Raw genomic sequence first — 62,834 nt, forward strand, 5'->3', positions numbered from 1 at the left:
TTGGACTCTTTCTGCTTTCTGCCTACCCACTGGGGTGCCCCGGGGGCTTCCCCCTCCGCACTGAGCTCCACCCTGCCATGTGATGGCGGAGGGTGGCTGTGGGCTCAGCTCTCCCATGAGGGCGAGTTGGTGCTGTGAGCTGGGCTTCCCCGCCTGGCCTAGAGCCTGGAGGGGCTGCTGGTTGAGGGGGGCCTGGGGACCTGTGAGGGGTCTCCCTCCTGCTCTGAAGCCCCTAGAGACCCTAAGGCACAGAGAGGTGGCATTCCTCAGAGACTGAAGATACAATCTGGCCCTGAAAGATTTTGAGAACTGAAGAGAAACGTCACGGTAGGCCCAGCAGGTTTCAGACCAGGCTCTGTCAACAGCTTGGGACCTTGGGAAAGTCACTTCCCCTTTCTGGGCCCTAGTCGTCCTGGCAGCAAAATGAGGGGTTTGCCAGGCCAGTGGTTTCCAACGGTTTCCCCAGAGCGTCCCCCTCTGCGTGGGAGGTTGGGTGACCTGCCCCACCGGAAAGTGCATTCTTAACGGGTGTGAATATTTTTATCTGATGTTTTATCCTGCCACAACTGGGCAAGATGTTGTGCAGAGAAAGGGTTGTGCTGTTAACACAATTGTTTTCCGACCAGGGGCTGTGGCCTCTCGGATATCAGGAAGTCCCAGAGAGAAAGTCGGGGACCCATCCCGGTCCTCCCACCTCTCGCACCCCTTCCCTCTCCTGTTGGGCTGAGCTCCCACCCTGGCAGCTGGTCTACTCGTACCCAGCTTCTACCCCTCTCTGGTCCCAGGCTCCAGCCAGCCCTCCTACCGCTGCTCCTACTGTGAGAGGGAGGTGCCTCTGACGTCTCTGTCCCCACAGAGGTTCCAGTGGCAGGAGCAGCCTCCGCCCGTCAAGATGACCTCGCCCTCCAGCCCTCCCACTTTCAGGCTCGAGACATCAGATGGAGGCCAAGAAGATGGTGCCCAGGAGGACACAGGAAAGCTGGGCGGTGGCGCCGGGCCGCCCCCCATGGAGTCACGGTTCCAGGGCGAGGACCGGAACGCCCCCCCTCAGATCAGAGTGAACCTCAACTACAGAAAGGGGGCAGGGGCCAGGTGAGGCAGCAGGTGGGGGTGGAGCCAGCGGGGTGGCCAGGCCCCGCCCCGCAGCCTTCGGGGTCCTGGGTCTGGCTCTGATGGCTTCTGGGCCGGACGGGCTGCACTCTGCTCCGCTCTCAGGGGTTGCTCCTTCCAGTACCTTCCCCCTTCCCGGCCTTCCATCCCTCTGGGGTTGTATTCTTCTTGGAGGGACATACTCTTTCAGCTCCTGGCATGGCCCTTGTTGGTGCCGTCCCCTCCCCCGTCACAGTCCCTGCGGGGGTGGTAGCAAGATCCACACACCAGTCCAAGAGGGTCGAGCACATCTGGAAATGTCCCAGGTGCTCCCAGGCTCTGCTCCAAGGCTGGACCTGTTGCCCTGGGGACGTGCACTCTGGGGACTGAGGACCATGGGCTTCTGCTCGGACCCATCTTCACTGTGGCTTTCTCATGATGTCTACTGATTCAGACTGTGGGAGCCACTCTAGCAGGAGCGCCACCTCCGGTCCTGTGGGTGTGGGTGTGCGGGAGGGGGGCACCTGAATTCCCTGCCCCCACCCCACCCCCCATGTGAGGTCTGACAAACGAGGCTGGAGAACCTGATGGACCAGGCAGCACTCTGCCAGGGAAGCCCCTCCCTGCCTCCCTCCCCGCTCATGCCAGGGACACCAGCCTTGGCCTCCCAGCCCAGAGCCCCCTGTCCTGTTTGTGCACCAGGGCAGGAGAGGGTGCTCACGAGGCTTCTGGGAGTGGGGTCACCTGCCCGAGGCAGAACCGGCCCCTCGATGCCCTTTGATGCTTCAATCTTGGCCCCATTGGGCCTCCCTATCCCAGGACCGTGATGCCGCCCTGTGACAGGAAGTGCGTTGTCCAAATAGCCACTTCCCCCAGCTGGACTGCACACAGGGCTCCCCAGCCAGCCGCAGTGACCTCTTGGTCACGTCGTGGCCACGTGGTCTGCTGGGCGGATGATGGTGTGTCTGGCCGGGCAGCAGCCCTGTCAGTCACACAGCCATGGCTTAAAACATGACTGATGCCTGCAACGCCCTTCTCCTCAGAGCCCCCCAACCTTTTCTCGGTTGATCCATTCCATGCCAGACCTGGGGGCCCCCGAAGCGTGAAATAGTCCCCCTTTGTTTGTCCCTTCATATCTGCTGGTCGTGGTACCGGGAGCCCCAGGGCGAGCTGGCCTCCGTGGGTAGTGACAGCCCGAGTGGGGGTCCCCACGCTCGCTAGATTCGGAAGGGATACCAGCCCCTCCTGGGGCCTTTTCACTGAGAAGTGTGGCTTCTCGTTCAATTCCGTGAGTGCCTGGTTTCCGCTCTGGGCCCCGTGTCTCTGAGAAGCCTCTGTCTGTCCAGCCTGGAGTCTCTCTGGGGCTAGACGTCGGGGTCTGGAGTTCGTTGAACAGCCCCCTGCCCGCATGAGTTCTGCACCACGTGACTCTAGGAAAGTTACTTTATCTCCTCGTTTGTCTGATGCAAAACACAGAGATCACGCACCCAGGGCAGAAGCGAGGGTCCAAGGGGCGGCTACGCCACTGTTGGTCCACAGGTGGTTTCTGGGAGGACGTGGGTCTTTTCTCAATTCCCTGGTGGAGGCCAGCATTGCATACAGCTGCCAGCGTTCTGTGGGCAACTCCGGTAGCCCTGCCAAGACCCAGAGCTGTGCTGAAAGGGGCAGTGAGCCTGTGGCGAGACCAGCAGGGCACCTAGCGAATGATGGGGGACATCATGATGCCTGGAGTCAGGGGACGCGTGGACCAGTGCCCCGGACGGGCCCCTCCGCTGGGGGTCTGAGCACTTGGAGTCTCCCTGGTCTGCCTGGGAGGGTAAAGCCCCCGAAAGGGCTCCCCGGGAAGAGGGGCTTTCTGGGAGCCCAGGGCTCTCCTGCAGCATCGGTCACAAACCACATCCCCACAGCCAGCCGGACCCAGACCGCTTCAGCCGTGACCGGCTCTTCAGCGTGGTGGCCCGGGGGGCCCCTGAGGATCTGGCGGGGCTGCCAGAGTACCTGCGCCGGACCAGCAAGTACCTCACGGACGCGGAGTACACAGGTAGGCCTGCCGCTCGGGCCAGCGCCGCCGCGTGCTGTGCTGAGACCAGGCTGCTGGGTGGGTCTCGACCGTGGTCAGGAGCTGAGGGGCGAGGAGGGGCCGTGTTCCTAGCAGCCCTCCTGCCAGGACGGATGCAGCGGCCCTGCCCACAGAGCGGAGGACAGCCCACCCCCTCCTCCACCCACGCCACTGGCTCCCTCCTGACCAGCCTTGACCACCCTCGACGGTTTCCGTGGCCGCTGTAGTGGCCGTTTCCGTGGCCAAGTGGATGTTCACGGGCTTCCTCAGTGCAGCCTTTCCCTGTCTCTCTTTTTCAGTAACGACGTTGCTGAGACCTAATGCCACACAATCCATCCATCTCAGAGCATTCCTGGCCCCAAATCTAAATATCTGTATTGTTTGGGCTGATTAGGAGAAGAACATTTGTGCCTTCTAGAAGGTTCAAATAGTAATGAAATGTATAAAGCTGAGGGTAAAAACAGTCTGTCATCCTGGATCCCTGATAATTGATTTGGGATACATCTTTTCAACCTGTTTAAATGCATTAGGTGTATATTTACATAAATGGGGTCGTGCCATTTATGTGAATATATAACGATGTGCTGGTAACGTGCTTCCCCCCCACTTACTGCATTTCAATACATAGGCCTCTAACTCAGTCACTTTAACAACCTGCAGGGTCTCCCATCCTGTGCATTTACCACGATTTCGTTAACTAACCCTTTACTGGTGGCCATTTAGGTTGTTTGTAGTTTTGGGCCTCAATACACTGTGTGCCAGGCCCTGTGCGTGCTGAGAAGTTTGTGTATAATTCCATGTGGTCCTTACAGTAGCCCTGGAATGGCTCCATTTTACAGTGAGGAAAGCTGAGGTTGAGAGAGGCCAAGTGACTTGCCCGGAGGAGACAGAGCCATTAAAGGGTAGAGCCACGTAAGAAAGGCTGCTCCAAATGTTCTCGTGTAGACAGTGTTGCACACATGACGAGCTGTGTGTTAGAAACTTCATTTTTAGGGCAGACCTTGTAGTCACACCTGTTAGTATTCTAACACCTGTTGACTGGAGGCTTAATACCTGCAGCACGGCTGGGCTCCCACTTGCCGGGGTACTTTGGAGCGTGGGCTCCCTGTACAGGCGGGTGGGCAGCCTGAGCACCGGTGCCCCCTCCCCTCCCCCTCAGAGGGCTCCACGGGGAAGACGTGTCTGATGAAGGCCGTGTTGAACCTTCGGGACGGGGCCAACGCCTGTATCGAACCGCTGCTGCGCATTGACCGGGACGCGGGCAATCCCCGGCCTCTGGTGAACGCCCAGTGCACGGATGAGTACTTCCGAGGCCACAGCGCCCTGCACATCGCCATCGAGAAGAGGAGCCTGCCATGTGTGAAGCTCCTAGTGGAGCACGGTGCCGATGTGCATGCCCGGGCCTGCGGCCAGTTCTTCCAGAAGAAGAGGCAAGAGACCTGCTTCTACTTCGGTGAGGAGCCTTCTTGGATAAATCGAGCGCAGAGGGGTTAACGTGACCCTTAAACCCAGATCTGTCTGACCCCGAGGCTCCTAGGCTCACGCCTCTAATAGCGAGCCGCCTGCAAAAGCGGTTTGTCTTAAGAGGTGATTCATCCTTCTCTGCCCAAGGAAGCTCCCCACACACGAGCTCAGACAAGGGCAGGGGAACAGGCAGCTAGAACTGATGTGTGATGAGACTCGGCCAGACGGGGCCTGGAGAAAGGGGCATCCAGGTCCCGGCAAAGAGAAAGAGGCAGGGGGGTGGGAACCCTGGTTGGCAGGCTCCCATTCTGCCCCCTCAGACGGTAAAGAGCTTCGGGCCCCTCTCCCTTGCATCAGAGCCGGACAGAGTCCCCTTTTCCGGGGTTCCAGGGAGGAGGTGCAGCTGCCCTACGTGGGGCTCGGGCCTTCTCCACTCACTGCGCTGGCCTGGGTGGGCCCGGGACCCTGAGGCAGTGCTGCATCCTCTCCTGTGGGCGCCTGGCCTGCCTCACAGAGGTCCGGGGAGCTTGGCAAGCAGACAGGTGGAAGCTGGGAGGCCCAGGCCCAAGCTGCCCCCTCGCCCCCCAGGCGAGCTGCCCCTCTCTCTGGCCGCGTGCACCAAGCAGTGGGACGTAGTGACCTACCTCCTGGAGAATCCCCACCAGCCCGCCAGCCTGCAGGCCGCTGACTCGCTGGGCAACACGGCCCTGCACGCCTTGGTGATGATCGCGGACAACTCGGCTGAGAACACTGCTCTGGTGACCCGCATGTACGACGGTCTCCTCCAGGCGGGGGCCCGCCTCTGCCCCACGGTGCAGCTCGAGGACATCCCCAACCTGCAGGGCCTCACCCCGCTGAAGCTGGCCGCCAAGGAGGGCAAAATCGAGGTGAGCGGCTGGCCCCCCTTTCCAGGAAGCAGCAGGAATCAACCGGGACTTCTGCAGAAAGAGCCTGGGGTGGCGTCCAGCTCAGAACAGGCTCAGCACCCACCTCTCCTGCGTGCATGTTCATTGGTAAATTCCCTGTGAGCCGCAGGACGAGTATATTACATTATAAAACGGGGATTTTTTTTTTTTCATGTTTCTTTTTTTGGCTGCGTGGCCTGTAGGATCTTAGTTCTCTGACACTTGAACCCGGGCCTGGCAGTGAAAGCGCCGAGTCCTAACCACTGGACCACCAGGGAACTCCCGGGAGTTGTTTTTCTAAGCTGCTTGGGTTTCTTGGTTAGGAGACAGCCTTCTCATATGCTTTGCTATCAGCTTTTCTTCGTGTTGATTGTTAAGTATTCTGTTTACCATAATGGTTGCAAATTTTTCTCCCAGTTCAACATTAAAAGAAATTTGATGGCATTTTTTGATACGCAGAATCTTTATATTTTTATGTATCCCAGTGTAATTACCTTTTCTTTGGTTTTGCTGTTGCTTAATTCCTTCTACAGTGTTTTAAAACTTTGTGTGTGTGCATGTGTATTCCACATCCATATTTTCTTGCAGACTTTTCTTTTGCAGTTTCATTTTTAATGCGTGAAATTTGTGATTTACCTAGAAATTATGTCACTCCTATAGAGTAAGCGTGGGGGAATTCCCGGGTGGTCCAGTGGTTAGGACTCTGTACTTTCATTGCTGAGGGCCCGGGCTCCATCCCTGGTCCGGGAACTAAGATCCCACAAGCTGCGCAGCAAACAAAAAACGAAGTAAGCATGATCCAGCTCTGCTTTTTCCCAGATGACTTTCCGGTCGTCTGACGCTTTTTATCAGGGGAGCTTCATGGGAGTACAACCCGCACAGTTGACACAGGGCCCAATTCTTAGAACACAGGTATTTTTAAAGGTTAAGATAAAAATAAACATAAATGGATGTTTTACAGTCTTATTCTTGCCCCCCACGGTCCCTGAGGCGTGGAGACCTCCCTTTGCCGTCCAGAGGCATGGCTGTGTAGCTACGGAAGCCACTCCCCAATCTGGGAAGCCTCCCCACCATTCCTCATTTGTGAAACCAAATTGCTCCTGGACCTGTTTGGGTTAGGAATGCTTTCTAGACTGTTGAAGGCGCTAGACTCTAGCCACAGACGTGCCCACACATGTGTAGCTGGTAGCCTCTGATCTCATGGGGCCTTAAGGACCCCTGGACTGAGTTTCCAGGAAAGAGGCCTTGGGACAGGAGTGGGGAAGGAAGAGGCAGGCTGCCGGCAGGCCCGGGCATAGGTGGGAGTGTCTACATGGTGGCTGAGTGTGTGTGGCCGTGTGTTAAGAGTTCATATGTGCAATGGCCCGTGGGTGCAGGGTGTGTGGGCAGGTGTGCGGGACACCGAGTGTTTCCCAGCCTCCCGGTCAGTGGGGGAGGTGGCCGTGCAGGCCAAGCTCACCTGCCCGCCACCCTGCAGATTTTCAGACACATCCTGCAGCGGGAGTTCCCGGGGCCATGCCAGTCCCTTTCCCGCAAGTTCACGGAGTGGTCCTACGGGCCTGTGCGGGTGTCGCTGTATGACCTGGCCTCTGTGGACAGCTGGGAGGAGAACTCAGTGCTGGAGATCATCGCCTTCCATTGCCAAAGCCCGGTGAGCCGGCTCGGGCGGGGGTGTGCGCAGCGGGCCTGGCAGGGCTCCCTGTGGGTCCGCCGTTCGGGGCTGCCTGCAGGACCTCCCCTGCCCTGTAAGCGAGCAGTGGGGGTGTGGCCGCTGGGTCCCACCTGACACGGGGATCACGCCAGGGTCCTGGTGGCTGCCACTGGGGCCCCTCTGTTGACCAGCCCCTGCTAGAACTGGTCACTGCATAGGCATGAGGGCGGGGTGGAGGCCGGTGGGGAGGGGCCATGCGGGGCTGCCCGCGCTCTCCGCTCCCCCCGGTGCCCCCACGTGTCCTTGCTGAACGTGCTTCTGGCTCTCACCTTCCCATCCCAGCTCCGGCACCGCATGGTGGTTTTGGAGCCGCTGAACCAGCTGCTGCAGGCGAAGTGGCACCTGCTCCTCCCCAGGTTCCTCCTCAACTTCGTGTGTTACTTGGCCTACGTGTCCGTCTTCACCGCCATCACCTACCACCAGCCTGCCCTGGAGAAGGCAAGGCGGGGAGGGGCGCGTCCCGGGGAGGCCTCCTGGAAACAGCCCCGGCAGAAGATGGGGCAGGGATCACAGCCCCGTCCTGCGGATGCTGATCGGCGGCCCGACCGCTCGGTGGCCCGCCACGTGCTTACACAGCGGGTCATAGTACGGAAGTAATGGCAGCAGTCATAGTTACTGAGTGTGCTCCACACGTGAGGAAGGATTCCCAGTGACTGACGTGCTGAGTATTTAATGAATGTTCACAACAGCCCTCTGAGATGATGAGCTCTTAGCATCGCCAGTTTACAGTCAAGGGAAAGGAAGCACAGAGAGGTTAAGGAACTTTTCCAGGGTCACACAGGCTTGTGAGTGGTGGAGATGGGACCTGAACCCAGCCAGTCTGGCTCCAGAGCCCGTGTTCGCTCCGCCGCTCTGGGGGCCTCCCCACAGCTCTCGCTCGGAATGGGCCCCCGGCTCCCTCTCAGCGGGAGCTGCTGGGAGGGGACCCCAGGCCCGACCCGAGTGTGTCTTCAAGCAGGACTTCCTCCCCCTGGAAATGACTGCTGGGAACTCCATGCTGCTGCTGGGCCACATCCTGACCCTGCTTGGGGGGGCCAACCTCCTCCTGGGCCAGGTGAGGCTCCTCCCATCCCCCACCCCACCCTAGAATTCTGCCACAAAAGCCTGAGAGTGAGTTCCTGACAGGTGCTTCGTTCACGGGAAATGGAATCCCGTGCCTGTTCCCATCCCGACCAGCCTTGGGGCAGCCGAGGGCCGCGGGTGCTGGCCTTGCCTTCTGGGCTGGGTCCTCTCCCTGCTGTGCTTTCTGGGGTGCCCCCACTAAGTGGAGCAGCGCATGGCTCCTGGGATCCCTGGCAGGGCGTGCTCTGCTCCCCTGACCCCAGGTCCCTCGGCTGGGACCTTCCGCACGTGAGGAGCACAGAAGGGTGGGGGAGGGGGACTCAGCCCAGTGGCCCCAGGGTAAGCAGCTGCCAGCTGTGAGGAGACAGGCTGGACCATGGCACTGGGACTCTTTGAGAGTGGGCAGGACGTAGACACCAAGGCCAGGTTGGCTGGAGCACCTGGTGGCCCCTGGGCGGCCAGGGATGGGGAGGGGAAGGAGCCCCCCTCACCGTAGGGAGTGTGAGTCCTCCACCTGGACCCACAGGGAGGCCCTGGCGTTGTCTGGGCGTCTGCACTTTTTGGAAACAGGGTCCAAAGCTTTCTCAGCTATCAGCAGGACTCATGAGCACCCCCAAGAGTCAAAGCAGCCACCTGAGCCCCCGAGGTGGTCCTGGCCAGACTCCCACAGGCCGGCCAGCAGGCAGGGAGCCTGGGAGTGGTGGCCTGGCTCTGGGGGCAGTGGGGCTGCGTCCTGGCCTGGAGAGCAGGTGTCACAGTCTCCGCCCTCCTCCCTCCCCCGCAGCTGTGGTACTTCTGGAGGCGCCGTCTCTTCATCTGGATCTCATTCATGGACAGCTACTTTGAAATCCTCTTGTACGTGGGGCCTCACTCTTCCTCTCCTGTCTCCGGCCTGGGAGAGGGCCCCAGGCTGGTTTTGGGAGCCAGGACCCTGGGCCAGGGAGCTCCAGGGGGCTGGGACCAGCTCACAGGCCAGACTCAGGAGTTGGGCTGCTGTCCTGTCCAGGTCATGACAGTGACGGTCACATCGGCTGAGGCCCTGCTCTGCACCAGGGGAGCCTGGAGGCTTTACACGCCTGTCTCACTGCATCCTCACTGACACTCTCCGAGCCGGGCATTAGTACTGTCACCCTCACTTTACAGGGGAGGGAACTGAGGCGCCCAGGGGTTCAATGCCTGGCCCGTGTTCAGGTCAGGATGCTCGGGTCCAATCCCAGACAGAGGGAGAACTTCTCATCTCTGAGACCGTGGTAGGAGAGGCCGTGGGGGTCAGCGCTGGCCACAGGAGGCCTGCAGGCTGACCCCGCCCCTGCCCCCACGCAGCCTGGTGCAGGCGCTGCTCACCGTGCTGTCCCAGGTGCTGTGCTTCCTGGCCGTCAAGTGGTACCTTCCGCTGCTCGTCTGCGCGCTGGTGCTGGGCTGGCTGAACTTGCTGTACTACACACGCGGCCTGCAGCACACGGGCATCTACAGTGTCATGATCCAGAAGGTGAGAGGCAGGGGTGGCCTGTGTGGCCAGACTAGGCGGGCCTGGACACTGCACCCCAGGGGCACTCCTTTTGGGCTCAGCAGGCAGGTGCTTCCCCCACAGCTAAGCTAGGCAGCAGGGAACGTGAGCGTGTCTGCCTGTGTGCTGTGTGCCTGGACACTTGCCGAGTGCAAGCATGGGGGTGAGCACACACGGGCCTGCTCCCAGGGGTCTGTGCTCTGCACGGGCAAGCAGAGGTGCACACGTGTGTGAGGCAGCAGGGACTGCACGTAAGCGCATCTGTGTGCCTGTGCCCTGGAACACCTGGGCACGTGGATGTGTCTGCATTCAGTCATTCAACAAAAGTTCAGGAAGTGGGTGCTCTACATGGGCCAGGCCCTGTTCTAAGTGTCAGCAACACACTATTTTGTTCCCGAACCGAACAGATCTCGCTCTCCTGAAGCTGACATTCTAGCAGAGGAAACAAAAAGACTAAGAAAACAAATGAGAGTGTCGCAGAATGCTAAATTCTCTGAAGGAAGTATTCAGGACAGTGTGAGGGATAACGATTGGGGTGGAGGGTGCTTTAGACCGGATGATCCGGGGCAGGGGGCTCTCGGAAGAGGTGGCGCTTAAGTTGAGAAAGAATGATTCAGCCACCACGGACTCAAGGAAGTAGCAATCTAGGCAAAGGGAACCGCAGAGACCAAGGCCAGGAGCTAGAATGAGCTGGGGCGGCTTGGGACAGACAGAGAGAGGAGGCTGAGGAGGCTGGGAGAGTGCGGGAGCGGACGTGGCGGGGAAGTAGAGCCTGGAGGCTTTGCTGGTCGTGAGGAGGGGTCTGGAGGATTCCCTGGAGGGCTTTTCTGTTTTTTTAATTGTGGTAAAATATACATAACAGAATTACCGTCTTAACCATTCATAAGTGCACAGCTCAGTGGCATTAAGTACACTCACACTGCTGTGCAACCATCACCACTGTCTATCTCCAAGCGCTTTTCCACCTTCCCCAGTTGAAACTCTGTCCCCATTAAATACTAACTCCCCATTCCTCTCCTCCTAACCCCTGGTAACCACCATCCTAGTCTCTGAATTTCACTATTCTGGGTACCTCAAACAAGTGCCAGCATACAATATCTGTCCTTTTGTGTCTAGGTTATTTCACTGAGCATAATGTCCTCAAGGTTCATCCGTGTTGTCGCATGTGTCAGAATTTCCTTCCTTTTTAAGACCAAATAGTATTTCACTGCATGTAGAGAAGACATTTTGCTTATCCGTTTGTCCATCAGTGGACACTTGGTTGCTGCCACCTTTCGGCTGTCGTGAATGGCGCTGCTGTGAACACGGGTGCACAGATACCTGAGTCCCTGCTTTGCATTCTTTGGGGTGTATATCCAGACATGGAGTTGTTGGTTTAAATTTTTTGACCTTGGAGGGTTTTGAGCAGGAAAATGATGTGATCTGCTGCAGAATATTTAAAGACCCATCTTCTCCCTGTGGCTCCACAGGGCCCCGTGTACACACCCGTTGTACGTGTGTTGTGCATGTGCACGTGTGTGGTGTGTGCTCGGGGCTGAGGCAGGGTCTGGCAACAAGCCCAGCGGCCCCACCACCCACCGGCTCCGGGCGCATGTGTTCTAGGTCATTCTGCGGGACCTGCTCCGCTTCCTCCTGGTCTACTTAGTCTTCCTCTTCGGCTTCGCTGTAGGTAAAGGCCCCCCTCCGTCCCCCACCCATCCCTTGCCCACCCTCCAGGCTGCCGCTGGTCTCCCCGGGCTGAGGAACCCCTGCCTCCCTCCCACAGCGCTGGTGAGCCTGAGCCGGGAGGCCCAGGACCCCGAGGTCCCTGCGAGCTCCAACGCCACGGAGGCGGCAGGAGAGGAGGACAGCACGGCTCCGTACAAGGGCGTCCTGGACGCCTCCCTGGAGCTGTTCAAGTTCACCATCGGCATGGGCGAGCTGGCCTTCCAGGACCAGCTGCGCTTCCGCGGCGTGGTGCTGCTGCTGCTGCTGGCCTACGTGCTCCTCACCTACGTCCTGCTGCTCAACATGCTCATCGCACTCATGAGCGAGACCGTCAACAGCGTCGCCACCGACAGCTGGAGCATCTGGAAGCTGCAGGTGCCCGGGGAGGCGCCCGTCCCCTCCTGAGTTCTGGGGCCCAGCAGGAGTGCGCGGAAGCCGAGTGGCGCTGGGCCCGAGTGGGCCAGCCCTCGTCGTGGCCTCCCTCGTCCATTCCTTCCTGTGCAGGGTGGACACGAGGCTGGAATAAGGCCTGAGGGCACTGCCTGGCGCACAGTAGGTGCTCAGTGGGTTAGTCGCCATCATCATTAGTATTGTTTCCCGAGTGCCTAGTGCAGGGCTGCGCACAGTTCTAGGCTCTAAACTTACGGCAGAGAAAAAGACGGAGACCTTGCCGTCGCGCAGCCCCCTTCTGTGTTCATCGCTTGTTCAGCAGGCTCGGCTTGGTGGGCGAGGCAGGCAGGATACACGGTCCTGGGGTGGGGTGGGGGGCTGGCCCCGCCTGGGGAAGCTGGGGGGCGGGGGCTCGGGTAGCTGGGAGCTGATGTGACACCCACCTGCAGCAGAAGAGCTGCTGCTGGACCAAGGATGCTGGGGGTGGGTCTGGGCAGCTGATGCAGGGAGCGCCTTGCCCCAGGGCGGGGCTGGACTCTGTGACCAATCCACGGTGCGTCACCTTCTCTGAGCCTCACCTGCAAAGTTCTGTGCCCCACCCCTGCAACTCACTTGTGCGCCTGCAGCCGGCACACGTGACATTCTGCACCTGGTGGAATTCTAGACCCTGTCACTTTGCAATTGCGAGTAACTGTGGGGCACTCACCACATGCTGAGTCCCCAGCCACCAGCCAGGGCATGTTATCCTCAGTCTGTGAGTGGGACAGAGGGCCTGATGCCACACAGGTAATCACGCTTTGGGGCTGGATTCAAATCCATGCACCTTGCAGGTGCTGAGTTATACTGTAAAGTGCTGGCTGCTCTGTCTGATGCATCCTTTGTCCTCAGAAAGCCATCGCAGTCCTGGAGATGGAGAATGGCTACTGGTGGTGCAGGAGGAAGAGGCAGCGGGCAGGCGTGAGACTGACAGTTGGCACCAGGCCGGACGGTAGCCCCGACGAACGCTGGTGCTTCAGGTGAGTGGGGGGCAGCCTGGGGACCTTGCTGAAAACCAGCGACAGCAGCTAGGAGTCAGGTCTGGTGGGAAAGTCAGGGCCTCAGAGCGCAAGGGGACTCCGCCCTGACCAAGCAAGGCCAGCGGTGCAGGGCCTCACAGGCCCGGGCCCCAGTGCCTGCCCCTCTTCCTAGCTGGTCATCTTCCTTTCCCACTGACTGAAGCTGAAGGTCCCTCCCCAGCGGTCCCTGAGCAACTCCTTCACCCTGAAGTGGGGTACAGTTAGGAGGCCAAGAAGCCAGAGGCATCCCCAGGTTAGGGCATGCTAAACTTGCCCTGGCTGGTCTGCTTTGCCCGCCCCCGTCCCATCCTGACCACGGAGGCCACAACCCTTCCACGGAGAGCACTCTCCCATGGGAGTGGGAACCTGGGGACAAGTGCATGGCCAGAAACACTTTCCTGAGGGAGCAACCAAGCAGAGGGGGCAGGTCTTAGGCACGTGGAGCAGCCATGAGAAGGCCCCAGAACCTGGGAACACGGAGACCCCGCTGGTCTCCCCTCCGGATGCCAGGGGCAACCTGGGTCGCTGTGAACAGCCAGAGGGGACGGACGCCTGGACCTCCCTGCCGGTGCCTGGCTGGGGCGGCTGTCTGCGAGCTGCAGACTGGACGGGGGAGCTGGTGGGTGGCCCAGTGTCCTGCGTGTCCACCCATCGGGGGCCAGTGCATCTGCTGAGGCAGAGGGGGCTGCACCCTCGGCTTCCTGGAGCCTCACAGCGGCCCTGTCGCCCTCAGGGTGGAGGAGGTGGCGTGGGCTGCGTGGGAGCAGACGCTGCCCACCGTGTGTGAGGAGCCCTTGGGGCCAGGCAGCCCTGGTGAGTAGCTGTCAGCAGGGGCAGTGGGGGGGGGAGTGTTCCTGAGTCTGCTTGGCCACACAGCACGGAGAGTCTGGGGCAGGACCCCGGACGGGGCCACTTCCCAGCTGCACCCCTGGAGGGGGTTTACCCCTTACAGTGGCACGTCCCCCACCCTGCCCTCCCCCCACCTCCTCGAAGTCACCTGGGAAACCGGAGCATCCTGTCCTCCCGCCTCCTCTGGCCCTGTCCCCTCCTTCTGGCCAGGTTCCAGTCCGCTGCACCCTTTGCCCATTCATTGGGTTCTCGGGTGCCAGGTCTGGACGGGGTCCACGGACCCAGCAGACAAACAAGTTAGGGAGGCCCCCCCCCCAGCCCCTGCTGGCTCTGCCTCGCTGCCCCCACACCGCCGAGCAGCCACTTCCTCCACCTTTGCCCCTCTCACGGCCCGTGTCCCCTCCATTCTAGAGTGGCACTGGCTCCCCTCACAACTGACTCCTTCCTCCCGCAGAGGCCTGTCTCTCTCCACAGCAGGCCCCTTCCGGAATCTTCAGTAGCTCCCACCTCAAGTCTTCTGTCCACCCCAGCCCCCTCCCCACGACAGCCTCTGCATCACCCGAGATCCCGTGTGTGGAGTCTCTTCTGGCCTCCCAGGCTCCTGGGTCCCTGACCACGGTCCTCACTAACCGATAGCTTTGCTGCCCACCTGTCTCTGACTTTCCCTTCCTCCAAGTCCTGCCGCCCCATCCCTGCGAGACTCTGAAAGACCCTCTGTCCCTCATCTTGCCCCAAGCGCTCCACAGGCCACATGTTCCGATGCCACATCTCACCACCAGCCATATCCCTTGGGGCTGCCCTGCCAGGACCGCATACATCAGCCCACCCCTCCTCGCCTTGCGGGTCTCTGCCACCCCCCCCAGGGTGCTGATCGCCCCCGGGTCCTCCGGGCAGCTGCTGGCCCCTCCGCCCTGCCCCTCACCTCTCCCACACCCGCACTACGGCGGGGCTGTTCGGCCAGCACCCACACCCCAGACAAGGCTTCAGCGCCAGGCTCATCCCACTCCGATTCCTCTAACGTAGACAAAAACTACACACAGCCGCCCCACACAACGCCTCCCCCTGCCTGGAAGCCCGCACCCCTCCCCATGGGGTCAAGGCCCAAAGCTGCTGTCCAGCCCCCTCCCTGCCCCTCCCGCTGTGTGACCGCCGGTCCCTCCACAGGGCTCCTTGTTCCTTTCTTTCCTCGGTTCTTGTCTGTTGCAAGTGCCCTTCCATCCTGAGCATCACCTTCCCCACCTTCCCCACGGTGGGGGTGGGGTCTCCTCTGAGCACCTGTCACCTCCCTCTGGCTCTTCAGCGTTATCATCTCAGGTGCTCTGGTTTCTAACACAAAAGCCTGTCACCTGCAGGGACTTCCAGCTCCTGGGAGGAGACCGCTGACTGGCACGTGGCAGGGGTTCAGGAGATGCTTGTGGAAGCAGGGAGGCAGGAGAGAGTGCCGGGGACTCGTCCCCTGCTGCCCACTGGCATGATGGGGTTTCATGGCTGTGGCCTCCTCCTGTTTCCCTGGTGCCTGCCTCCGGGGGACACACCCTGAGAGCCAAGCCACAGTGGTCTTCATCCCATGTACAGGTGCCATGAAGAACCCGGCCCTGGCCTCCCAATCCAGCCAGGACAGCGCGGTGGAGGAAGACCACGTGCCCCTTCAGCTCTTGGAGTCCCACTGATGCAGCGGGAGGCTGGCAGGACTGAGCAAGGACTCTTTCCAGCCCCACCTGCTGGCTCTGGGGCCCCAGGGGACCTAGGTGGCAAAAATAAATACGTTCTTGTGGCTAACTCTCCTGGACACATTCGTTGAGTAAAGGTACTGGGCCGCTGGGCGTCTGCACGTCTCTGTGGGCCCACGTCTGCGTCTGCGGCCGGGCTGCCCCCGCCCTCGAGGGGCACAGGGACCCTCCCCTGCCGCCCCCCAGCTGCCCTCTTGGGGGTGCAGGCAGCCGGCCGAGGCGCTGTGCCCGCTGTCACCGCAGATGCCAGATGCTGGACCCTGGCGAGCACGGCCACCTGTGCTGCCTCTCCCACAGCCTCCAGGACGTCTCTCAAAGCCTTCGGGCGCCGGGGCTCCCGTAGCGCAGGCTGTGGGTGACCGCTGCCTTCCTGTCCCCCGGCTTCCCGCGCAGCTCCCGCCCCCCCGGCCAGAGGGGCCTTCCTGAGACACGAGGGCAGCGAGTCACCCCTCTCCGGAGGCCTCCCGGGGGCCCTCGCTGGCCTCCCCAGCCGTCCGCGACGCGGCCCAGGCTTCTCCGGACGCCTCCCGCCCCCCGGCACCCGCGCCGAGCCCTCCGCGCAGGCCGGCCGCGGGCCTCGTGCGTGCCCGCCTCTCTCTGGAAGCCCCCCATGATAGCCCTGCGCTCGTTTCCAAGCTCAAAGACTGACGTCTCTCTGCCGCCTGCCCCGTGTGCTCCCTTGGGGTACCGGGCCGAGTGTGCCCACGCCGGGGGGGGGGTGAGAGACGTCGGCGCAGGCGCCACGGGGAGCAGCTACGGGAACCCCGCGGCAGCGGCGGCGGGGCCGGAGGAAGGCGACCGCGGAGGGCGGTGCGCTCGGGCCCCGCGCACGCGCCCTGGGGCTCGCCGCGCGCCTGCGACCCAGCATCCCCGGGCCTCGGAAGAGACCATGAGCTCCGCAGGAGGGGGGAGCCCGGGCGGCGCGGCGGCGTCTGTCCCCTTCCACAGGCCGGAAGTTCCCGTGAGTCTTTGCCAGCATCCCCCTCCCTTCTGTGAGGGGTGGCATGTTCCGACGCCTTAAGAGACTTGCGCGCGGGGCTCCTCGGTCTTTCCAGTGTAGGTGTTGTCTTCGCGTGGCTGTTGGCGCCGGAGGGGGCGGGGAGGGCGAGGGAGCCGGAGCTTCCCCCACTTTCCCGAGCGACGTCCTCAGGGAGCGTACTCGAATGGAGTGCGCGGGGCGGCCGCGTCCCCGCGGGCCTCGGGGCGGGCGCCGGGGCCCGGTGTCCGAGTCCCGGGGCCGGGGCTCGAGGAGCGCGTGGTGCTTGTCCGGCAGGGCCGCCGCCGTCTCGGGGCCCCTTCCCCCGGGCTCGCCGCCGGGCGTGAGCAGCCGCGAGAGGACTGGGTAAGCGGGGCGGCCGGCGCCGGTGGGCGCGGGGCCGCGAGGGGGGCTGGCTCGGCTGCGCTGATGATCCCGTAGGAAGTGCCGTCCGAAGCGAGACCTGACGACTAGTACGCCTAGCTGACCGCAGTCGCCGACGCCCGGCGCCGAGGGCTGCCGTAACTGCCGGAGTCCGCCCTAAACGCACGTCCTAATCCCCCTTTCAGGTGGCGGACCCACTCGGCCGTGCAGACCGGCGCAGCATGCCTCCCCGAGGTAAGGCCAGTCTGCCTAGGGCTTAGGCCGTAGCTTAGCCGCGTCGTTCCTGCAGCCTGAAACACTGAGGCTGCCTGATGTCTCGTCGCCGTTGTCACGGTCGTGCGTTTGGCATAATCAAGCCTTGCCTCCGTGCGTGATGGCAGCGGGCAGGAGGCCGCGGCTCCCCGCCTGAAAGGAGTTAGGTCTAAACCGCACCCGAGTTCAGAAACAGATGCCTTGAGGCGGCGGTACTGGAGTGGTGAGGCGCTTGGCTGCTCTGATGAGATCACTAATAGGAAGTGCCGTCAGAAGCGATAACTGACGATGACAGTTCCCGGCTGACTGCAGCCAGGCGTCCTCACCAGTGCTGGTGCCCAGGGGAAAGGTGGCCTGGACTGTGACCCGCAGTTTCTGTTCACCCAGGTTGCAGGTTGAAGGGTTGCCAGCGCGTGGTCCCCAGCAGCCGAGCATGGGAGCCCCAGCCTTGGCCAGCTCGAGGTAAGCCGGCTCTGGGCTCTGGAGAGGTCAGTGGTTGAGGCCCAGCTGTTGAATCTTGTGAAGCTGCTGCTGGGTCAGGTACTGGCAGTGTTGTCTGGCTCACCTAACACCCCGTGTCGGTGTAGCCCTTGACGGTTATTGACAGGATGTCAGGATGACTTTGGCTCACGGTGTCTGAACCAGAGTGCACAGCAAGCCCAGGCTTTCTTTTTCTGTTGTGGCTGTAGTCCTGAGCAAAGTGCTTCTCTGCTCTCAGGTGCTCTGACAATCGATAGCCTCGGCTTTTTAATGTTTGAAATCATGTGACTGAATGGAGGTTGAAACACTGGGAGCTGCACCTGCTGCCTGTCCCTGGGCGCCGCCTTCATCCCGGCAGGTTTGGAGCACTGGAGAGCGCTGATGGGGCAGCTGCGCCTTGGCCCAGGAAGAGGTAAGGTTGGATCTGGACAGTGACGGGCCCCCCCCCCCCCCCCCCACTCCATAGAGTGGATAAGTAGCTAGTTTTGTTAAAATGGATTTGCAGAAAAGGATATCAAATGATGAAATCACCCAAAAAAGCTGGAATTACCGGCAGATTGTGTAGTGGTGAATCTACGGTTTTCTGAAGATATCTTTTATGCTGTGAATGAGTGTTCTTGGAGTATAAAGTAAGATTAACTGATAGTTTCCTTGCAGGCAGTGCTGCAGCAGGTGCAGAATTTGAAGTCCCAAGGACCAGTCTCAGCCATCAACTTGGAATCTGAAAATCTAGGCTCCAGCATTTGGTGCAGAAACGCTCACCTTGTGCTGAGTATCAGAGGACATTCCTTACCACTGAGAGCCTGGCGATGGGTGTGGCAGCGTTTTGCTGTGACAGCAGGGACAGGCGCTTCTGCTGTCATGACACTCATGAGGCTTCTAGCATTGTTCCTTAACCAAAAGCAGCTTTTGTACTTTTTAAAAAAAATAAATTTATTTATTGGCTGTGTTGGGTCTCATTGCTGCACACGGGTGACGTTGCTCTGCGGCATGTGGGATCTTCCTGCAGCAGGGCTGGAGCCCGTGTCGCCTGCATTGGCAGGTGGATTCTTAACCACTGCGCCACCTAGGAAGTCCCTGTACTTTTAAATATTGTGTAAATTTGTTATATTGGGTGAAAGCCTGAGGTTTTTGAACTGGAAACTTCATGAAATTTATATTTCCATGCAGTTATCATAAACATAATAAAAGGATGGTCTTGGTTCTTACAAATGTGTATTTGAAGAAAAAGTCAAGTTCAATCACTGCTTACAGATATTAGTGGTCCTGGTATTAGTACTTGGTCGCCTTGCCTTATGGTCAGTCTAAGCTGTTCTTCCCTCTTCACTTGAGACTTGGGCAAAAATCCCAAAGCACTTAAGGCATCTGTACACCGTCCCTGTCCCTCTGGGCTCTGTCCTTTTGCATAGCCTTCCTTTAGCTCCTGAGGCTCTATGCCACGCCTGCCCACAGCAGCAGGCATGGTACCACAGACTTCATGCACTCCCATCTCTACCTTCGGTGTGAAGGTCTTGCCTACCTGGCATGAGGCTGGAGGCGGGTCAGGCTGCGCTTCTGTAGCCGCCTGCTGTTTGCCTGAGGGTTTCTGGTTCACCAGCATTGGGTGCCCAGAGGTATTTTCTCTAGCTCAAGGATGATTCCAAGTTTCCCAGACTTGCTGACTGCCTGAAAGGGGTGGGTTTTTAGCCAACAGGCCTTGGGTAAGGGATGGTAGGGCCAAGACATCTCTTACTTCCCTTGGGAACTTGAATATTTTTTCCCCCTCCTCCCAGCTGTCTTGCTTGGAGGTACCTCATCTTTGTGGTCCTGGGTTTTTGGGGATGTGCTTCAAGTAGCAAGAATTAACTTTGGGGATTTTAGGGAAATTTTAAAATTTAGGTCCTTTTAAAAGGATGCAAGGCTGGCTCTGGCCTGTACCCAAGCAACACTGACCCATGTGAGGGTCTGGTGGTCTGGAGAGGGGGTGGTGTGCGGTGGTCTTGTATTTTGTTTGTACTGTCAGGCCCAGACTTCCTAGGATGCCCTAAATACTGAAGGGTATGGGGGTGGCTGGTACCATGGGTAGGCCCCTGGGGTCACAGGTTGAAGGACGGGCCTTTGTAAATGGAGGCTGAGACAGGGAAGTTGATTCCAAGGAGCCCAGGGCTCCACAAGGAGGAGGCAGACACCCTTCAGTCCATGTGGGGATGAGGCTCCTGGGGTCTCTAGCAGCCACTCCCCAACCCCAGCCCCTGATCAGGGGCATGTCCAGCAGGTGGCTGGAGTTTGCTGCCTTGGATGTTTGTAATTCAGGATTGGAAAATCCTGGGTTGGACGTCGGGCTGCAGTTACACTCCTTTTCTGGGGGAAAGCGCTTTCATTCACGTTAGCTTACGCTTCCAGTATCCCAGCACTTATACTGCACCCACAAACTGCACCCACAAGTTGGGGGCTGAGGGTTGATTCCTCTTGAGCCAGGGATGACAACTCGGGAGCCAAAGGTGGATGTGGACTGACCAGGGGGAGATGGAGAGGACCAGAGACGAATTAAGTCCTCCTTTTCCAGATGCTACCATCTGGCTTCCCACAGGGGGAGATACTGCCCAAGCCCATTTTGGATGGTGGCCCGAGCCCTGGTAGGAGCCCCCAGCCTGCCTCGGCCGTCCTACCCCAGCAGGACTCCCTGGTGAGGCCCCCACCTCCCTGTCATGTCTGGGCTGCACCTACAGTCTCCCTGCCCTCCCAGTCCCCTCCAGGGTCCTCCTGGTCCACGGTCTCATCCCGGGTCTCGTCCCCACCGCCTGGGCCCTCGCCCAGCTCCAGGATGGTGGGCAGGTGGCCTTGCTTGGGGGAGCGCTTGCGCAAGCTGAGCAGGAAGGGCTGGGGCAGCGAGAAGATGTCCACGTTGTTGCCCAGGTCGATCCACGTGACGCTGGGGAACTTACTGGGGTCCTTGAGGGCGTCGGTGAGGTCGCGCAGCAGGGCCCGCGTCAGCCGGTTGCCGTTGAGGGCCAGCGTGGTCAGCCGGGGCAGCGTGCTGAGTGCCGGCAACAGCTGCAGGACCATGTCGTCCGTGAGGCCGGTGAAGCCCAGCTCCACGCTGTCCACCTGCTCGCCGCAGCGCTGCAGGTAGCTGGTCACCCGCTCCAGGTCACGGGGGCTCAGCGGGATGCCCGACAGGTCCACTGTGTTGTCCGGGGGGCTCCCGGCCAGGACGGCCTTGAGGCTGCAGGGGAGACAGGACAGCAGGGTTGAGCGGGCGGGACAGGCTTTTCCCTGGAGGCAGCCTCCGCTCAGCCCTGCGCCTCCAGGGGCCAGAAACCAGGGCCCCAGTCTCCTCGCACTGCCCACGTCTCAGCCTGGCTGCCCAGCGGGCAGAGCCCGGGGGCCACACGGCAAGGCCCAGGTGTTTCTGCAGTGACTGAGGGTACATTCTGGGGCCAAACGCCTGGGTCTGCACTGGACTCCTTTCTTCCTACTCGGGCGACCTTAACCTCTGTGCCTCCGTTATCTACCTGAGAAGGGGACCCACAGGGTCGTCATGTGAAATAAGAAATGCATTCAGAACAGTGCCCCGTACAGGAGGGTGACGGCCAGCCGAGCGGCCTGCTCCCCCGCGAGTGGCACAAGATCTCAGAGGCCCCTCCTTCAAGACCATCTACCCTGTCAGATGCAGGATCCTTAGGCAGCGCCCTCGGGACAGCAGGCGGGGGAGGGCGCGGGGGCCCCGAGCCTGGTGGGAGCTGCTGTCCACTGCCCACCGCCCGCCACCCCGTGCTCCTTCCCCAGCGCGAGCCCCGAGGCTCCAGCCCTGGGAAGGACGGGGAGGCGGGGGCGCAGCCTGCTGCAGCACCGGTCACCATAGCAGCCCGGCGGGACCACAGGAGAAAAGCACAGGCTGAGGGAAGAGCGGGGTGAGTCCCAGCAGAGGGAACACACGTGCACAGGCCCTGAGGCTGGCAGAGCTCAGCGTGTCTGTGAACCAGCGGGAAGGCCCGGGGCGGCGGAGGCGGGGAGTCCCTCGCTCGGGCCTGAGTGGGCTTCAGTCAGCAGGACCGGGAGCCAGCCGAGGGGAGGGAGGCTTGTGAAGGAAGAGCGGACCGTGTGCCTGTGAGCTGGGGGGATGGGAGGCCCCTGGGCCCCGACAGAGCTCACGGGCTGCTTTTCCCTCCTCCAGAGCCGGGCACAGCCCCCCTGGCACTCCCGCTCCCCACGGCCCAGTCCTGCTCTGGCCCCACATCTGGCCCCTGCCCTCAGCCCTCTTGGAGCCTCCCTTTGGCTACACCCTCCACCTGGGAATGCCCTCCCCCCAGGAGCCACCTCCTCTCCTGGCTCTGGGGGGGGGGGGTGTCCAGAAGGGAAGGGGGCAGAGCTCTTCCTGCTCAGCAAGGGGGCTGAGCGTCCCCTGTGTCTGCAGGACCTGGAGGAGGAGCTGTGCGCCGGCAGGGCCCTGCCTGGGTCTTCAGGACACCAGCCACGCCTCTGCTTCTTCCTGTGGTGCTGCCCTGGCCCCCAGGCTCTGTGTCCCAGTGTCCTCTCTGCCCACGCCCCCAGCCCCCGCCTCCCCGGGCAGCTGGCCACACAACCCCTGAGAGTCCCCACTGCTGCGTGGGCCAGGGACGCAGCGTGGGTCTGGGTCCCCCGGGAGACACCACAGGAGCTGGGGGAGGGGGGTGGGGGGAGGGCCCGCATTCAGCCCAACAGGACCAGAAACCCCTCTTCTCCTCCCCCCCCATCAGAATGGGGGCGCACGCTCACAGCTCCCAACGCACTGCCCGGGGCTCCTGCCCACCTGCAACGCCCCCCATGCCCAGCATCCCCCCGGCCCCCAGTCCTTCATCTTGCCTCCTCCAGCAGCTCTTGGCCCCCTCTCCCCACTGCCCCGGGAGGGGGTGCTGCACCCCCACGCCAGCCCAGCACAGCTGCCTTCAAGCTGCCCTTGCAGGAGGAGGCGGGGCGGGGAGGGCGCCCGCGACTCACCAGGCCTGCGGCTTCCTCTTCACCAGCCCGCGGTGCCGCCTCCACTGGGAGTGGGGGCTGAGGTGGTAGGTCAGCTGCCGGCACAGCTTCTCCATGGCGCCCAGCGCGTCCCCCTCCTGCAAACGCAACCACAGGGCAACCACAGGTCCCTGAGTCGCCGCAGCAGGCGGGGAGCCCAGGCCCCACCCCCAGCTTCCTGCCTCTGCGGGACCAGCACGGCCCCCCTTCCTGGGCCGAGCAGGGGGAGGCCCATGGTGAGGGCCCTCGGGGGCCACCCTGAGCAGCGAGCAGGGGTTGCAAAACCACCTGCATGATGGTTTTAGTTTCTGTGAATTAGTCGCTATTGTTGAAAACTCTGAGATTTCTATAAAAGTCTGCATTCCAGGTGATCTGACAGTTGACCCCCTAGTCAGGGTCACCGTGGTCCCTGCTGCTCCCTGAGGCCCAGGGCCATGCTGCTCGCTCACTCGCTCGCGTGACAGATACCTCCTGGACACCCCCCAGGTGCCGGACTCTTGCTCTAGAAGCTGGGGATTCAACCAGGAGCAAAGGGCCTTGCTCTCGTAATGCACACAGCAAAGAGGACTGAGATATTTCATCATGTCTCTTCTACCCACGTCAACGGTGGGGAAATAGAAGAATGAGGGTCCAAGTGGTTCCCAGCCCCGCTCATGCATCTTTGTTACCTGTCTGGCCTGTCAGCATTTGAGCTTGAGACCCTGGGTGTTACGGCCTGAGTTGTGTCCCCCCAAGTTCTTACACTGAAGTCCTAATTCCTAGCACCTCAAAATGTGGCTGTTCTTGGAGACAGGGCCTCTAAAGAGTAATTAAGGTAAAATGAAATCATCGGGGTGGACCCTCATCCTATACAACTAGTGTCGTCCTGAGAAGAGATGAGGACACAAGATGTGTACGGAGGGGAGACCACGTGAGGACACGGAGAAGGCGGCTCTCTACACGCCAAGGAGAGAGGCCTCCGAAGGAACCAACCCTGCTGACGCCTTGATCTCGGACTCCAGCCTCCAGAACTGCGAGGGAATACGTTTCTGTTGTTTCAGGGGTAATTTGTCACGACAGCCCCAGCAAACAAATATGCTGGGTTAAAGGACGCCACAGTGAAATGGCAGAGACTCCAACTCTGTCCCAAGGGGAGTCAACTTCACAAAGAGTCTCTGAGGCCTGGGAGACTGAGTGGCCCGGAGCCTGTGCTCTCACCAGATGGTCCAGTGCCAGAGGCCAAGGCCACGAAGTGCCAGGCTTGGACGCAAACCCACTTGTGGACAGCGATGCGATGTGGTGAGGTCAACCATGAGCCAGTGGCCGGTGGCCAGCAGGGCGCCCGGCAGAGAGTGGGTGCCCAGGAAAGGCCAGCTGAGTACCATCACCACCACCACTCTGCTCGTGAAGACGCGGCAGACAGCTGCGCCCCTCATCTGCTGCTTCGCTTTTCCAGGTTTCAGTTACCTGCAGCCAACCTCGGTCTGAAAATATTAAGTGGAAACTTCCAGAAATAAACTCATAAGTTTAAAACTGTGCGCCGTTCCGAGTAGCGTCATGACATTGCGTGCTGTCCCACTCCATTCTCCCGGGACACAAATCACCCCTTGCACAGGCATTATTGCTGTATGTTACCCGCCTGTTAGTATAAGAAAAATAGTGTTTACAGGGTTTGCTACCATCTGCAGTTTCAGGCATCCCATGAAGGTCTTGGAACGTATCCCAAGGTCACGGTGCTGGCCGGGGTGAAGGCCACTTTAGAGGCCAAAGGGAGGGGGAGGGGTGGCACACCTTGAGCTGAGGGTCTGCACCCAGGACCCTTGCAGGCCGGAATCACCCAGAGCTTTAGAGAGCACTGCTGCCTGGGCCCCCCCGCAGCGATGGGTGGGGGAGCAGCTTGGGCGCGGGGACTTTTAAAAGCTGCCTCCGGTGACTCCCCTGTGCCACAGGTGGACACACGTTTAAGGATAAGAAGGACCAGCGGGGTGGGGGGGTGGTCTCCCCAGCATCAGCCCTGGGACCACCCGGGACAGAACGCGGCCAGTCTCCCACAGCACCTGCTCCAAAGCTGAGCAATGAGCTCCTAGCCCTAACCCTAACCTCCAAGCACTTCCCAGGGGTTCCACGGGCTCTCCCTCTGCCCCCGGCAGGAAGAAAAAGGAAAAGAGGCGGCGAGGCACGGCCTCAGTGCAGCGGTACCGCCACCAGGAGGCAGCCGCGTGCAGGGCGAGGCCCCCGAGGCGGAGTCCGCTTCCTCATTCACTAAACAGGGACGGAAGGTGCGGTCACTTAACAGCGGACCTGAGACCCCACGAGAGCCCCTCGGCTTGTCTGCACTAAGTAAACGCAGCCAGCATTGGTGGAGTTACATTACGGGCTGCTCACGCGGCACCGCCTCTGTGCTCCAGCGGCGTGAGCGCCTCGCAGCCCTGTAATCCACAGCCATGCCCCGAAGCTCGTGCCCCTAGAATCCCGCTCGACAGACGCGGGGACCGGAAGTCGAGGGGACGGCGAGGGACGCCGCGTGTAGGCTGGCATCAGGATCCAGACCCCGCGGTCGCCCTGAGGCTGGGCTCTGCCCTGTCCCCGGGGGATGGATCTTTCCCGAAGGCTCGTTCAAGGTGCTTCTACCATTTGCAGCCAGAAAAGCCTCAAGCAAGCCCACCCCCGCGGACTTCCCTGGCGGTGCAGTGGCGAGGACTCTGTGCTTCCACTGCCGAAGACACGGGTTTAGCCCACTGGTCTGGGAACGAAGACCCTGCAAGCTGAGCAGCTTGGCCGGAAAAAAAGAAAGAAATAAAAAAAGCAAGCCCACCTCAGTTTTCCCAACTCCATCACTTTTGGAAGCCCCTCCACGCCTCCCCCTGCAGGAACAGGATGAAGCAGGACTGGCCCCGCGGTAGAGGAGGAGGAAAGGAGGGGAGGGAAGAGGCAAAGAAGGAGGATGCTGGCCCCTCGCCTCTTATTCTGAAAGCCACGGTGCCCAGCAGCGCTTTTGTGGGACCAGACCCCACTCCCAAGCCACAGCAGACGGGACCAGAAGTGGGCACTGGAATCCCAACCTGAGACAAGGCTCCTTGGGGGCTGAACTCTAACAAGTCAACTCAGGAGCTGGGGGCAGCCATGAGGCTTGGGAGGAGGGGGCGGGCAGTGAGGCCGGGTGGAGCAGAGGGAGGGGGCAGGTGTCTGCGCCCTTTGGGGTTCTTGCACCGGGAAGGATAAATCCTCTCCCTGGCTTGAGGCAGCCCTTGAGGGCGTCTGTCACTTGCAACAGCCTTAACCCACACCGGAGGCTCCAAGGCAGGTTGCAGAATCTCTCTCTGCAGCTCTTCCTCCCACCCGTGCAAAAGGAAGGGGGCGGGTGGTGCAACCTGCCCAGCGCCGCTGACCGGAGGCCCTGGAGAAGACCCTGCTGGAGGGACTCACGGACCCATCAGCACAGAGGCCCATGGCAGACTTGCAGGCCCCCCGGGCGGGGTCCCAGTGTCCCTCTGACAACCCCTGCCGTCTTCACCTACCCACCCCCAGCCCAGGACTGTAACAAGCACAGCCCGAAACCACTCTGCACCCAGGACTTCCTCATTCATTCATCAAATACGACTGCCCTGTCAACTGCCAGCGGTGCTGCTCCAATGGAGAGAGTGCTGGGCTTCCTGTTCACTCCCCGACCCTGGCCCGTTCTCTGATCTCTGTGCCGGGAAGGCTGAGCTCTTACAGACGGCATCACCTGGCCCTCTTGCTCCTGGATGCCAGCGCTAACGGGAGGGAGGTCAGAGGGCAGCAGGAGAAGGCCCAGGGTTAACTCCTCCCACCCCGGCCTGCTTTCCCCCGCTCCAGGATGGCCCCATGGACGCTGGCCTCCTGGGAGGGTAGAGCCTCCTTCCACATCGCGTCAGGGCTGATCGGGCGATCAGCACGCTGCAGCAGCAGGGACACTACATGGCGTCTGAGGCTGCTCGTCGAGGACACTGTGCGTCTCCCTTGCCCTTGGGGGATAAGCCAGCTGCCCTGATGTGAGGAAGCTCAAGCAGTCCTGTGGACCGGCCGCGGGGCTTGCGGCTGAGGTCTCCCCCCAACACAACCATGGGGAGCGCGGTCCTGCCAGTCCCCATCGAGCCTCCAGCACTCGCAGCCGCGGCCAGTGTCCCGAACCCCTAACGAGAACCGCCTAGCTGCGCTGCTCCTGAGTTCCCGACCTACAGAGGCGGTCCAACGATGAACGTCTGCTGTTTTACCCACCACGCTTTGGGGTGATCTGTTATGCAGCAATAGAAAATACAATACAATAGGAAGAAAGAAAAAAAATACAGTGCGGTTCTGGGAGAGGCCTTCTCCTCCTGACTCCAACAATGCAGCCTCCCCTGGGAGACCTCCTCAGTGAATCACTGAACACACCCTCGTTTTAGTGTCTGCTGGTGGGGAGCCGGGTGGCAGACGTGATGGAACAGATGTGCCAGGTGGGGCTGTGATGCAGGGAGGGAAGCAGTCTCTAACATGTCTCACTACATGATCTGTGCAGATAGTGGGATTTGTTCTGGGTGGGGCGGGAGTGGTGATTTAGGGACACCCAGGTGGAAATGTCCAAGAGAGGGGCGACTTTGGAGTCTGAAGCGAGGCTGTGGAGATACAGACTTGGGATTCATCAATACCCAGTCATGGGTGGGATGGGGTTTGGCCTGTTCTCCCCTCCTCCGAGCAGGCACAGACCCAGCCCTTTCTAGGGCCTCGGCCCACACCCAGCTGGGATACAGGAGAGGGTTTCTGGTAGGTTGAGAAAACAGGACTCATTCGAGGGGATCACCTTAGCAGTGGGAAGGGTTATTTGTCTCGTAGATGCTTCACCAGGTGTTGGACCAGGAAGGGCTACTTCCTTTGTCCCATCTCACAGCTAAGGGAGACCCCCCGCTTTTGTCTACAACCTCGTGGCCCACAGTGGGCTGACCTGAAATTCTCAGATACGAGAGGTCAGAGCAGCAAGTCCTGGCCAGCCTTGAGCCAGCTCGCATAGCATGGGATGGCAGGGGTGGGGGTGGGAGGGAAGGGGCTGCCCCCACCAGCAGCTTGGGGACCCCATAGCCAGGACCTCCCATCCCGGCCTCAATCACAGCTGGGAGAGCCCTTCCAAAGGGCCTCTCCTGCCACGTGGCCTTGGGTTGGGAAGGTGACTGGGCAGCCCCCTGGCCTCCAGCAGGGCTGACCCCACTCTAGCTGCCCCTGGAAATCTGGGTTGGAGGCCAGCCTGTTGATTTCCAAGACTCTGAGTCCACAGGGGCCAGGACCTGAGGCCATGTCTTCCTTGCCTCCTTGTCCCACAACTGACCTGCTAGGTCTGAGCACCCTAACCTGGCACGTGGTCAGAGCCCACAGACTAGCTGTACCTTGGCTTCTGCGCATGAAGCTCTCGGCCGCGCTTCCTGTCAGTCATCTCATCGAGCTCTCTACACAGCTCTCTAGGGGAGGGCACGGCTGCCCACATTAGAGTGGAGGAAAACAAAGTTCAGCTACTTGAGCGACCTGAGAAATTACACCTGTGCGATGGACGGAACGTTAGTGCCCTGCACCCCCCGGTTCATGTTGAACCCCAATCCCCATGTGATGGTGTCTGGAGGGGCCTCTGGGACGTGGTTAGGACTAGATGATGTCGTGAGGGTCATTGGAAGAGACCGGAGAGCCAGCTCGTTTCCCTTCTGCCACCTGAGGCCACAAGGAGCAGGCGGCCGTCTGCGAACCAGGAAGAGGGCCCTCACGAGGATCCGACCGGGCTGGCACCCTGACCTCAACTCTCCTGCCTCCAGAACCACGAGAGCTAAGTGTCTGCTGTTTATCAGCCACCAGTCAGTGGTAGTCAGATGCAGCAGCCTGAGCAAAACCACTTACAACTGGCCCTCTCACCACCCCCCAGTGGTGGGGACAGATGGCCGTGCAGGACCCCTTGGCCTCAGCCCCTAGCCCCTTAGCCCGTCCTGTTTCCCAGGGTCAACACGGGCAGCTGGCCACCTGCAGACCCAGCTGTGTGCAGGGAGGTGAGCACTGCAGCTGCTCCCATACAGACCTCTCCTCCCTGGCTCAGCCCCAGCTCCGCCAGCCCCGCGGAGCACCGGCGGCCCAGAGGTCCTGGACGGCCCTGCCCAGCACTGCGGCCCAGACAACACCTGGGGTCTTACCTGGACCATGACCTTTCTCAGATCACTTCATCCCCTGAACTTCGTCTTCCTCAACGCTAAGACGGGCATAAAAAGAGTCCTTTCCTCTGGAACTACTCTGAGTGCCTTATGATCTGTCACTCCTCTCACCTGTGGGCAACTAAATCCGCTCTCTGGAAAGGGCAGGGGTCTGGCACGGCCTGGCCTTGGCTCCCAGGACAGCCAGACACAGCCTGAACGAGAAGAGGGCGGATCCCGCACCAGCTCCCCTCTCCAGGCTGTTGACGCTCACTGCTGGCGCACGCTGGAGCCCAGCATCCCTGCCCTGTGCTGCATCCCTCCACCAACCCGCCCCACACCTGCCCCGATGGGCCCCCATCCCTCCGTGGCCAGCCCCCCACCTTGAAGTCGTGGCATCACACAGCCCCAGAAGCTAGAGAGAAGCCGGAGACAAAGCCCCAGACGGAGGCGCCACCCCAGAGTGAGGTTCAGCTCCTGGGAGCCCAGGCCAGGCGGGGTGGGCTTGGGAACCGCCTCTGGCTCTGATCCTAAGTCCTGCTCTGAAGTGGAGGCCGCCCCAGGCCCTCCCTCCCACTCTGGCTTCCTGCCCCTTCCTCCCTGCTATAAGGAAGCGCGTCTCTCTCTCTCTTTTTAATATTTTGGCCACGCCGTGTGGTTTGTGGGATCTCAGTTCCCTGACCAGGGACTGAACCTGGGCCACAGCAGTGACAGCGCCAAATCCTAACCACTAGGCCACCAGGGAACTCCCTGAGGGATAGGAGAGAAGAAACCAAAACAGACAGGCAAGCCCAAGTGTGGAGCTACCCCACCCTGGCCCTCCCCTCCCTGCCCGGGTCCCAGCGTGGACCCAGGAGCCAGCAGGGAGAGAACAGATCCCCCACCCAGAGGGGCTGGGCAGCGCCCGTGGAGCCTGGAGAGCCGCAGAGCCAGGCAGGAAGCGGACAGGCGTGAAGTGGGTGGGTGTAAAATGACACTCGGCCTCAGAGAGGAAGACGAGTGGGTGTAGTGGGGACTGCGGCAAACACAGCAGCTGGCACAGCCTCGGCTAATTTACCCAGCAGCTTTGTGCAAACAAGACGAAGCCCACCTCCAGGTAGACACGGTCCTGCACCCGTGCCCATGGCTGGTGGGCAGAGAGAGGGCTGGGCTAAGCTGTCTCCTGTCTCCCCTGCCCCGCCCCCTCTGTGTACACATCTCTGTGCAGGGTACAACCTACACAGCTGTACGTGGCGGTCCTGGCCCCACGGAACAGGGGTGGCCACTTAGCTCCTGGCCTGTAGAAATGAGGAGCTCCCCGTTTTTCAAGGGCAGCTAATGTGCGGATTGTGTGCAACACTCTGAGGTTGAAATATTGGCAACGAATCCAGATTGAATGCAGCCTGAGGGCCAAAGCCAGTGCGGATGGTGCGCGTGTGGCCCCTCCACCATGCGTGCTAGGCCTCAGGCAGGGGTGCCTGCCCAGGAAGGCGCCCGCCTCACACCCTGGGCCTGGCTGGCTCGGACCCCGGCTGCCCTACCGGCTTGGGACAGTGGATGTGTCGGGCCAGGCTAATGATGAGGTCGTGCGTGATGGGGTCCACCAGGTTCCGGAAGCTGGCGTAGCGGTACAGGACGTCATCCAGCGAGGTCGACTCCATGCCCAGGTCCTGCAAGAGGGAGGGCGGCCCGGAGGTCAGCGAGGGCCCGCGCTACCCCGGAGCCCCACCCAACGTGCCCGGAGCAGCCCCCAGAGGCGGCCCGGCCTCCCCGACCTGGGGCCCTGCCAAGGGAGGAGACCCCTCCGGAAGGGTTTCCCATCCTGCATGGACGCCTCTACAGGAATTCCCCCGGGGGCCAGACAAGCCCCTGCAGAGACAGCCCCCCCCTGGACAGCTCCCCCCAACGCGCCCCCCCACGCCCGCCCCGCCTTCGCCTCTCCAGTTCCCCCGAGGACGAGGCCAAGGGCGGCGGGCCTCCACCCTGGTGGCTGCTTCTCCCCCTGGGATGCAATCTGGAAACAATGGATAGTGAAACTCCCCTGCTTTGTGACAGGGCCACGTACTGATGTTTGCTGTCTTTCTGCGTCTGAGGTCATTTTTACTGCTCTTTCTGTAAGAGACCCAGCCTCGGTGTTTCTCTGCCTTGGAGCAGGGAGGGGAGTCTCTGAGTTGCGGGGCTGAAAGGAGACGCTGTCAGCCACCCAGGAGGAAACCCCACCAGCCCTCCCCCTCAGAAAGGGTGTCAAGCGGGGTCCTCCTAACAGCAGGGGCAGGAGCACGGAGGTAGGGCGCGTGGAGCAGGCAGGGGCTGTGGCAGAAGCCTCTGGGACAGAGGCTCCCCCAGCCCGGGGAGAAACAGGGCTGGGGGCATCTGCAGAGACCCCCCCCCACCAGCAAGGGACCCGACGGACTTGGCCAAGATCGGTGACCCGTCTGGGTCCTAATGTCCTGGGCTGTACAAGACCCCAAGATTCCTGTTCAAGCCCAGGAAAGGGGCAGCCCCCCAAACATGACTAAGCGTGAGTTTCCCACCAGCTCAGTTAAACGGGCGGGAGCTCAGAACAGAGTTCACTGCTTTAGAGAAGTAAAGAAAGAGGGTTTTCTCCCCCAGGGCGCTGGACTAACCATGATGCCCTCTGTATGCAGAAGGCTTGGGTATGCCTTCTGACTCTTTTCAAACCTCCTCCCCAGTTTCTGTTGTCCTTGGTGGGAGCTGTGGTTCGCTCCTAGCTTGGGGCCTTGCACAGAGCAGAAAGGAACGAGGATATTCCCATCTAAGGATTCCCCCACCCTAGGGCCCCTGGGCCCCCGAGCCATACATGGAGCTGCCCCATCACAGCCCAGAGAAGGAAGGCTCCCAGCCCCGGTGCCACGGTCCAGTGACCTGGGGACAGGAATGTGCGGTGACAGGTGAGTCCCAGCTGGGGTTTGCTCGCTGTCCTTTCAGTCAGTTACCCTGAACTTTCCTAAATACCTTCCCCATGGGAGTCTTAGAAATCCCTGAGAGCAAGTGGGCTTGGGTGTCACTGTTCCCGGCTCACAGATGAGGAAGCGAAGCTCCAGAGCAGCGGACTTTTTAACTAACCGTCAGAACGTCAGGAATGGAATGCACGCCTGGTGCCTGCAGTCAGCACTGCTGTGTGGTGTCTTTGAGAGCTGCGCGGAGAGTAGATCCTAGACGTGCTCATCACAAGGAAGAAAACGTTTTTTCTAACTATATGAGGTGGTGAACATTAGCTAAACTTATTGGGGTAATCATTTTGCAATATTTGTGAGTCATTACGCTGTACACCTTAAACTTAGTGCTAAGTCAATTACATCCCAGAAACACAGAAAGAAAAATAAATCGCATGTAATAAAGATGTTAAAAAAAAAAGAATTTCAGGAATGGTAGGGGTGGGCTTCTGCCTGGGCCTGGGGCCGGTCTGGGAAGGATCTGCCTTGTCTGCCCCTGCTGAGGGCAGGCTGGAGGGCGAAGATGCTGCCCTGGGGTTTGGCCGCTGACATTTCTAAGAGCAAAGAAAGGATGGGCTTTGCTGGGGTATCTGGAGGGGCCGTGCCCTCTGCTCCGTGGGGAGCCTAGGCCCCAGCAGGGTCCCACCCGCCACAGCTCCCAGAGCTCTGCCCTCACCTCCCTGTTGGAAGAAATGTCTCGAGTGCCATCGAGGGTACCAGGGGCCCATCTCGGGCTCCGTTTCCTTTCGGCAGGAATGAGCCTCGGAGGTAGTGGCTGTGCCAGGTTCTCTGGCTGCGGAAATAATTGACAAGGTCTGGCGTGGACGCGGTGAGGGAGGCTCCGGGGCGCCGGCCTCTGCAGAACCAGGGGCAGCCCTGCCAGGGACCCGTACCCGCCCCGCTGGCCCAGCCCCTCCGCCCCCCAGGCCGTGTCCGGGGCAAGCTACCTGTGTCACTGCGTCTCAGCCTCCTCGTCTGTAAAATGGGGACGGAGTAACACAGGTAACACCTCCGCAGGGAAGAGAATCACCAACTGAGCTCCTCTCCCCCTTCTGTGCACCCCTACCCCCGCCCCCAACCTGCAAGGGTGCTTAACCTCTTTTTGGATCCCAGACCATGTGACAAAAGCCATGACCTCTCTCTCAAGAAAAGCCTGGGAGTCGGGGCAGGACAGGGAGCCTGGCGTGCAGTCCCCTCTGCCCCGTGGTCAGCAGGGTGTGTCGGAGCCGTGGGGACACTGTAAGTGCGCGCCCCGGCGCCGCCCTCTGAGCCACAGGAGAGGCTGGGAATGTGGGAAGCGGAATTCAGACTGTCACCGTGTGGGCGAGAGCATGTGGGTCTGTTTCCCTATCTGTGAAATGGACAGATGGACCACACAGGTAGTTACCAAACCATGTTCCAAGATCTTGGGGCTGATGGAGACAACAGAGAGGCCAGAAGCGTCAGCGGGGCTCTGGGCCCAGCTCTCGGCACAGTGGCTCTGCTGGCTGCCCTTCGGGTTTTGTTTGTTTGTTTGCTTTTGTTTTTTTCCCCAAAGTAGTTTTGTTGCCAAAGAGTTTGAGCCCCCTGGACTGAATGGCCGCTTGGGTTTCTTGGGTTCCTACAAGCCCTGCCCCATCTTCCCACTCCCCTCCTTTCCAAGCCACTAGAGGCCACCCCATCCTGGAAGGACCACGAAAACCCCAGCTGCTAACCCAGGGGGCAGGCGTGGGAAGAGGTAAACCGTCCTTCCCCAGCCCCCCAGCCCCCATGGCACGTCCCCAGTTGGCATGCGTCCCCTCCCCCTGCCCCTGCTGTCACTCTGGGCACCCAGCTGCTGACCGTGGCTCCATTGCTCTGGCTGCTGCGGTCTGGGGTCATGAAATTGTTGCTGGGGAGGGGGCAGGGGGTGGAAGGAAGGAAAGGGGTGGGAGGGGGTCTCCCCAGGAAGGCAGATGGGGCCCTGCTCACACACTCTGGGTATATGAGTCACGGCCACCGCCCGCCCTGGGAATTCCAGCTGGGGTGGAGCTCCTGAAGGTCCCAGGGCTCCTTCCTTACAAGAAGCTGCAGCAGGGAAAACCAGATGGGGCCCCGATAGAGGCTGCTGCACTTTTATTGCTTTATTTCTTTACTTCAGCCCCACCTAGGCCCACGGAATGCTTGTGCTGCCCTAGGACACCTCACACGTCCCGAGGACCTCGGGCCACCTCTGGCATTCTAGGTGTCCTCTCCGCGTCCCCCCGCCCCCCGCAGCTAGTTTACTGGGGACGTATGTGTCATGACTGCACTGACAATTCCACAGCCCCTGCCCACCAGGGACCTCAATGCTCTCCTCTGCTCTGGCGGCGTGTGGGGGCGGGGAGCAAGGGGGTGGAGCACTCAGACCCACACGCAGCCCCTCCAGGCTGCCCCGGGCACGGCTGTGGCCTTGGAGGGCGGGCCTGCCTTGCAAATACCAGGCGGTGAGGCGCTGCCCAGCTTCCTCACTGCGAATCTAAGTGGCAGCGTCTCTAGGAGCTGTGCACACGGACAGTGCCTCATCAGGAAACCTGGGAACACCAGGGCCCGAGTCACCGCTGTGGGCAGCTTGGCACGGAGACTGTCCCTGGCCTGGGAGCGCGGGGCCAATGGCAAGCACGTGTCGCTTCAAAGAAGGGGGAGGCACATTACTTGGGCTCGAAGAACCAGGTTTGGGGACTCACTCCAGTGGGAAGAGTGAGGGTACTGCTTTCCAAAGAGCGAGCAGAGACTCAGAGCACTTCTCAAAGTGCGAAGGGGGCCCTCACAACCCTTTCAGGGGCTCTGTGAGGCCCTCTTTTCCAACAACATATCGGCGTGATTCTACATTTTCTTTGCAGACATCCACCAAAACAACCTCCTGCAAGACACTGAATGCAGAAGCAGCGGGTGTGAGAATCCAGCTGTCTTCTTCTAAGCCAGCCACACACGAGAGAGTCACAAAACTATAAAACAATGCTGCTCTTCTCACTATATTTTTTCTTTTGGAAAATATAGTTATTTTCACAAAAATTTCTTTCACATGCAAGCTTATTAACTTTGAATGAATAAATAAATCGTTAAAATATTTTTGTTTTGGGACTTCCCTGGTGGTGCAATGGTTAAGAATCCACCTGCCAACGCAGGGGACATGGGTTAGAGCCCTAGTCCAGGAAGATCCCACATGCCGTGGTGCAACTAAGCCCGTGCGCCACAACTACTGAGCCTGTGCGCCACAACTACTGAGCCCACGTGCCACAACTACTGAAGGCTGTGTGCCTAGAGCCTGTGCTTTGTAACAAGAGAAGCCACTGCAATGAGAAGCCGGCACACCAGAATGAAGAGTAGCCCCTGCTCCCCACAACTAGAGAAAACCCACGCGCAGCAATGAAGACCTAACGCAGCTAATAAATAAATAAATAATTCTAAATGTTTTTTTTTGTTTTCATTTCTTATACAGCAGATAGCATTTATAAGATATGACCCACATAGAGAGAACCTCTTTGAGGTTCTCAATAATTCTGACTATAAAGGTTCCTTAAAAAGTTAAAAACAGAATTACCATACAATCCAGGAATCCCACTTCTGGGTATATATCCAAAGAAAATGAAAACATAATATCAAAGAGAAATCTGGGGACTTCCCTGGTGGTGCAGTGGTTTAGAATCTGCCTGCCAATGCAGGGGATATGGGTTCAAGCTCCAGTCTGGGAAGATCCCACATGCCGTGGAGCAACTAAGCCCATGCACCACAACTACTGAGCCTGTGCTCTAGAGCCTGTGAGCCACAACTACTGAGACTGTGTGCTGCAACTACTGAAGGCTGCAAGCCTAGAGCCCCCAACAAGAGAAGCCACTGCACTGAGAAGCCCGCACACCACAACTAGAGAAAGCCTGTGCGCAGCAAAGAACACAGCCAAAAAAAAAAGAGAGAGAGAGAGATCTGCACTCCCATGTTCAGTTATTCACAATAGCCAAGATACAGTAACAACCTAAGTGCCCATCAACGGATGACTGGATATTGCAGATGTGGTGTATATACATATGTATATGTGTGTGTGTGTGTGTGTGTGTGTGTGTGTATACACAATGGAATACTATTCAGCCATGGGAGAGAAGGAAATCCCCCTATTTGCAACAACATGGATGGACCTCGAGGACATTATACTCAGTGAGATAAGTCAGACAGAGAAAGACAAATACTGTATGATTTCACTTATTTGTGGAATCTAAAAAGAACTGAACTCTGAAAAACAGAGTGAATTGGGGCTGGGGGATAGGGAATGGGAGATGGTGTTTAAAGGCACATACTTGTTGGGCTTCCTAGGTGGCGCAGTGGTTAAGAATCCGCCTGCCAATGCAGAGGTCACGGGTTCGATCCCAGCTCCGGGAAGATCCCACATGCCGCGGAGCAACTAAGCCCGTGTGCCAAAAAAAAAAAGGCACATACTTGCAACTAAAAGTCCTGGAAACTAATAGTCAGTATAGTGATGAAAGACAACAAAACTATTGTAAACACTGAACTTGCTAAGAGATTAGACCTTAATTGTTACCAACACTAGAAGTGTCTCTAAGGCTACAATGGCAACCACACTGCAATATAAATGTATCAAATCAATACATTAGGTGCCTTAAACAATTGTACATGTCAATTATATCTCAGTTTAAAACAGAGATAAGGAAGTATAAAGAGGGCTCTTGGACTTCCCACTTTCACTGGCAGTCCAGTGGTTAAGACTTCGGTGCAGCCAAAAAAAAAAAAAAAAATTAAGGAGGGCTCTTGATACTGAAAAGAGTTGGAGGACTACAGAGTTAGAACCGTGGGGTACCCTGGGAGAGAGGAGCTGACCTGAGCCAGGCCAGGAGCAGGGGAGCCCCTGGGGAGGGTTTGCCTTCCCCGTGTGTCCTACTTGACACACAGCTCTCACTCTTCTCTCTCCCACCATGCCCCGACCCTCCGTGCAGCTCCCGGCTGATGCAGGGGTAGGTTTCATGGTGCTGCAGCATGGGGGTCCGGGCGCAGGAGCTGGCCCTAGACTAGTGAGCTGGCACCACGGGGACCCTGGGCAGCGTCTGAGGGGACAGCCCAGGACCTAGGCAGCACTTGGGGGTGGAGGGTAGAGTTTGGGGTGGAGGGTCAGCGGGGAATTTTGACACCTGCCTGCCAGCTCCTCCCCTTCTTGGCCTTTGTGGGTATAATTGGAGATTTTAGATTCAGGTTACTGCTCTTACTGTTTCAGTTTGTGGGGTTTGGGTTTTTTTTTAAATTGTTAAAACTACTCTATCGATGAGAACATTTGGCCTTTTGCATTCAGTTTGGACACAGATTTGCAAGTCTTTGGGACCAAGCTGGCACCTGGGGCCACTGCTCAGCCTTTTCCTGGAGCTGCTCCCATACCTGCACCTCATGCCCTTGCTGCTGGAGAACATCATCTGGAATGAACACATGGGTGTATTATTATTTTCTGAGCTCTAGCCTACCTGAAAAATCCTTTATGTTAATGTTGCACCTGAAGGCAACCTGGCTAGAGAGAAACTCCCTTCAAAACACGGCAGCCCCCTGGTACTCAGCACAGCAGGCAGCTCTGAGGCAGCCTGATTTTTGTGTCTTTAGCTGCTTTTTCTGCTCAGACGTCCATGGGATTGTCTTTGCCAATAACCTCTAGCTGCCTCTCCTGGTCAGTCCCAGCACACTGCCCCCTTCCCAGGCACATCAGTTCACCATACAGCGTAGCCCAAAAAGCAGCTGATGTCTTTACAACAATCTCTCAAGGTCACCAAAAGGGCATCCTCGTGACATCCCCCCCAAAACTCCTAACATCCCTTCCTTGTATCCCCCAAGACCCCAACTGTCCCTCAAGTTTTCATCCCCACTCTGCAAACCCTCTCAGCACCCAGCCCTTCCCTTCCTAATACAAATCAAATCAACTTCTCTGGCTCATCCAGTTCTTAGAGCAAATCATCCCCCAGCCCCATCCCAACCAGCAAATGATGTGCTGGTGAGGATATACACACAACTGGAGCTCTGGCGCATTGCTGGTCGGAACGTAGAGTGGTGCAGCCACTGTGGAGAACACTTTGGTGACCCCCAAAAAATTAAGAATAGAGCTGCCACATGACCCAGCAACCCCGCTTCTGGGCGCACACCCCAAAGAGCTGAAAGCAGGGACTCAGATACTTGTGCACCTATGTTCATAGCAGCGTGGCTCACACTGGTCCAAAGGTGGAGACAACCCAAGTGTCCACCAACTTCCACGGATGCTGGATAAACAAATGTGCTATCCACCTACAATGGAATATTACTCAGACATGAAAAGGAATGAGCTCTGATGTATGCTCCCCTGCGGATGACCCCGGAGGACATCAAGCTAAAAGAAGTTAATCAGTCACAGAAGGAGGATTCCACGCATTTGAAGTACCCGGAGGAGTCACATTCACGGACACAGAGCAGAATGGTGGGTGCCAGGGGCTTCAGGGGAGACAGGCTGGCGTGTGGTCGTTTCATGGGGACCAAGTTTCAGCTCTGCAAGATGAAAAGAGTTCTGGAGATGATGGTTGTGACGGCTGCACAACAATGTGAATGTACTTAACAATACTGAGTGTAAAAATTGTTAAGATGGTAAATTTTATGCAATGTGTATCTTGCAACAATTTTTTAAAAAAAGGCTCTGAGACCCAGGGAGGCAAACACAGACGCCTTCCTGAGAGATGAGGGAGCAGAAGAAGGGGGCACGTGTATCTGGCCATTTTTTTTCTGCCTGTCCCACTTTGTTATTAAAAGTGTTTACCACCATGTGTCTAATTGTGGGTGCTTTCTTTGAATTTACCTTCAGTATTGGGGTCTTTCCATCTACAAGCACGGACCTTTTTACAGCCTGTCTCCTCTTCAGGAAAACAGATGCTGGCTCTGAGCATCTTCCAAACTAATCTCTTCCCGTGTGCTTCCCATGACACACTGCCGTGGAGGGGCCAGGTTTCCCTTCCGCCACCGACCTCACCGCCGGCAGTGTCGACCCCGCCCCCACGGCCTCCAGGCAGGACCCCATGTTGCCTAGAGTTTCCAATCCTTGCCATTCTTTTGTTGCTCGGTAATCTCCCTTTTCATCTCACCCGGTTGTTTTTTTCCCATCTCAGCTTGGCCTCTTTCTGTGGCATTTTGTTCTTTTCCCACAAAGTGCATTCCCCGGATCCTGCCACAGATCGTTCCAGGGCCAGGGTGCAGCCTACACAGTATTTACCTGACGCACAGGGTTATTTCCCCCACTTGCTCACCCCTGAAGGAGGGGCGATCCAGTGAGAACCCCATGCACCATCTGTCTAGCGTGACGTTGTCATTTTTTTAAGTTAATTAATATATTTATTTATTCATTTATTTTATTGGCTGTGTTGGGTCTTTGTTGCTGTACTCGAGCTTTCTCTAGGTGTGGCGAGCGGGGGCTACTCTTTGTTGTGGTGCACAGGCTTCTCACTGCGGTGGCCTCTCTTGTTGCAGAGCACGGGTTCTAGGCGCACGGGCTTCAGTAGTTGCGGCACATGGGCTCAACAGTTGTGGCTCACGGGCTCTAGAGCGCAGGCTCAATAGTTGTGGCGCACGGGCTTAGTTGCTCCACGGCATGTGGGATCTTCCCGGACCAGGGATCAAACCTGTGTCCCCTGCATTGGCAGGCAGATTCTTACCCAATGTGCCACCGAGGAAGTCTGATGTTGTCATTTATAATAAGAAATATAGGGACTTCCCTGGTGGCACAGTGGTTGGGAGTCTGCCTGCCAGTGCAGGGAGCACGGGTTGGAGCCCTGGTCTGGGAGGATCCCACATGCTGCGGAGCTCCTAGGCCCGTCCATTGTAGCCACTGCGCCCGCGCACCACAATGAAGAGCAGCCCCTGCTCGCCGCAACTAGAGGAAGCCCGTGTGCAGCAGCAAAGACCCAATGCAGCCATAAATAAATAAATAAAAAGAAATACATATTTGGGGACTTCCCTGGTGGTCCAGTGGTTAAGACTCTGAGCTCCCAATGCAGGGGTCCAAGTTTTGATCCCCGGTCAGGGAACTAGATCCCACATGCATGCCACAACTAAGGAGCCCACCTGTCACAACTAAGACCTGGAGCAACCAAATAAATAAGCAAAAATAAATATCTTAAGAAAAATACATATTTGGTCTTTGTCCTCTTTCTGGCACAGAGCGTGTACAACTGTCACAATTTCCTAACTAATGAGACAAAGGTGTCTTTCGTTATGAGATGACATTTTTTAATGACTTTTTTGTTAATGAGGTGACTTTTGGAAAGCCCCTTGGTCACCTGAGGATGGGGCTGGTAGCCAGGGGAACCCCCCCATGTCATTAGAGGTTGGAACTTTCGGTCCAGTCCCAACTTCCGGACGGGAGAGGGAATGAAAAGAATCACTCACCAATGGCCAGCGAGGTAATCAGTCACGCCTACGTGACGAAGCCTCCAGAAACTCTCCATAATGCGAGGCTTGGAGAGCTCCTGGGCAGGTGAGCATGGGGAGGTGTGGCACGTGGACACCTGGAGGGCACGGAAGCTCTGTGTCCTTCCCCACACCTGGCCCCGGGCCTCTCTCCCATCCAGCTGTTCCTGAGTTATGTCCTTTTATAATAAGCTAGTGAGTAAAACGTTCTCCTGAGTTCTGTGAGCCACTCTAGCAAATTAATCCAACCCAAGGTGAGGGTCGTGGGAACCTCCAACCTACAGCTGGTCGGTCAGAAGCACAGGTGACAACCTGGACTCGTGGTTCGAGTCTGAAGCAGGGGCTGTCTTGTGGGACTGAGCCCTTCACCTGTGGGACTGGACACCACCTCTGGGTGGACAGTGTCAGAATCGAGTTGCACTGCAGGACACTCAGCTTGTGTCCGATACTTGCTTGTCGGTGTGAAAACCACACACGCTCGTTGGAATCTTGACCTTGTCCCACGGCTGCCTCTGTGGGTAAGAGCTGAGCCCACCTCTTGGGTTCTGTAAGGAGCCCAGCTTGGGGGCCACACCCCGGACATGGAGCTAATGTGACTCTGATCTGGGAAGGGGCCTCTTTGCCCACCCCCGCAGCCTGGGTCTCTGATACGCCAACGATGGGGTCCGTGGAAGTCCACCATGGTGTCTGTGTCCCAGGACTTCCCCGCCCCTGGCTGAGCCCATGGGCCACGCTGGACTTCCAGTGGCCACAGCTCTCGGGTTTCCCTCTCTCCCACCTGCCTGGTGGAGGTGGCGTCTGGGGGTGGCTTTCTCCAAACACACGCGGAGACGCATGGGGAGGGTGCAGTGAGGGGAGGGTCAGGCAGCCCTGTTTCTACCCCTACGTCATCAGTCTCGAGGGAAAGGGGCAACTGCCTGACTTCCTCAGCCTGGGGAGAGGGGCTTCCCCTCCTCTGGGAGCTCTCAGCGTCCTGGGGGAGCCGAGGCAGCTCCGTCTGTCTCACAGCCAGAGGGGGCTCCTCCCCGGCTGCCCACCTGTCTTTGTTTTCAGGAATTGTCATCTTTTTTTGGTGTGTCTTCTCAGGTATTTTAGGGGACGCTGGGGGAAGCCACACAGCAGGCTGCTACACGCGCGCTATTTTAAACCACAGCCACCCCCTTCCCTTTTAAGGTCCAGGTTTTAAGGCCATTCCTGGGAGGAAGTCTCTGTGGGAAATGAGCTGCGCGTCTCTCTCCTGCAGCCGTGACGCTGTGGCTCCTGCAACAACGGAGCCAGGGAAGGGGTGGCACCGGCTCCGAATATTAACCCGCAAAGGTAGACAGCTGTGCTGAAGCCCCCAGAGCCACGTGAGGGGCCCCACAACGAGACTGTGCTCAAACGCAGTCCCTCCGGGGACAACGGCCAGTCTGAGGGCGAGCGGGGTGCAGAGAGGCCGCCTGCCTCCTCCCGGCTGCAGAGCATCAGAGGCTGCTCCTCCGAGGCAGGGCCGCATCTGGAGCGCTGGCCAGGCTGGGCGACCACACCGCGTGATGCTGGCCGCCTCGGGGCTTCCCGGGGGAGGGACGGGCACTGCCAGGTGCTGTCAGGGAAATGCAGCCCCGGGAAGCCGCCAGGGAGAGAAGCCAGAGGGGCTTGGAGGAAAAGGCCGGTGCAGAATCCAGGCAGTGGATTGCTGAGTGAAGACAACGGTCTCTAAGGAAAGTGGGCAGAGTTTTAAAAGTGCCACCAGGGGATGGAGGGGATGCCTGGGGCAAGGTACACCCCACGTGTGAGAAACAGGAACTGATGCACCGGGATAAATGGCAGCCCCCAAAAGACAAGTCCAGGGGCTTCCCTGGTGGCACAGTGGTTAAGAATCCACCTGCCAATGCAGGGGACACAGGTTTGATCCCTGGTCCGGGAAGATCCCACATGTCGCGGAGCAACTAAGCCCGTGCGCCACAACTACTGAGCCTCCGCTCTAGAGCCCACAAGCCACAACTACTGAAACCCGAGTGCGTAGAGCCCGTGCTCCACAACAAGGAGAAGCCCGCGCACAGCAAGGAGAAGCCCGCACACCGCAAGGAAGAGTGGCCTGTGCTCGCCACACCTAGAGAAAGCCCGTGTGCAGCAACGAAGACCCAAAGCAGCATAAATAAATAAATAAATAAGTAAATAAATACATTTGTTAAATAAATAAATAAATACCATGGCACTAGTATTAAAAAAAGAAGAAGAAGACAAACGACAAGTCTACATTCCTCATCCCTGTTAGCTCATTTGGAACAAGGGTCTTTGCAGATGTGGTTAAATTAAGGATCTCAAGATGAGATCACCCTGGGCTACCCAGGTGGGCCCTAAATCCAATGACAGGTGTCTTTATAAGAGACAGACACAGAGAAGAAGGGGATGGGAAGATGGAGGCAGAGACGAGAGTGACGCAGCCACAACCACCAGTGGCTGAAGCGGCAAAGAATGAAATCTCCCGACAGCCTCTCGAAGGAGTGTGGCCTGCTGACACCAGAACCGTGAGAGAGTACGTTTCTGTTCTAAGCCACCAAAACGGTGGTCATTTGTAACGGCAGCCTTGGGAAACTAATACACAGGATGGAAACGCAGCTGGCATTTTCCCTAGGGGATGCACCAAGCAGAAAGCTTAGGGCAAGTGGCCGGGACCCCTCTCCTCCTCTGGCCGGCACCGCCCTCAGCCAGCAGCACAGCCAGGGCAGCTGGGACGTCATCGGCAGGCCCCTCCTTGCTGCTTCCACCAGCCCCGGGGCCTCTCCGGAAGTGCAGACCCCTGACGTGGTCTCCTTTGCTGTCTGCTCCCAGAGGTGGGGCTGAGTTAGTCAGAGAGGCTCCCTGTAGGGAATCCCTGGCGGTCCGCACTTTCACTCCCGAGGGCCCGGGTTCAATCCCTGGTTGGGGAACTAATATGAGAAAGAACATTTAAAAACAAGTGGTAAAGGGACTCCTGACACGTGGTCCAGCCCGGATGCACCTGGAGGACATCAGTCACAGAAGGACACAAATCGTGTGGCTCCACTCGTGCAAGGTCCCCGGAGGACTCAAATCCCACAGAGACAGAAAACAGGGTGGAGGTCGCTGGCGCCGGGGGAGAAGGGGATGGGGAATGAGTGTTTAATGGGGACAGAGTTTGTTTGGGAAAATGAAGGGTCTGTACATGGGTGGTTGCACCACAGTGTGGATGTGCTTAATGCCACGGAACTGTACACCTAGAAGTGGTTAAAATAAGTTTTATGTTATCTACACTTTACCACAATTAAAAAAAAGCAAGTGGTGATTTCACAGGCACTAGAAGTCTGTAAGCAGTGGGGCGAGATCCCCTGGCGCTGCTGTAGCGGGCTCTCTGTACCAGGGGGGAGGACGCCGCGAAGGACTCTACCTCTGGCTCCCGGGGATGCGTCATTAGCGTGGCCTTGGAGGCAAGATCCCGGAGCCAGGGGCGGGCGCTGTGGGCCATCCAAGAGGACGCTGATGAACAGCTGAAGAGGTGGGGCCCTAGGGCGGGGAGAACAGGGAAGGACCCGTGAAAGGAGCAGCGACAGGGATGAAGCCACCCAGATGGGGGAGGGGGAGGAGGGGGAGTTTGGGGGTGGGGGCGTGAGGCCTGGAGAAAGAGGAAACCGGAGGACCCTGGAGACCACCCGCTGGAAGGTGGTGCTTGGCCTGTGAGGCCCCAGCACCCAAACCCTGGGCTCCCTGCTCACTCTGGGCGTGTCCTTAATCCAAAAGGGGCTGGATTACACCGGGAGATACTGGAGTAAGATATCGTAAATCTGGCATTTCACATATTTGTAGCATTTTAGAGAATCAGGTTAAGTCAGAGACCTAACAGCTGAGGCCTGCAGTCCCAGTCTGAAAGGGATAAGTGAGTAACTGACTTTAGGTTTATGATTTTAAGCAGAACGTGGAAGGAGGGTTTGGCCAAGTTTGTGACAGTTTTGAGATGTTTAAGAGAACTTAATATTCACCCTATTTATAAGCTTAATTTCTTACATTTTAAGAACTGTTTAGGAGAGTGGGAAAGCCCTGCTTTTTAGGATGGTTATTTATAAACATAAGAAAACTGGATACAGGGGACTTCCCTGGCAGTCCAGTGCGTAAGACTCCATGCTTCTACTGCAAGGGGTACAGGTTCAATCCCTGGTTGGGGAACTAAGGTCCCACATGCTGCACAGTGTGGCCAAAAAATTAAAAAAAAAAAACAAGAAAGAAAAGAAAACTGGATACATTAAATTTGTAAAATCACTAAGATATCTAAAGAAATTTAGTTAAAGAAATTATAAGCCCTCTACCCTTAAATGTGATCATTTAAATCTACTAGATTCATAAACAGAATAATGGCATTTATAGGTTAAACTTAAAATCTTAGGGAAACAAGTTTTTAAATTTTCAGTTCAATATGTTGAGTCGTAATTGAGAAAATCAAGCACCCATAAGTACTCTGTGTGTGTGGTGTGTGTGGTGTGTGCGTACAAACACGCCCCAAGGACACGGTGAACCTCCCAGGGACACGGTGACGAGGCTGAGGTCTGGGCGGGCAGCTGTCTCGTGTGCATGTCCTGTGGCACCATCCCCAGGGAGGGAGGCACTGAGTTGGGAGCCAGAGGTGTGCGTGGGCAGGGACACACAAACACACACACACACACACACACACACACACGCTCAGACTTCGGAAACACCAAACAGCAAAGCAAACTTGAAAAGTCATAAAAGCAACTGCCGCGCTGGCCTCTCCCTGAAAGACCCCCACCCCCCGCCTGTTGGCAAGGCCGCTCCTCCAGGCCCGGGGAGCTGGCGCCCAGGAGACCCCCGCGGGCACCCGTGGGAGGACACCGTTGGCCCACTGCCCTGCCTGCTGGCCTGCCGGGCTGAGGGGTGAGGACGGTTCTCTGGTCCCATCGCAGGGCCGCCGTCCCCGCCCCCAGGGGTGGCTGGTGACTCCTGCTGCTCCACAAGCCCCGGCCCTGCAGGGCTCGAGGGCGGGCGTCCGGGCAGGCGACCCTCCTTACCTGGCCAGTGCCCGGCGGGCCTGCTCTCCCTGCCAGGATGCAGCAGGCCGGCTTCATGGCTGCGTGTTGTTTGTGTTTTAACTCTGAAGTCTTAAAAAATGAAACCCTCTGCACAAAGCAGGCCTCTGGAAACAGATGTCTGACCGTTGCCAAATGTAATTCAATTAAAATCCAAGAAACAGTAGTAGCAACAAATAAATAACAAAAGGACGCCTTCTCTTCAGAAAAACATAAAATTAGCCGGCAGGACAGCAGGCTTAGGAGGGTTTGCTTTGCTCCCTGTGGTCACAGGTCCACCAGGCTTGGCTCAAGGCCCCCAGGCCCCAGGCCTGAGTTAGCCCCTAGGTCCTGTGTAGCCTGGGGCACGTGCCCCGCCTCCCCGTGCCGCAGCAAGCCCACCTACAAGTGAGCACGTCACCAGCTCGTTCTTCCCAGAAAGTGAGCAGAAAGTGGGAGAGACCAGCAGAAGACGGCCCTGGACCACAGGGGTTTGGAACACAAGGCATTCAACAAACAGCACTGCCTTCCTCCCACTGGATGTTTTAGCTACTGCACTTTACGACTCTGAAAGGCTGGGGGCATTTGTGCTACTTCCCAAACTTATTTCCTAGCCCTTCCTCCTCCCCCCGACCCCCCCACCCCCCGAGCATCTTGTGGGCCTGGGATTCTGCAGAAAGGCTGGGGCCAGCGGGTCCCTGAGGTCCACCGGCTCCTACATTCCACGGATTCTCAGCACTGTGTCGTCCAACCCGTGCCCTCCTGATCTCTGCTTGGGAAATAACCCGCTGTTGATGCCTTCCGGTGAATGTATCTAAGCCCATTCATCTTCCTATGTGGTTTATGCTGTCCATTTTAAATAAAAGGTTTGGTTCATTGTGGGAGGATATGTAGGTGACAAAGAAAGGGTGGAGGAGCGACTTCAAGGCTCCTTCTGGCTCCCCGGCAACCTGCCGTCCAAGCAGGACAGACCTCACGGGGACGGCCCGTTTCTCAGAGTGAGAAGTCGAGGACCTGAGGGTTGTGAGCGAGTGGCAGAGATGGGGGTGGGGGGCCCAGGGCCCCCAGAAGTTTCTCACTCCTCCTATCCGAGCTGCCAGCCCTTGGAGGGCAAGTGCAACACTCAGGGGTCTCCAGAGGGACAGAACTGGTACGGTGTGTGTGAGAGAGAGGCATGTGTGAGGAGTGGTGACTGTGGGATCTGGCAAGTCTGAAATCTGCAGGGACCCCGGGAAGAGCTGAGTCTGGAGGCAGGCAGCCTGGAGGCAGAATTCCTGTCTTTTCTCTAAAGGTCTTCAACGGATTGGATGAGGCCCACCCACACTACAGAAGGTCAGCTGTCTTACTCAAGGTCAACTGATTTAACGTTATTCTAATCTAAAAAACACCTTTGCAGCGACATCTAGACGCACATTTGACCGAAAACCGGGTAGCATGGCCTTGCCAAGATGGCACACAAAACCAACCACCCCCACAAACCGCGAGTCTTTACCACTTTAAATCTCTAGGTTAGAGGCAAGGCCCGGGCACAGCCTCTGAGAATCCGGGTGAGCAGAGATGAGTCACGCAGGACGCAGGACGGGGAGTCCAGCTCGAATGCAGCTCACACCCAAGTGCGGGGGGAGCAGTGCACAGGGAGGAGGAAGAGAAGGGCCCCCAGGCCCCGGGCCCCGGGCGAGGCCCTGCCCGTTCTCCAGCTCGGCTGCTCTCACCAAGACCTTCTCTCTGGGCCGCGGGACGGGCAGGAGGGGCCCAGGGAAGGAGCCCCGGCCAGGGGGACTCTTCCCCATCTTAAGGCCCTGCTCCTCCTCGGGGCCTCATTGTCCCACGAGTGGAAGAACCAGGGGCCACAACCCGCAGCGCCGAGAAGGAATCAGTGAGCCTTAAAGGCTGCAAAGCGAGGGGCGAGGGCAGTGTCCCTGGGGAGGGAGGGACCTCTGCCTGGTCTCTGGGAGGTCACAGAGTTTGTCCACGCTTCCGGGGACCCTGTGAGGGCGGGGGTGGAGCTGGGAGTGGGTGACGTGAAAGGGCCAAAGCCACAGGCCTGTGAAAGCTGGGTCCCAGGCCTCTCTTCCCGTCCCAGCGTCCCTGGGTTCCGCCCACAGGATTTCCTCGGGGGCCGTCTTCCCTCCAGAGCACAGCTCAGGTGCAACACACCTGCTATCACGTCCCCAAGCAGCTGCCCCTGCTCCTTTGGGTTTCCCGGCCAGCTCCTGCCAGCTTTCCAAAACTGCTTCTCTAATTCCACCGCACAGCCCCCCGCTCCTACGCCAGGCCTGCTCCCCCACCTCCCCGAGCCCCTGCCCCCCTCAGCGTGCCCTCTTCCAGCCTCCTGGTGAGATGTGTCACACCCAAAGCATCTCTATTATCCTCCCCTGCTTGACTGGGCTGATTCTCAACCAGCAGGTGACTTCAGGAGAGACGGGAATTCTTGGAACAGGTCACTTGGAATCTCTCATGTCTGAGTTTCCAACTCCAAGAACCTCCCCTCTTCCGATGGTCCCCGGGCTGGCAGCCGTTTGGAAACCCCATGGGAGTTTTTACCCTGAAACTCCACAACTCCAGAAGAAAATGGAAAACGTAGATCTTCAATTGAGAACGATAAGACGTTCAGAAGACTGGCTCGTTCTAGGAAAAACTAAACTGAAGGGAGTTATTTTATCTGGACATGTGGAGATTACACCCAGAATCAGTGGAGGCGCGGATGCAAACAGTCCGGGAAGCTGGAGGGGAATTCCTGGGTCCCCAGGACATGGGGGCGGGGACTGGAGACCATGAGAGCCCAGCAGGGAAGGACTCTGATGTCCCTGGTCCCCTGGGCCTGACTCCAGACTCACTGAAGATGTCTCTGATTCTGTCCAGAGGCCTTGGAGAGGCAGGAGTGTTGAGCTGGAAGCTTCTCGAAGAAGATGCCCGGCTGCTTCAGCTCCCTGATTCAGGAGAAAGAGGGCAGGCGTCCAGCTCAGAGGCAGAAATCATGTTCTGGCTGATATTGCACTGTTCCCTGCCTTAGGGGATGTGGGGAGGCTGTGCCCGAGGGGGCAAAAGGGAGAGTGCGCTGAGCCTCCTGACTGGCTTCAGCTGATAAAGACTGAACACCTGCGCACCTTCACCAAGGCTGCTAAGTACAGCTGTTCAGGGAGCGCACTGCACAAGGGTGTCTGGGTGGGGGTGAACTCACCAAGCCTTGACTTTGTCTCTGCCAACCAGAGACGTATCTTCTACTTCTCACAAAGGCACTGTATGGACCAGGAGCTGCCTTACATCTCACTGAAGGACTGCGGTGATGAGGTACCCTTGGGCCACCTGGACTCACTCACTGAATGGCCTGCACACCCCCAGAGTTCTTGGCTGCCAGGAGCAAGGATGTGGCCACGCTCTACTGTGGGGGCAGTGAGCTCATGAAACACGCCCCTTACTGGGACTACCCTTTCTTCCACTCTCTACTTCCTCCAACATTAGTTCATCTTGGCCTCCACTGTCTCATCATCTTACTATAACAAACAAACCAATGAAAAAGTACCAGTTGGAGAACGTGCTGGGGGACAGGGGGCCAAGGGCATGGGAAGGGGGTGTGGACAGGGGAGGCACAGGCCTGAGCACCAGGGCTGCTGGGAGAGGCTGGGGCAGGGCAGGTGAGACAAAGCCCCAACTAGGAAGCAGGTGGGGGGGGGGGCCCGGGGGGGGCTGGCCCCCTGCAGCTTCCAGCCCAGTGCCTGGTCCATTTGGGAGCCCTGAGGGAGGAGGGGTTTGTGCCGGTGTGCAGGGGTCAGCCCCAAAAGTCTGCTTCCCTCCAGAACTCCCTCCCCACATTCCAGCTTTTGCACAAGCTGGGGACAAGGGAGTGCCTTCAGAGCACAACTGCGAACGAACCCAGCTCATATGGGAGTGAACGGGTCTGTCCCTGAAGCCACGGGAGAACCTGCGTGGGAGCAGGGAACCTCAGTGGTCATCTCAGCCACACAGCTCTTCACTTTGTTGGTGGGGAAACTGAGGCCAGAGAAGGGAAGCGGCTGGCAAGTTAGGGTCTGAGCTGGGACTCCAGCCGAGGCCCGCCACCACCGCGAGCCCTCTCTCTGGGCCCCGCTAAGCACTGCATCGCGGCGGCCTGCTGGATCCTCACAACCCCTCCATGAGGTGGGGGGAGAATTTTACTACCTTTTCTGCTGCCTCCCTGGGGCCTGGGACAGCGCCTGGAAGAGCAGGCCCTGGACTGTGGAACAGATGAATCACTCCCAGGTCTTGTTTTTGCTCACCTATATTTTCTTGTTTCCGTACAATGATGATGCGCTGCTTTTATAATATTAAAAAGTAAAACCCACCATTTTTTACTTTAAGCAATATCCTGCCGACCTCCCAAGACTATTTCAGGAGCAAAATAAACAAGAGAAAATGCTTTATGGACTGGGAAGCGGCACGCAGGCGGGAGGGTGTCTCCAGTGCCTGACCTCCCGCTCGAGGCGCCAGGCACCAACCAGACCAGACAACGAAACGAGCCCCCCCCCCCCCAACTCCTTCCAGTTCTCACGGTCCCCACGGCCGCCTTCCCGCCATGGAGGCTGGCGGGGTCGGGGCTGCAGAGGGAAGCTGACCAAGATCAGGCGAATAACAGAGACGAAAAGTCTGCTTCTCACCCCGGGAAAGGGAGACACAGAGACGGCGTGGGAGGCGGGCAGGAGGGAGGCAGCAGAGGCCAGGACGAGAGGCCAGAGTGGGCGGGGCAGCCCTGGAGGCGGGCACAGACCTCAGACCCACCGTGAGGCCACCTGCGGGCAAACCCTGACCTCCTGTGTCTCTGCTGGTTGAGATGAAGTTAGAAACGTCAACACGCCACATCCCCTGAGCAGCAGCTGTCGGCAGAACTCCATATGGCTGCAGCAGCCAGCAGTCTGAGCTAATACAAGTTAAAAAAAAAGAAAAGGCTGGGAAATGCTCCCAGAGAGCCACGTGGGCTCTGCGCGGGCCAGTGGGTAGGGTGGGGTGGGGAGGAGAGCAGGCACTGTAACGGCAGGGCCCCCGCCCCTGCGTGGCCTGCCAAGGTCACTGTTCTCATTAGAACCGCCGACGCGCCCAGCGACAGCCCTGGAGCCTGCTGCTTTAGACAACTGCCAACCCCCCCCCATTTCTCCTAACGAGAGTGGATGTGACACAGCCAGCGGGCCAAGGGATGCAGCACGGGGAACGTGTCACTTTTCTCACAGGTCACCCATGGTGCTGCTCTTGGTGGGAAAGTGGGGGGGGGGGGCAGATGGCTGGCAAAGACCCCCACTTGGGTTGGGGAGGGGATCTTCTCAGATGTTGACCCCATCCCTTGGGCACCCTGATGCGGAAGCCAGAGAAAGACCCTCATCACCTGGGTAACCCTTTTCCAGGTGGCTCCCACCTGCAGGAGGTGTGCGGGCTACAGGGGGAGCCACTGGAACCCTGAGGATGGGAAGGAGTGACAGCACCAATGCCTCTGGTTACTAGAGACGTCTGAGCGAGGACACGGGGGCAGTGGCCGGGGAGGAAGCGTCCCTGAGAAGTTTAAAATCCACTCAACAAGGATTTCCTGCGCCCTGTATACGATCTATGGCCTCTGTCAAAAAAGTGCACTTGGAAATGAAATGACTTTGGGGAGGGGGGTGCCCCAATGCGCCAAGGGGGTGGCATGCAAGGCGGGGGCGGCCCACGGTGCAGCCCAGGCTGTTTCCGCTCATCTCTGAGGAGGTGGGCATCTGCTCTGGAAGAAGGCCCCCTCCCCACCAGACCTGAGGCCAGGAGAGCTGGTCCAGCCCTGGGCCCTGCTGTCACCCCGGGTGCACAGAGGCGGCCACGGCCCTGGCCTTGGAAACCAGAAGAGCAGGCCCTTGCACGGGATTCCTCCTGCACCTGCGTCACTGGACATGCCCAGCCCGATCAGCGGGCAGCAGCGTTTGAAAAGGAAGGTTTCTCTGTGCGGAGGGAAGGACCATGATGCAGCACAGGCAGCAAGTGAAGCATGTGGAGGCCAGGCCCTCCCGCCAGGCTCCCCTCCCTCCCGCCACCTCAGCAGAGGCCCCAGACTGCACCTGCCGCGCGGGATCCCCGCAGTGCCCACGGAGACCGGGCACCATGCCACTCCTCTCTCCAAGAACACCACCACCTGGCGGGCTGCCAGGAACAGCCGAGCCCTGCGGACACGGCTCCTGGGAATCCAACCAAACGAGCGCAACCTCGCCAGATCTTACAACCGTACCAGCGGGCCTGGCAAACAAGCCCCTGGATGCACAGCCCAGATCCAAGGGCTTGCCGAGGACACGCCGCGACAGTGTGTCCCCGGCGCACGACTTCACTAAGGCTTGCCAGAGCTGGCCGCTGTCCAATATCCTGCCAGGGACAAAGGTGGTAGTGGGGTCTCCACCCTCAGGAAGCACGTGACTTAGTCTGACAGACAAAATGGACAGCAGGGGAAAACTACGTACGTACAGACAACTAAATCCGTACGGACTAACTGGCAACTGGATCTCAGAGTCATGGGCTGACGTGGCATAGGAGGGTGGCCTTGGAAGGTAAGGAACATTCCATGGAAATGAGGAAGTGCATCCCAGGTGGACGTGGACAAGACCAAGGCTAAGGGTGGGGAACTCCCTGCTCTTTGTCTGGTGGTCTTCCAACCTGCTCACCTAAGAGATCTTCTTGGGGTGTTGTTGGAGGAAAAAGGAAATGCTTGCTCTTCTTTCTGCCTCGAGAAAGGAAAGACCACCCAACCTCCAGGTTCCCAAGGAGCCTCCAAGTGCTTGCCCCTTCTCCAGCCTCCTGGGGCAGCCAGCCTTGGTCCCTGAGGGTTCTTTTCTGCATCGCTGGAGTGGCTCAGGTGTAGCGTGAGGCCAGCCCAGCCACCCTGGCCACGTGGACTGAGCCACACTGTCGGGCTAAGCCTGGAACAGCTCTGCCCAGTGGGGCTGCAGCATACTGAGTGGCAATAAACCAACCTAATCAGGCCCTCTTTACGGGAAAGCAGGGAGGTGGCCACGTCAGCCTGGTGTACCCGCAAAGCTGAGCCTACGCTGGTGCTCCCCGAAGCTGGCTGAGGACCCAGTCTGGGATGCGGGGACGCAGAGAGACCACTGAGCTGGAGCGATGACCCCCACCTCCCGTGTAGCCTGGCACTCGTCCTCTCCCCGTGACTCACGGGTACTTCTTCCCCAGGGCTCCTAGAAGATGGCACGTGTGAGCCCAAGCCTTAGGAAGCGGCATCTGGGGAAGGGTGAGGCCTGCAGGAACAGGGCCGGGGGAGGGGAGGGGAGAGGAGCAGCCTCCTCTACCCACAGCTTTTATCCCCACGAGCACCGCCCCACACTGCTTCTGAACACGCAGTGAGCTTTTGACCCGGACTGAGCCCTGGTCAGGTGGACAGAATCCCACACCTCCTGAGCCCGGCCTGAGAAAGGGTACTGGGTCCCTGCCCGCAGCCCAGCCAGACCCCAAGCAGACTCTCCTGTTTCTTATCATCGTTGTTGTGAAAACCAGTCTTGATGTGCAGAGCCAACCAACTGCACACACTTTGTAGCATTTTCTCTGCCAGGACCTCAGATACCCTCTGGGAAACAAGGAAACACAACTCAGAGGTTATCAGCTGGGTCCAAGGTCAAAGCAGACTGAGGACCGGAAGGCACGCTGCCTGAGCTGACCCTTGGCCCCAGGCTCTTCTCGAGATGACACGGCTCCTAAAGGGAAGGGGACTGCTCTCTGCTCCTTCCAGGCAGCTGGCAGCTTCCTGGCATCCTGCCTGCACCCCCCACACAGCTCAGCACCCTTAACATTAAGATGGCCTCCTGATACCTCCCCAGCAATGGACAAGCAGGGGCAGGTGAGAGAGTCTCCAATCAGGGAAAGCACCCCCCAAATCTTGGATTAGAAAGAGTCCTAGATTCAGAAGCAGCAGCGGCAGCCGCAACCCTTCCGCCCACCATGAATTGCCACATGTGGTCCCAGGGTCCCTGTTTCCACATTCTGAGCCTGTAGCAAGTCACATGGCTGGGGAAGCGGAGTTCCCAGATGGGGGCATATTCTGAACTTGGGGTCGGCGAACCCTCTGAAATTCCTGCAAGATTGTGAATGTTGGTGCATTGCTCTGGGAAGAGTGTCTAGAGCTCTTTCAGGGCCACAGAAAGCTCACGGACTCAAGGGGGTGAAGAACCACAGGGACTGAGACCCTCCATCCGCCACCCCTGGGGCCCTGGGCAGCCACATACATTGTCACACACAGGAGGAGAGCGAGGACAACCGAGACTGTCGGGCTGCCATCATCCCTGCCTGTTCCTCTTCATCGACACCACCCTGCACCCTGCAGGGCCGGGACAGCATCCCAGCAGGCCCAGCCCCTGAGCTCTGCCCACCGTGTTCCTGACAAGGCCTCGCTGGTCCAACCCCACGGAGGCCCTGGGTGTTTTCATGTCTCTCAGTGACTGCTCATTCACTTTCTGAACATCACCACCTCCAGCCTAGAGGAGGAAACTGGAAAGGAAAATACGACTTGGGGGAAAGAGCCACTTCAGTGCACAGCACAGATGCAGTTCTACATTCCTCCAAACAGCCTCAGGGTCCTAGAAAACCACCTCTCGGCTTCTCACGGACATTTGGACACCCAGGGCTCCCCTCCCCTGCTGCCCAGGGCCCACAGCCGCTTCCTGGAGGGGACCTGATCTGCAAGTTCCAGACAACACAGCTCTCTAGGCGCCTCGGGCAGGCTCACCGCTGGCTCCGGAGAGGCCCACAGACCTCACCCAGAGGTCGAGAGAGCCCAGCGCACGCCTGGAGCTGGAGGGCACGTTATGCTGCTGCTTTCACAGGAAAGAGGATGCCTGGCCCATCTCCTCTGCCCTCCGTCCGCCCTCGCAGTCCTGCCACTGAGAAGGGTGTCAGCACACCAACAACACACCATGTCTCAGGGGGTCACAGAGATGTACCTACTCTCCAAAAACCAGCTTCCGCAGGCTGTGGAATCACACTCAGCTCAGAGGGTCTGCCTCGTCCCACAGGCCCCACCTGACCGACTGGTGGCACTTTGCTCTTTTACCCTCCCAGCAGGGCTTGTCTCGACCCCCACCGTCAGCCCCCCACGGTCCTGTATCCTCTGAAACACCCACCCCAGTTCAGGGGAACAGCATGTTATCAGAAAAACCTTCTCACTGTCTGGTGTGCAAATGGTTAGGATGGTCTGGAAAATCCATTATTCTGAAAGCAGAAGAGTTTCCACAGAGGCCGTGCACTGGCTTCCAGTTTTTGAAAGACAAAGAAATACACACCACCAAAGTTCCGCGGTGCGGTGTGTCACCTTTCTTTGATGATTCAGCTCAGAGAAGGCACCTGGGGACCCAGCGGCATCTCGGGCAGCCTCTGGGATGCTGTTTTGGGGAAAGCGGAGGCAAGAGCAGAAGCCTCTGCTTCCCTGTCCCTCTGCAACACGCAGCTTAGGAACACACACTCTAGGGTAACTACACACCAGATATCAAGGGGGTTGGGGGCTTGCTACAGACTCCAGGAGGGATGTGGGTCTGATTCGATTTTAGGAGTTCCTCCCAAGAAGGCTCTCTCATCAGTGATGGGAGAACTTCAGAAAGGCCACCTGAGAGGCCCCCTCCCCCACCCCCTCCGGACTCCACCACTAACGGGGTCAATCTAGCAAGAATATGGGGCTTGGACTCAGCTACCCCCACAAAGCCTGGCCAAGACAACCTCTGGGGATGCAGGAGGTGCACCCTCCTGCCTCTCTCCCACTCCACAAAATCCACGGAACAGGCTTCCCCCTCCCTCAAAAGAAAGCGAGGAAGGAAAACAAGCCAAAGAGGGGTGGATGACACCGTCGGCCCCAGGGCAGCGCCAAAGCAGAGGGGACAGGCCAGATGTGCAAAGACGGTCCCTAACCAGCAGGGCAGGGATGGGAACAGACTGAGGGCACAGTGCAGGCAGCCTCCCGAAGTCCCTGCAGCCAGACAGTCACACAGGAACCCAGTCCAGCCCCCCCCCCGCCCCCGCTCCTTGGGGGCTCCTGGCTGAGAGCCTGTCAAAGTTACTCACGGGAAAGAAAACCCTGTCTCCCCCCTGAACCGCCATCCAGGAGGCCTCCAGGTGGGCAAAGCCCCTGGGAACTGGCATCTCACCACCCCAGGACTGTGTCCTTGGACTCCCCCTGGGGAAGCTGACAACCGCGCATTCCTTGAGGACCCTTGACGGGGGTGACTGCCAGTGGGCAGAGGGGAAAAAAGCGCCTCGGCCCAGACAGGCGTCCCCTCCCACCAACCGTCCCCGGGACCAGCCTCCTCCTCTGCCTGCGGAGGAGAGACGAGGGGACCTTATTCCAACAGGTCCCCCCCCCGGCCGGGCCTCAGCGGGCCAGCCCGCCTCCGCCCTGCCCTGAGGCCTCAAATTCAGGGGCAGCGCCGAGGCACCTGCGGCCGGACCGGGCTGCAGCCCCGCGAGCGGGGGCCCGGGCGGTGCCCCCCGGCGCCCCGGGGCCTCCTCGGGAAGGGGCGGGGCGCCCCCGCGCCACCCCCCCACCCCCCCGGCGCTCACCTGGCGCAGGTGCTGCAGCAGCGTCCCCGCCTCCTCCCTCCGGCCCTGGCGCACCATCCGCAGCAGCTCCTGGACCATGCCGACGCGCCGGTGGTAGGGGGGCAGCCCCGCGCCGGCGCCCGCGCGCCCCGCCTTGTCCCCGGCGCGCAGCAGCAGCGACGCCCAGAAGTCGGGCCGCTCGCGGCGGGGGCCGGGCGCCGCGCCGGGGCTGGCTCTCTCCGCCAGGCTGCCCTTGGTCTGCCGGGTGCCCATGCCGCCTCTCCCCGCGCCGCCCGCGCTCGCCGCGTCCCCGCCGCCGCCGCCGCCGCCCGCCCCGCGGCCGCCCGGCGCGCGCCTCCCGGGCGGCAACTTTGGGGGAACTGTTGCGCGCGGGCGGGCGGGGGCGGTGGCGGCGGCCGCGCTCCCCGCGATCCTCCTCCGCGCTCCGCGGGCGCGCTCCCCCGGCGCTCGCCGCCCGCCCGCCTGCCGGCCCCGCCCCGGCCCGGCCGCCCCGCCCCCGGCCCCGCCGCCGCGCGCCTCCCGCGCCCCCTCCTCGCCTCCCGCCCCTCCGCTCCGCCCGGCGTCCCCCCGTCCCCCCCAGTGGTCCCCCCCAGTGGTCCCGGCGCCGCGCCCCTGCCCGCTGCCGCCGTGCGCCTCCCGGGCGGTGGGGACGGCCGGGGGCCTCACCCTCGGCCCCCGCTGCGCTCCCCGGATGCTTCCACGATCGCGCGCGGATGAGGCCTACGGGAGGGGGAGGAGGGAGGGGAGGGGGCCCGTGCGCCCGGCGACGTGGGGAAAGTTTGGAGCATGGAACCGGTTGGGGGGGAGGGGGGGAGGGGGGGTGGGGGGCGCGGGTCCCAGCTCCAGAGTCGGGTTTCTCAAAGCGGGCACCGCTGAGCATCAGCGCCCAAGTCGTCTGAGGGCTGGCTGAGAACGCAGACTCCCGGGCCGCACCGCAGACCTGCTCAACGTGAGTCTCCGCGGTGGGGCCTGGCGATCTGCATTTTTAGCCGGCTTCTCGGCTGGTTCTGGTGGACCCCCCCTTTGAGGCTCGGCCAATGGGGCGGGCGGTGGTACATGAACCAGAAACCAGGTGCCAGGCTGTGCGCTGTGTGCGTGTCCTTCTAGAGAGAATCCGTTCCTTGCATCAGTCGGTCTCAAAGGGTCTGGACCATCCAGGAGCAAAGAACAGCTGTCTTGCCTTGTTCTTGCTCTCACACCTCTGGAGAAGGGGCCTGGGGGTAATCCCCGTGTGAAAAAGCAGAAGCATGCCTGCAAGTAGGCCTACTGCACCTTCCTAGTGTCCCCTCCCTGCCTGGCCTCCCCCACCAGACCCTCACCTCCTTGGTGCACCAGATCTCCTGGGGTCAGATAGTAGTTGGAAAGCCAACCACAGACCTGCCAAAGAGAAGGCTCGGCCTCTGGGGACTTTCCCTGTCCTGACCTTGGACCACCCTGGTAGACTGGGGTGAGTGCCCTGGTCTTGGGGTGAGGGCTGTGGGAGGAGCAGCGGTTGTGTCGCTTGCCTCTGACCCAGGCCCCGGGTGCTGCTTTGGGGGAAAGGACAGCGTGGCCCATAAGGCAGCAGAGTCAGGTCCCCAATCAGAGAGAGCTGGAGTCCCTCGTGTCCTGAGCCCGGAGCACCAGGCAAGTCCTCAGCTCCCCCTCTGCCGTGTGGAGGAGAACACTGCCATGAGCCGGGAGAGTACGATGAGGGGGGCACAGAAACCCCAAGCAGGGTACATGTGCTCCACAGAGGACGCGCCTCCTCCCTCTGTGAGTGGTCGCTGGGTCAACCCCCAGTACCTGGACGGCGGCCCCGTGTGTCCCCCAGCTGGCTTCCTCTTCCCGTTGGACAGCCCATTCCCAGATGTCCACCTCTGCCGGCAGAGAACATTCAGTCTTCCCGAAGGCTGGCTTCTCAGGGCTGGGCGACACCTTCCAAATTCACCAGCACCCTTCGTGTGTAGAGCACACCTGTTGGCATCTCCAGAGAACCCCGGCCAGGAAACACTTATGTGCCTCTCATCTCTAAAGGACCACCAGGCAAAGTAGCCTCCAGGAAACCTGCTGACCAGGCCTCCCCCTAGGGACGGTGGGCTCCACCCCCTGGAAGCAGACCACAGCAGGAGCTGGCAGGCTGGCCGGCTGGAGGGACAACGCCATCCCAGTGGAGGAGGGCCCAGGCCATCCCCCACCGGATCTGAGGGCCCCCCCTTTCCTCTTCTCTGGAGATCTGGTTCCGTCCTCCTTGCTCTTAATTTCACCCCCAATTTCCCCTTTTCTGGCTTTTCCCTCAGTATGTAGTCTGCTCAGATCTCTTCCATCTGTTTAGAAAGGAGACTTGTATTTGCTCCATCCCTCTGGCCACCAAGGCCCCATCTCTCTCTTCCCTTTTCAGCCAAGTTCCTTGGAAGTACCTTGTGTTTACGTCCACTCACTCTCAGCCACTCCAGTTTGGCTTCTGGCTGCACCGCATCATTCTGATGTCTCTTGCCAGGGACCTAGTTGCTAAGCTCAGTGGCTACATTCAGTCTTCATCTTCCTTGACTTTTAAGCAGCGTCTGACCCTGTTGCCTACTCTGTTTTGATGGAAACTGCACTCCCTTGGCCTGTAGGGAACTGCTCTCCTCCAGGCTTCTTTCTTGAGGTCCTCTGGGAGCTTGAGAAAGCCGATCCCTTTACTCATTGCTGCTACCCGGGGTGCGGCCCCAGACCTCTTCCTAGGCAATGTTATTTATACTCATGGCTTCACCCAACAGGCACACACTGACGACTCTTAAGTCTCTCTCTCCAGCTCGCAAGCTGGTAAGTTAACCTATCACTGATTCTTGGATGCTGGCGGAAGACAGGGCACTCCTGGGTCAGAGACACAGGACTGTCCACTCAGGCACGCACAGCACCCAGCGTGAGCACCAGCACGTCTGCATCGGTCCCTTGGCCTCCGAGTCCCACAGGAGCCATGCGCTGGGCCCAGAGGGATGCTGCATGTGTGGCGGTTTGTATCACCGAAGGTGGAGGACACCCAGCTTGGGAATCTACTGCTTATATAGGAAGCTGGCCAGCCAGCCTGGAGGGAACAAACACAGCACTGAGAAGTGGTCCAGGTGTAAAGTGGCCGGCCCCTCCTTCTCGGCACCCACGGCGAGAGGTGAAGGAGTGAGCGGGGCCCGTGGAGGATGCGACGTTCTCCACAGAGGAGCACATCTCTTCCAGGCCTCCGTCCCAGCCTGCCTGCTCTGCGGCCTGCCCCGCGGCCTGCCCGCTCCGGGCTCTGCTTCCCGTGAGCAGTGGCAGCTGGAAACCCCGGAGCCACTGTGCGCTTGGGTCTCTGAGCACCTGTGTCTGGTCCCCGAGTCCAGCTGAGGGTGCCTGGGGCGGTAGCTCTCATTTGTGTGCGTTCACTGCGTGCTCCGTCTCGGGCTCCATCGTTTCCAGTTTGGTGCTCTTTCATCCCTTCAACAGCTGTGAGGTCGGTCTTACTGCTGTGCTGACTGCGCAGCTGAGGAAATGGCCTCTTGGAGAGCTTAGTAACGGGCAGGGTGGGGACTCACACTCGGTCCGCCTGCCCTGAAAGCCAACCTGTGAACATGACTTGGTCCCATGGACCCTCCTGGGTGCACATCACACCCCCAGCCCCGGCCTTGTGGGTGGCCTGTCGGTTTCACCCCAGTCACTACGTCACAGTAGCCTCCTTTCCATCTTGTCTCCCCACCTCCAGTCTCGGCCCGTCCAGCGCGTCTTCCGTGGAGCAGTAGGAGACATGGTTCTAAAGGGGGACACAGTCACAGTCACACACATACACACAACCTGTCTCCCTCCAGTGACTTCTGTCCCTTTTGGCCCAAACTACTCAACATGCATTGCTGTCCTCCAGGTGCTACACTGTCATCGTCCTGTGTTACCTACACCGGTCCCAAGATGCCATGTTCTTTTTTTTCCCCTTTTTTTTGGCTGTGCTGCACGGCTTGTGGGATCTCAGTTCCCCGACCAGGGACTGAACCCGGGCCATGGCAGTGAAAGCCTGCAATCCTAACCACTCGGCCACCAGGGAACTCCCAAGATGCCTTGTCCTATGCCTCTGCACACACTGCATTATGTTCCTGGGATGTCCTTCACCTCCCTGACAGATGCCTTGTCCTATGCCTCTGCACACACTGCATTATGTTCCTGGGATGTCCTTCACCTCCCTGACAGATGCCTAGTCATCCCTCAAGACTTGGTTTAGGTATCACCTCCTTCAGGAAGCCTTCCTGAATGCCTCCCCTGCCCTCCTCCACGTGACTACAGTACCCTGTGAATGTGACTGCATATCTTGGTTCCACATGCTGCTCTTCTGCCTGGAGCATCCGTCTTCATCCCTTTATTGGGCAATCCCTCTTCTTCCCTTGCCACCCACCAGCCGGGTAGGTGTCTGTCTCGTGTTTCTCTGAGTCTGACTGCGTGTGCCTGACGCAGCTGTCACGCCCTGTGATTGCAAGGGCCGGTTGTGCACCGCAGGGCAGGAGCTTGTGGAGACAGGTGCAACAGGACCTCCGCTGCCCAGCCGCTGGAAGGGAGGTCAGGCAGGACGGGCACACCTGGAGCCTTCTGCAGGCACGAGACAGGAGCTTGAGGCGGCACCCTGCTTCCACGAGGTTTGCTCCCGGAACTCAAGAATCAGGGCCCAGAAGTGAGGGATTAGACTGACCAGTGCTGCAGTTCCTGAGGGCAAACTGGGCAACAGGAGGTCCTGCAAGCAATGACCTGTGGGGTTTTGTCAGGGAAGGCGGTGATGCCAGGAGTCCAGGAATGGGGCAAAATGTACATCAACCAGTGGTTCTCAAACTAGAGCCCCTGGAGCTCTTGTCAAAACACAGATCAGAGCTTCTGCTCAGTAAATCGGGACCAGCTGCATTTGTGACGAGTTTCCAGGGACCCCACACTGCCAGGTGGGTCTGCTGAGGACCACACTTTGAGAAGAGCTGGAAGAGCTGGGTGTGGGCAGGAAGTGAGCAGGAGTTTTTCTCTCCTGAGGTCTCATGAAGGTTGCCAAGGGGCCGGACCACTTCTGGGCTTAGAGGGATTCAGGGCCTCCCTGAAGACCTGGCCCCGGGGAAACACTAAAGACACACGCGATACACACACTGGCACACGCGATGCAGGGGTCCTGTCTCCTAGTCCTTTTTCTTCTCAAAGGAAGACCCTTCCCCCCTGGTGGGGTGCCCCCCCCCCACTTCTCTCCCAGCAGCTACTCCCACGCACAGTCCCCTCTTCAGGGCCCCTGACCGCTGCCACGTGTGGGGGATGAAAGTGAACCCCTGTGTTTCAGTCCCAAAGGCAAGCAGACCGCCTGTGACATCCCAAGCACGGGACCAGCTCTCATCAGGAGGCTCGAAGCCCCAGGACGGCTGGCCCAGGCCTTTGCTGGAGAGGATGAGAGAAGCGGCCTGGGAGGGGAGGGGGCCGCTGAGGGCGGGGGAACGTGCACCCAGGGCTCCACACGTTCCACTGCTCCCCTTGCAGACGGGGCTTCTTCTCCAGAAGCACCGTCCTGGGGTCCATCCACCCAGTGCCCCTGAGGACCACAAACAAAGCTGGCTGCACGCTTTCCCTCTACTTCCTGAGCTGTTTCTTCACGGCTCTGTGCATGACTTGCTTTAATTTGGTTATTTAGTTACGTAACAAGCGCTCACAAACTCACCGTCCATAACAAAACAAGCCAAGCCAGACCCTGAAAACAACTGACATTTTGTTGTAGGGTTCCCTGTATCCCATCGCCCTGCCGCCCTGCCTTTACTTTATATTATTTTAACATTTCTCTATATGGTGGAAACATGAGACACATCCAGAGCTGGAGAGACTAGTGAATCCACATATCCTTCTCTCCCAGATTTTAACTTTTCAAATCACGTCTGCTCTTGTTTTACCCATTTTCTCTGTTTCCATGTTCCTTAGGTGGTTGTATTGCATTTATATGTGCTCCTAAAGGGTATCTATTTTTATTTTGGTTGTTTTTAACTTTATCAAAGAATATCGTGCTCTATGTAATTTTTTTCAGAGCTACTATTTTCACTTCGTAGTTGGGAAGAACCATGCTAGCTGCTGCTGTCACTGTCGTTTGTCTGTCTGGATGGTGTATCGCGGTGCGTTGTGTGAATGGACCTTGGTTTACGTCTCCTCCCTCTCGCTGATGGCGGTTCAGGTTGTTTCCAGCCTTTTGCTACTGGAAAGAGTGCTCTTGTGTGTATTCTTTTACGTTCCTGTCGTACCCCCGGGGAGCTCCAGCAGTGGAAAGGCTGAGCTTTAGGAATCACGCCCCGTTGTTTTCCATCACAGAAGTGCCCCAACACTGTATGAGAGACCCCTCCCCATCCACATCCTCTTCTCCTCCCCAATGCTGGTTATTGATAGGCTGATTAATTTTTTCCAATTACTCTGCCAATTAAAGTAGAACCTCACTGGGGCCTTAGTTGTAGTCCCTCAATAATGAGTGGCTTAGCTTAGGCTGCCAAACAAAACACCACAGATGAGCGTTTGGACTCCCCCCCGTTCCTGTGTCCCTCTTTCCTTTGGTGATGGGGATGTCCATTCTAAGCCCCCCCGTCTATGGCACTTTGTGATGGCAGCCAGCTAGGACGACGGGTGGTGCTGGCTAGCTCTTCACCTGCTTCCTGACCCATGCGTTTCCTCTTCCGTTAAATGGCTATTCATCTCTTCTGTACATTTTCAACAGGGTTGCTGAATTCGTTTTCTCCTATCGCTATAACACATCCCCACAAACTTGGTGACTAAAAGAACACAATTTTATTAACTTACAGGGCTGGAGGTTAGAAGTCTGCAATGGGTGTTACTGGGTAAAATCAAGGTGCTGGCAGAGTTTTAGGGGAGAATCTGTTCCTGCCCTTTTCCAGCGTCTAGAGGCGCCTGCATGACGTGGCTCATGTCTCCCTTCAGCAATCACGTCACCGTGACCCGTGTCTCTTGTCAGGTCTCCTCTCTCTCTGACCCCCCTGCCTCCCTCATATAAGGACCTGGTGATGACATTGCCCCTACCCCCTCCTGCCCCCGAAGTTCCAGCATCATCTCCCATCTCAAGATCCCTTACTTTGGAACTTCCCTGGTGGCGCAGTGGTTAAGAATCCATCTGCCAATGCAGGGGACATGGGTTCGAGCCCTGGTCTGGGCAGATCCCACATGCCGCAGAGCAACTAAGCCTGTGTGCCAGAACTACTGAGCCCAA

At 58.8% G+C, this 62,834-nt stretch overlaps 2 protein-coding genes and 3 non-coding genes across 7 annotated transcripts; 4 read left to right on the forward strand and 1 right to left on the reverse strand.

Annotated features, from left to right (window-relative positions):
• The first annotated feature begins 862 nt into the window (after positions 1-862).
• TRPV2 (transient receptor potential cation channel subfamily V member 2) lies at positions 863-15,786 on the forward strand. Of its 2 annotated transcripts, XM_057716490.1 has the most exons (14): positions 863-1,092; positions 2,997-3,130; positions 4,308-4,601; positions 5,201-5,499; positions 6,995-7,168; positions 7,511-7,666; positions 8,187-8,282; positions 9,075-9,145; positions 9,614-9,779; positions 11,400-11,466; positions 11,563-11,879; positions 12,783-12,910; positions 13,683-13,762; positions 15,374-15,569. In XM_057716490.1, exons 1-14 carry the CDS (start codon positions 893-895, stop codon positions 15,466-15,468), a joined length of 2,277 nt encoding a protein of 758 aa, XP_057572473.1. In that variant the 5' UTR covers positions 863-892; the 3' UTR covers positions 15,469-15,569. The 2 variants fall into 2 exon arrangements, with proteins under 2 accessions (XP_057572473.1, XP_057572472.1); XM_057716489.1 differs by lacking the exon at positions 13,683-13,762 and having other exon boundaries at positions 864-1,092; positions 15,374-15,786.
• Positions 15,787-16,926: 1,140 nt separating this feature from the next.
• On the forward strand, positions 16,927-16,993 carry LOC130841097 (small nucleolar RNA SNORD49). The gene has a single exon (XR_009050139.1). It is a non-coding gene; the product is annotated as a small nucleolar RNA SNORD49 (small nucleolar RNA).
• A 384-nt stretch (positions 16,994-17,377) lies between these two features.
• On the forward strand, positions 17,378-17,448 carry LOC130841096 (small nucleolar RNA SNORD49). The gene has a single exon (XR_009050138.1). It is a non-coding gene; the product is annotated as a small nucleolar RNA SNORD49 (small nucleolar RNA).
• Positions 17,449-18,136: 688 nt separating this feature from the next.
• On the forward strand, positions 18,137-18,209 carry LOC130841118 (small nucleolar RNA SNORD65). The gene has a single exon (XR_009050158.1). It is a non-coding gene; the product is annotated as a small nucleolar RNA SNORD65 (small nucleolar RNA).
• A 609-nt stretch (positions 18,210-18,818) lies between these two features.
• Positions 18,819-56,021, reverse strand: LRRC75A (leucine rich repeat containing 75A). Of its 2 annotated transcripts, XM_057716134.1 has the most exons (4): positions 55,634-56,019; positions 30,258-30,386; positions 22,580-22,695; positions 18,819-20,825 (listed from the first exon to the last, which is right to left on the reverse strand). In XM_057716134.1, exons 1-4 carry the CDS (start codon positions 55,883-55,885, stop codon positions 20,306-20,308), a joined length of 1,017 nt encoding a protein of 338 aa, XP_057572117.1. In that variant the 5' UTR covers positions 55,886-56,019; the 3' UTR covers positions 18,819-20,305. The 2 variants fall into 2 exon arrangements, with proteins under 2 accessions (XP_057572117.1, XP_057572118.1); XM_057716135.1 differs by lacking the exon at positions 30,258-30,386 and having other exon boundaries at positions 55,634-56,021.
• Between the last annotated feature and the right edge of the window lie 6,813 nt (positions 56,022-62,834).

This window comes from Hippopotamus amphibius, chromosome 17 (genome assembly GCF_030028045.1).
Source record: "Hippopotamus amphibius kiboko isolate mHipAmp2 chromosome 17, mHipAmp2.hap2, whole genome shotgun sequence".
Lineage (NCBI taxonomy): Eukaryota > Metazoa > Chordata > Mammalia > Artiodactyla > Hippopotamidae > Hippopotamus > Hippopotamus amphibius.

Excerpts from the sequence above, each read along its gene's own strand:
- TRPV2 (XM_057716489.1), top strand. The coding sequence starts at position 893 with ATGACCTCGCCCTCCAGCCCTCCCACTTTCAGGCTCGAGACATCAGAT. Across the intron at positions 3,131-4,307 it reads CACGGACGCGGAGTACACAG|AGGGCTCCACGGGGAAGACG; the intron begins GTAGGCCTGCCG and ends CCTCCCCCTCAG. Across the intron at positions 11,467-11,562 it reads CCTCTTCGGCTTCGCTGTAG|CGCTGGTGAGCCTGAGCCGG; the intron begins GTAAAGGCCCCC and ends TCCCTCCCACAG.
- LRRC75A (XM_057716134.1), bottom strand. The coding sequence starts at position 55,885 with ATGGGCACCCGGCAGACCAAGGGCAGCCTGGCGGAGAGAGCCAGCCCC. Across the intron at positions 30,387-55,633 it reads TGCTGCAGCACCTGCGCCAG|GACCTGGGCATGGAGTCGAC; the intron begins GTGAGCGCCGGG and ends TCCCTCTTGCAG. Across the intron at positions 22,696-30,257 it reads ACATCCACTGTCCCAAGCCG|GAGGGGGACGCGCTGGGCGC; the intron begins GTAGGGCAGCCG and ends TTGCGTTTGCAG.